The sequence below is a fragment of the Cucumis melo genome, chromosome 1 (assembly GCF_025177605.1).
Source record: "Cucumis melo cultivar AY chromosome 1, USDA_Cmelo_AY_1.0, whole genome shotgun sequence".
NCBI classification, from domain to species: Eukaryota; Viridiplantae; Streptophyta; class Magnoliopsida; order Cucurbitales; family Cucurbitaceae; genus Cucumis; species Cucumis melo.
Window position 1 is genome coordinate 27580274 of NC_066857.1, and position 71492 is coordinate 27651765.

The window sequence follows — 71492 nt, forward strand, 5'->3', positions numbered from 1 at the left end:
TATCGTTACAATAACAATATCGATTATGGTAATAATATATATAGAGTCCTACATAATTTTCAATTACAATTAGATTTAATACTCTTTCATTTTCCTCGATTAGATTAATTTGATTATAGATTTTGGGTGGGTCCTACAACTCATTACAATTACATTACACTAGTAAACAACAACAACAACAATAATAATAAAGTAGAACGACCTACTTTTTATATTGTCATCAATGGATTACCTTTCACTTGTGTTAAACGTAACCTAATTTCAAAAAATATATACCGTTTTCCTTCCAAATCAAGATCCAACTAAATTTAATATTACATCATCTATCATCTAACAAGAGTATAATGCTCTTTAGGCTGGGTATAAGATCGTTAGACTTGCTAAGAGATCATTTAGATTGGATTAGAAAAATCGTTTAGACCGATACAAAACCATTCTTTCATGCGTGTGTGACCGATTAATTGTAGTGTATTTTTGTTATTTTACGTCATAGGCTCGTAGGCTTGTAGGCTTTTTCCTTTTTTTTTTTAAATTGTTCTACATGATATAAATGTTTTTGAGAAAATTTCAATAATTTTCATAAAATTCCTTATGATAGGAATAAATTGTTAAAATTTAAAAGCTACAAAAACAAATTACAAAACATCTATGTAATTTAGCTTCTTTTTTTTTTTTTTTTTTCTTTCTAGGTTGTGAACCTTTTTAGAATACAAGCTAAGTTGGAGTAGAGGACACTTCTCTAGTAAACTTAAAATAATATTTGAATATAATAACATCTCAATGGAGAGTTTTGTTTTTATTATTATTATTTTTAAATAAACTCTATGGACCTCTTCAACTATGGGATAGAGATAGAGTACCAAAGTCAATGATTGTCCAAATTTACTCTAAATAATAAAAATAATTGAAAGTTTAACCATGTTTGTCAGCATCATAGCCATGTTTTTTTTAGTCTATTAACATCATAACGATAGGTTTAAGTTTTTCCATGGTTTTATATATTTTTTTATTTAAACTATATTTAATTAATACTCTTTCGTTGAATTGTGATAATTTAAATTTAAATTAAAAAAGAAAAGAAGTTATAGATGCTTTGTTATAAAAAATTATGTTATTCTTTATCACCGTCCATCTATTTATGATGACCATAATAGACCTAAATATATAATCAATTATTATTTTAGTTGCGTTCAATCTTTTCAACTTTTTATTTATTTTTCCTATTGAATGACCAACTCCCGTAAAGTTTTCTAAAACCTTTTTTTTTCTTTTTTTTTTTTTTTGGATATATCATTCAATAGCCTATCAATAATTTCTAGCACTAATAAGAATTATATGATAAGTGTATTACTGATAAATTGTTGCACGATTTTATATCATGCAAAATTGCAAGTATATGGCGTCAAGTTTTAATTTCAATGATTTATCAATTTGAGTATTTTTCCAGGAGAAATTTGATAACACAACTTATTTTATCTGTAGAATTGAACTTTAAATATGAGTTACTTGATTAACAATTAATGCTTCTAGGTCAAAAGAAGGTAAAAGAATTTAAAAGACTCTACTAAGTTCAGATAAATTCTCATGATAATATATAGTTAAAACTAAATATGTTCATACTAATGAAAGACGTGTGTTTGTTCATTTTATCGATTTTGGGAAAAAATATCTATCACATAAAATTTTAAAATCAAAACGTCACATAAAATTCTACTTCTCTCTTGAATAAATATACTAAAATACGGATAGAACCATGCATCTTGTAACATTATCACACCTCAAAACACGTAAATCTCTGTTTGTTCTGAAGCAAACAAAGTTATATATGCCGATAATGAGAGTAAATAAACTAAAATATATGTACTTAGTCTAATTTGAGACACAATTTTGAGAACGATAGTTAACACCTAAATTTCTTTTACTAAAATTACTATTCGACAATATCATACACCTAGGGTTTTACAATATGGTGTAAAGATCACACAAAACACATCATCCAAATTTTTTATATTTACAATATTTTTGGAGGTAAGTTTGTTCATTAAACTTCATGCTTGGTCACTCCTTTAATTCACCGTAAGAAAGAAAGCCAATAATTGAAAGATTCATAATTTTTGTTCCACCCATAAAGAGCTACTAATTATATATATATATATATATATATATATATATATATATATATATATATATATATATATATATATATCCATGTCCTAATTTTGAAATTTTTATACCCTACCCCATTTCACTTTTCTCTTCACTTTTTTTTTTCTTTTAACATCTCTTCACTAAACCAATGATTTGTTTAAAGGAGATCTTTTTTATAAATTGGAATCTTCCTTACTCAAAAGGTAATTAGGTACATATGATGCTCATATTACAAAAGTGGTTTACTCAAAGTAATGAGGCAGAATTTAATTAATAATGGGATTTCATCATAACTCATATTCTAAAGTTTCAATTCTTAAGTCTCATGATCTACTAAAGTTAATCATGACTACCACAAGCCTAAGAAAAGAAATCACAATATAAAATTAGTCCTAATTTGAACCAAAGTATCATGCCTTCAATGGTAATGATTATTATCATTTCGGCCATTATGACTATCATTATTAACTTCAATCTATATATACTATATCACATCGTCAAGATATTCAAATTCAATTTCACAAGAAAATCACATTACTATTTGAAGCTAAATCAAGGCTTAACTCTCTTTTTAGGATATGTTGAAGAGAGAAGCATTGGCCATATCCATGTGCTCAAACTCAGGAGGATTAGTCGGATGGTGTCGCCCACGACGGCGGTCGAGACGTCGACGAAGTAGCACGATACGACTTGGGAATCGACGAAGAGGGTTCTATCTTGGATCTCGAGTCGTAGTCGGCCCTTTTCGGATGTTGAAGAGGTTGATTATGGAGTTGGCTCCAAATGAGAAGTTGATAGAGGCTTATTACTCACTTTTGCCGTTTTTACGTCCAACTTTGTTCCCTCTTAGTTGATAAATATGCTTAACTCTTTAATGAATGAAAGCATATTTTTTTTTTTTTCATTTGGGTAATGATCTTATTGTCTCTCTCTTTCAATATTTTTATGTATACTTTGTACAATTTCTTGTTCTGAAGTGAACCACAATGATTTTCAATATGAATTTACTTTAGTTTAATCATAAGTTCATCTAATTAGTGGCAACCTTTTATCATTTTTAGCCCATACTTTTAAGGGAAAAATTAAGATAATTATAATAGTAGTAAATTTAAAAATAATAATTAGGTATATACCAACATTTTTAAAAAGAGTATTTTACATAAATGTAACAAAACCTGAAATATTTACGATCCGTATAACAAAATAAGAAATGCCCATGAGGCACTATCATTTTTTCATAAATTCCATATATGTCTTTGTGATTCATATATTCTTTGCGATTTATATATTCTTTGCGATTTATTAATCCGAGGTCATCTCGATGTAATTAATGTCTGACATCGAATAATTAAAGGTAGAAGTCTTTCATCCCAAGACATCTCGGGGGCATTGTATACCTGAAATTGAATGAATTAAAGGTAGAATTCTTTCATCGTAAGGTAGATCGATACAACTAAGGCCCAAGATCATCGTGATCTATACGACCATTTAAATTTGAAAATCATCGCTTAAAATGAAATATAGGATCTTGTAGATCTACACTTCTATCTTTCATCTCAATCCATCATTGTCTGCACGAGATCGTGTATCAAAATCTACACAATCATGTATCGCCCGCGTGTGTTAATAGAGATAATTTTGATATTTTACATTGTGAGCCTGTGAGTTTTTTTTTCATTTTCAAAATTGTTCTATATATTTACCGGTTTGTTATATTTTTTAAAATATCTATTTTAAAAAATTATAAGATAGACTCTTATCGTGTATAAATGATAGACAAATATTTGCAACATGGTCTATTGACAAACTTTACATTTTGTATATTTACAATTTTTTAATCTAATTGCTATATTTATAACTATAAAAAAAAAATACATAATTAGATATTAGAAAAATATTCAAAGTGAACACTAAAAAAGAAGTTAGGGGAAAATAGCATGGATAAGGGGAAATTTGGGGTGGTGATAGGATTTGTTAGGATGTAATTATTTTCCAATTTGATCAGGATAAATAACATTATTGAATTTCAATAATAATCACCGGAGATTTAGTGATCCTTGTTAAAATGACTACCCTAATTAAGATCAGTTGGAATTTTCCTTCATTTTTATTAAATTTAAATCACTTTGGTTTCATACTTTAAATCACTTTGATTTCATACTTTAAATTCCATATTTATTTTAGTTATTCTACCGATGAATCTTAGTCACTACGGCCAGATAAAGTTTTCAAAGTAAATTGTCTTTTTTAAGTTTCTCCTTAGAAAAGATACTTTTACGGTAATTTACTCGAAATAAAATTTAGGAAATTTATTACTTTAAAAGTATTTATAAATATAATAAAATATCATGATAAAGATAGACAAATAAAAACTATCATCATAATTTTTCTAATTTTAAGATGAAAATTAAAAAATAATGATGATGTCAACCTGATCTTTCAGGAGTTACTACCAGTCGGTTCAATCTACTTGAACTCTCACCAAGTTCACAATCCTAAGCAATTTTGTTATGCGCAAAATAACCTATTTTAGTTCAATCGGTTCTTCAATGCTTGATACTCAACTTACAAAGTTCAGACTAAAATGAAATGTCAAATACAATCACATGAAGTCATTTTTAACTTTTTGATCAAGTTTCTCAAAATGTACTAGACATGATTCCTTTCTAACAAGGTAAGCGTCCAAATATGACGAGTAAAAGTTTTTTCCATCTAATAATGATAACTGAATAGACGAAATTGAACCTTTTAAGCAACGGAAAGAAACTGAAACAAACCACCAACCACATAGAGAAGAAAAAGGTATATGCAAAACCAGCAAAAAGTGAACCAAAACATAATGCATTTTTTGCTAGGAAATTCGTTACAACGTATCATAAAAGAAAACAAATAGTTCAGTTTAGTGTACAGTGGAAGGATCAACCAAAATCAAACTTGCCCTTCTAAGCTACAGAAGACTGCCCTTTATACAACAAAAATGAAGTCCATTTTAAGATTTAACACAATCGAAATGTTCATTTAAAAAAAAAAAAAACAAAACCTTCCACGTACCTCAGCAGTCAGCAGCATCTATCACACCAAGATAAACAAAATAAATGGCGTACATATAAACATGAGGTGCAGCGCACACCTGTCTGTTTTGAAACAAGGCAGGCCTATCTATTTCCTTCCAAAGTATGAAACGAGGGTTAATTGGTTGTCATTACCAGTCTTCAGGTTTCCCTTCTTCCTTATCTTTGGACGGCTGCCTGCCTTGCTGTAGTCGTCCACGCCACTTTTCGAGCCAGATGAGATGTCTTCACGATCTCGTTTTATTTGATATGTTAGTGAAGTAACAGATGAACACTTTGCAAGACAATCCTCTGATTCTTCAGATGAAGCTCCAAGATTTGCTTCTCTTTTGTGTTCTTCTAGACTTGGAGATGCCTCAGGCTTCACAGATGTGTTAGAGGAAGTTTTATCTTGTGAGTCCGAATGTTCCTTTTTTTTTGTTTCTTTTGCAGAGAAAAATTTGGAGATGAGATTGCTTCCATCATTCTTTAGCTGTATCTACAAAGAAGACATAATAATGTTACTTTTTGGATCTATATAAGGTTAATTGTTAATGTAAATCAATCAACGACTATGACTATCACTTGAAATAAAAGCATATTGCTTAATGCTTACTACATTCGCGATCACTTTCAAAGAACACTAAAATCGTAGTAAGTTCTGCAGAATACATGTCAAATATTTTATAAAATAAAGTCACTATTCAAATATCCTAAAAGATGAAAAACAGATGATATTAGAGAGTTTCGTGTTCATTTGACTGATACGAAAGCCAATTAAAAAAAAATGTCAGCTCCTTTCTAATAAATGACATAAGGGCCAATTTGGGAATAAGTTAGCAGATAAAGATGTTATGGCACGTGAAATACAGGAGCTTATTAGTCTTTTGTCCTTTATTGTAATTATAATCTTTTCTTTTTAGTATAATAAGGGGTGGGAGAATCAGTCTACAAACCCTCTTATGCTAACATTTCTATACACCAATTAAGTTATCCCTATTTTCGTCTCATAATGGCAAACGACATTTACAACCTTCCTCAAGGTCAAATTTCAATACCCATCCCACATCATCATTGTGAATGTGGTAAACCTACACTGAAAAATTCAACGTGAAAATAAATCCTACCATTTGAGCAAAACTTTCCAGACTTGTATCTACAGACCTCCACATGGCACAAGCATATTGTGCCAAGTTTGCTTTAATTTATTTTTTTTAATTCGGAACTTAAAATTGTGGGAAGTTAATATTTAAGAAGAATAGTGAGATATTTAAGTAATCTTTTATGGCTACCAACAAACTCAATGTCACTTTGGCGCGCGAACATTTTATCTAATATCAAGAACAAGAAGAAATCACATCAATGCACAAGTAATTTCTTGCAAAAGCCCAGAGGCATTAAAATGAGCTTTATCTACTTATTACATCCACTACTTCAATAACCACAGCAGTACATTTCTATACAGATAAATATTTTCTATACAGATAAATATATATGTTCATGATAAACCAGAAAACAAAATAAAGCTTAGAAGGAACAAACAAACAAACTAGCTGAAGTGTTCCACTGGAGACGATAAACGTGAATAAAACAAATATGTGACCTCAGATACATTGTTCATGAAGAAACTAAATCATCACATAATCTACAAGAGTAACGTAACTCAAATTTTCTCCCGGAACATGCTATAAATTTTAAACTTCAACGAGGATGAAAAAGCTATCAACCAAGTCAAAAAGAACGAGGGAGATGAGATACCTCCTTGATGCAGTCCGGCCCATCAAATGAAGGCTTTCCCATGGATGGTGTTACAGGGTACCATACCTAACATTTACATTTTAAACATTAATGAATTATTAACATAAGTCACTATTCTCTTCTCAAAAATTTCTTACCAAATCAGGAGCCTCGTACGGTTTAAAGACGGTATCATACTTGGACGATGAAGAATCATCCAACCACATATCCATACGTTCTTTGTCACCCAAAATTACAGGCATCCTATCTAAACAGATCACCCATCAGCCACGGAACAATCAAATTCTACCTCATCTAAAATTTATTATTCCATCAATTTAGTGCCATTCGGGAATAATTTTTCAAGGCTTGGTGACTAGATATGGTGGATATCATATTCACTTCTTTTAATATTAATGGACATCCATTTCCTGCCAAAACAAATTATATGCTCCAAAGATGCGTGGGTTAGCCTAATCTATATATGTTACATTTTCAAAAAGGAGAGGACGTAGAATATTTATTCATTATTGCCCCTTTACCCAAGGATTTGGGAGAATTTTTGGTATATCATTTGAAAGTAACTTCAAGAAGGCGGCTCCTAGTCTTTCCTTTGCAAATTCTTCTTCCTTTCATATGATGTGAGTGAAGAGTTTGCAAGAGAAAGAAAATGGTGCTAGGCCACCAATTCTATTTACGTATCATAGGAAGAATAAGAAAAAACATGAAACCAATGAGGGGGAGACAAGTGGCAAAGAAGATCATAACCATGAAACCAATCCCGAGCAGGCACGTGTTGAAGGGGAAGAAAGCAAGGAGGATGGGGACCAGAGAGGGGACCCACAGTCCGTTAGTAGTGGGGATTAAAAGGGGGACAGGAGGCACAGAGAAGGGTACGAATGTTTTGAAGCAGAAGGCAGGGCAGCCACCTCCTGAGAGGGGAGAGTGCAGCACAGGTTACCGTTTGTTTATTTTGTGTTTTTTTTTTGTGTTTTAAGTAGCTGGTTGGTAGCAAGGAAGGAGGGCAGAAATTCCTTGTTATTGTGTTTTGTTTTTTCCTTTTCTCTGTGTGTATTGTTCGCAAGCTTGAGTGTTCCTACAAGCTCAGTGAGACTATATTATTAAGCTTAGTGTTATTTTGTTATTTAGTTCTTGGGCTGTAATCTGAATTTTGAAAGGAAATAGAAAAGGAACTGGGAGTGTCTTAACATTTTTGGTATCAGAGCATCATACCTGGGCAAAACGTATCCATGACGAAAGCAGTGGAAGAAAGGTTGGAGACGGTGGAGTTGGAAATGAAAAGGCTACCGGTGATAGAGGAGAATATAGCCTTGTTAGCCAAAAGCATCGCGGAAATGAACTCTCAGATCGACAAACAGGCGCAACAGCAGCAGGTGATATTGAAGTACATTGAAGGAATCGTTAAAGAAGATTCTCCCGAACGAAAGATAGAAGAAGGATCTACTAGCAAGGTCACCATGGCAGAGGCGTCACCTCTAGCGATGGTTGAAGAGCCGAAGCTGGAAACGAAAACAGAGGAAGAGCGATCAGTAGATCGGAGTAAGTTTAAGAAGGTGGAGATGCCAGTATTCGATGGAACCGAACCCGACTCATGGCTTTTCCGAGCAGACCGATATTTTAAGATACACAACCTGACGGATTCAGAGAAACTCACGGTGGCGGTGATCAGTTTCGATGGGCCTGCGTTGGATTGGTACCGATCACAAGAAGAGCGGGAAGCTTTTGCCGGCTGGGATGATTTAAAACAGAAAATGCTGGTGAGGTTCCGAGCGACCAGGGAAGGAACGTTGGTGGGCAGGTTCTTAACGATCAAGCAGGAGACCACAGTCGAGGAATGCCGGAACCGTTTCGACAAGCTACTGGCTCCGGTGGCTTCCCTACCTACGGTGGTGTTAGAAGAAACGTTTATGAACGGGTTAAGCCCATGGTTGAAGTCTGAAGTAGAAACCCTGGAGCCCAATGGGCTGGCCCAGATGATGAAGCTGGCTTTGAAGATAGAAAATAGGGAAATGGTCCGAAGGGAATGTGGGCTGATCAGTGCCTACGATAGTAAAACGGGCCATAAACCCCTGCAAACTAAGAACACCATAGCGACAGCCATGAAAGAAGGAACGACCAGTGGAAGTTGGCCAATGAGAACGATCACCCTAAGAGAGGTAGCTACGGGGGATAACCGACGGGAAGGGCCCACGAAAAGGTTGTCTGACGCAGAGTTCCAAGCTCGAAGAGAAAAGGGCTTGTGTTTCCGTTGTGGGGAGAAGTACTTTGCAGGGCATCGATGCAAATTGAAAGAACATAAGGAGCTCCGGATGCTCGTAGTCAAAGAAGGAGGGGAAGAGTTAGAGATTGTGGAGGAGGAATTCTTTGATGCGGAGGCTGAGATGAAACAAGTAGACGTGCAAGGCGTGGAGAACTTAAACATCGAATTGTCGCTTAACTCCGTGGTGGGATTGAATAACCCGGGGACTATGAAGGTCAAGGGAAAGGTAGGAGGAGAAGAGGTAGTGATTCTGATCGACTGTGGGGCGACACACAACTTCATTGCGGAAGATTTGGTGACCAGATTGGGAGTAACATTGCAGGAGACACCGAACTATGGAGTGATCCTGGGGTCGGGAACAGCAGTCAAAGGGAAGGGGGTGTGCCAGGATGTCGAGGTGCACTTGGAAGGTTGGAAGGTGACAGATAGCTTCCTACCTCTGCAGCTGGGAGGAGTAGACATGATCCTAGGGATGCAGTGGCTCCACTCTCTGGGAGTGACCGAAGTCGACTGGAAAAGGCTGGTGTTGACATTCCATCATCAGGGGAAGAAGGTGGTGATACGGGGGGATCCGAGCCTTACCAAAGCTCGAGTAAGTTTGAAGAATCTGATGAAATCGTGGGGAGCTGATGATCAGGGGTTCCTCGTGGAGTGCAGAACCATAGAGTGTGGGCCGTTGGAAGAGTATGAACAGGATAGAGAGCCAGGGGAGATGAACGCGGAACCAATAGCAGCCCTGCTCCAGCGGTTTGCTCGCGTGTTTGAATGGCCCTCAACACTCCCACCCCAGCGTGGCATTGATCACCATATTTACTTGAAGAGTGGAGCTGATCCAGTCAACGTAAGGCCATACCGGTACGCGCATCATCAAAAGGAAGAAATGGAAAGACTGGTGGATGAGATGTTGACCTCAGGGATTATTCGTCCGAGCAAAAGCCCGTACTCCAGCCCGGTTCTGTTAGTGAGAAAGAGAGACGGAAGCTGGCGGTTCTGTGTAGACTATCGGGCATTGAACAACGTCACGATCCCCGACAAGTTCCCTATACCGGTGATAGAAGAATTGTTTGATGAATTGAAGGGGGCTAGTGTGTTTTCTAAAATCGATCTCAAAGCCGGTTATCATCAAATAAGAATGTGCCCAGAAGACATCGAGAAGACCGCGTTCAGAACGCATGAAGGGCATTATGAATTCCTGGTGATGCCGTTTGGATTAACCAATGCTCCCTCGACTTTTCAAGCCCTGATGAATCAAGTGTTTAAGCCGTATTTGAGAAGGTTTGTGCTGGTATTCTTCGATGATATTTTAGTGTATAGCCAAGGGATGGAAGAGCACCTCCAGCACTTAGAAGTGGTCCTAGGATTACTCCAAGAAAAGGAGTTATATGTGAATATGGAGAAATGCAGCTTTGCAAAACCGCGGATTAGTTACTTGGGGCATTTCATTTCGGAACAAGGTATCGAAGCAGATCCAGAAAAGATACGGGCAGTGAGTGAATGGCCAACTCCGGCTAATGTGCGGGAAGTTAGGGGCTTCCTAGGACTGACGGGCTACTACCGGCGTTTTGTTAAGAATTATGGAACAATAGCCGCGCCACTTACCCAGCTGCTTAAGAAAGGTGCGTACAAATGGGGTGAAGAAGAGGAGGCAGCCTTTGGTAAACTTAAGAGAGCCATGATGACTCTTCCGGTACTCACTATGCCCGACTTCAGCCTGCCTTTCGAAATTGAATCCGATGCTTCAGGGTTCGGAGTGGGGGCTGTGCTGACTCAATGCCGGAAGCCGGTGGCGTATTTCAGTAAAACTTTGAGTATTCGAGACAGATCAAGGCCAGTGTACGAAAGAGAATTAATTGCCGTAGTCCTTGCAGTCCAGAGATGGCGGCCATACCTACTGGGAAGGAAGTTCACGGTAAAGACAGACCAAAGATCGCTGAAGTATTTGTTGGAACAACGGGTGGTGCAGCCCCAATACCAGAAGTGGGTAGCAAAACTCTTGGGGTATTCGTTTGAGGTAGTTTACCAACCCGGGCTGGAAAACAAAGCAGCCGACGCCTTATCCAGGATAACTCCAACAGCACAACTGAACCAAATTACAGCTCCTGCTTTGATAGATGTAGAGATCCTCAAAGAAGAAACCAGGCAAGATCCAGCGCTGCGAGAAATCATCCGGTTGATCGAAGAACAAGGGATGGAGATACCCCATTACACCCTGCAGCAGGGGGTGCTGAAGTTTAAGGGAAGATTGGTAGTCTCAAACAAATCCACCTTGCTTCCCACGATATTGCACACCTACCATGACTCTGTGTTCGGAGGACACTCGGGGTTCTTAAGAACTTATAAGCGGCTGGCTGGGGAAATTTATTGGAAGGGAATGAAAAGGGATGTTATGCGATACTGTGAAGAGTGTGCCATCTGCCAACGAAACAAGTCATCAGCCTTAACCCCAGCAGGGCTACTGATGCCTTTAGAAATTCCAGATGCAATATGGAGTGATATCTCCATGGACTTCATTGAAGGACTACCAAAATCCAAGGGATGGGATGTGATCCTGGTGGTGGTGGATAGGTTGAGTAAATATAGTCATTTCCTGCTGCTGAAGCATCCGTTTACGGCCAAGATGGTGGCTGAAACCTTTATAAAGGAAGTGGTCAGACTCCATGGGTACCCGAGGTCTATAGTGTCCGACAGGGACAAGGTTTTCCTAAGCCATTTCTGGAAGGAACTCTTCCGTCTGGCAGGTACTAAGCTGAACAGGAGCTCCTCATATCACCCCCAATCGGATGGGCAGACCGAGGTGGTAAATAAAAGTGTCGAGACATACTTGAGGTGCTTTTGTGGGGAAAAACCACAGGAGTGGAGCCAGTGGTTACATTGGGCCGAATACTGGTACAATACAACCTATCATAGTTCGATTGGAATTACTCCTTTTCAAGCCGTCTATGGACGTTTACCTCCTCCCTTGATTTATTATGGAGATATGGAGACACCTAATTCAACGCTAGACCAGCAGCTGAAAGACAGGGATATAACGCTGGGGGCCTTGAAGGAACACTTGAAACTAGCACAAGAACGGATGAAGAAACAAGCTGACAGTAAACGAAGGGAAGTAGAATTTCAGGAAGGGGACATGGTGTTTCTCAAATTGCGTCCTTACAGACAGGCATCCATCAGAAAGAAAAGAAATGAAAAGCTGTCTCCAAAGTATTTCGGACCGTATCGAGTCTTAGAAAGGATCGGGAAGGTGGCATATAGACTTGAACTACCCGCTGAGGCTGCTATCCACCCCGTGTTCCATGTATCCCAGTTGAAGAAAGCGGTCGGAAGAGGAGAAACCGTACAATCATTGACTCCATACATCAATGAAAACCACGAATGGATCACACAACCGGAAGAGGTTTACGGCTATCGCAAGAATCCATCTACTAGGGAATGGGAAGCCTTGATCAGTTGGAAAGGACTGCCCCCACACGAGGCGACATGGGAGAGTTGCACTGACATGAAATATCAATTTCCGGAATTCCACCTTGAGGACAAGGTGGATTTGGAAGAGGAGAGTGATGCTAGGCCACCAATTCTATTTACGTATCATAGGAAGAATAAGAAAAAACATGAAACCAATGAGGGGGAGACAAGTGGCAAAGAAGATCATAACCATGAAACCAATCCCGAGCAGGCACGTGTTGAAGGGGAAGAAAGCAAGGAGGATGGGGACCAGAGAGGGGACCCACAGTCCGTTAGTAGTGGGGATTAAAAGGGGGACAGGAGGCACAGAGAAGGGTACGAATGTTTTGAAGCAGAAGGCAGGGCAGCCACCTCCTGAGAGGGGAGAGTGCAGCACAGGTTACCGTTTGTTTATTTTGTGTTTTTTTTTTGTGTTTTAAGTAGCTGGTTGGTAGCAAGGAAGGAGGGCAGAAATTCCTTGTTATTGTGTTTTGTTTTTTCCTTTTCTCTGTGTGTATTGTTCGCAAGCTTGAGTGTTCCTACAAGCTCAGTGAGACTATATTATTAAGCTTAGTGTTATTTTGTTATTTAGTTCTTGGGCTGTAATCTGAATTTTGAAAGGAAATAGAAAAGGAACTGGGAGTGTCTTAACAAATGGCTACTATTGTATGGGATGTTTGGAAGTCTAGAAATAGATGTGCTTCTAATGATTGTTTCCCATAGGACACACTCTTTGGTTTTTTATTAAGGCTAGTAGGAATTCCTTGTAATCATCAAACCACCCCACGGGTTTATTTCATAGTATAGGGTTCTATCTCAAAATCAATTGACAATGAGAGAAGTAGCCCATTTATGTAATAAATAGCGTGAGTCCGCTTGGTTTTTCAAAAATAGAATTCTAAACATTTCAACATGCCTTCTCAAGATGATGCCTCTATGGGTTCAGGAATTTTGGAACGACTACCCGTTTAGACTTAATGGGTTTTGATACCATGTTTGATAATATAAGGTTCCATCTCAAAACCAATTGGCAATGAGAGGAGTAGCCTATCTATCTTAAAGTCAAAAAACTCAAACAAGAAAATGATATATTCTTTTTTCCAATGTTAGATTCTCAACTCTCAACAATTTCAATTCAGAAATTATTGCAACCACATCAAAGATTGACTAACTACCATCATGTCCCTATCAATATTCAACTTCAGTTGTAAACGTGATCTAAGACAACACTAAGAAAAGATAGGACTGACCGTGCAGCCACTTCAAAGCTGGAGATGGTGAAGTTGTTAGAATGGTGAAAGTGTAAAGTAATTCACCTGCAAAAACAGTAATAAATCAATCCATCGATTAACAAAAACATTATAGGTTTTCCTAAGAAGTACATTCAATATCTGGTCAATAATATCACATATCAAATCCTCTTGATTACCAGATATTGAAGAAAACTTAAATAAATCAATGAGTATCCAGTCAAGAAGTTTAAAAAAAAATGGATGGGCCAACTGAATCTAGACAAGAAATTTAAAACTTTTTCTTTTAGGAAACAAATAAAAACATTGATACAGTGAAAACAAAGTATTAGGGCAAAGTTATCTTTTGCTCAAAAAGAAACATGCCTTCAAGGTTTTCCCAACAATCATATAAAGCAGCAAGAGCAAGTGGCTTCCCATCCTTAAAATGAATATAATACGGCTGCTTTTTTGATCCGTCCTTTTTCCACTCGTAGAACCTACCATAGAACTGAGGTTATAAGGGTGTTTGTGCAACAGTAAAGACAGATGAACACAAACATACATTCACATAAATAGGTTCTCCAAAAACATACCCTTCCACTGCCACGAGGCACCTTCTTTTAGGAACTAGACGGTGAAAAGAGGGCTTTTCATGTATGGACTCTGAGCGAGCATTGAACTACACATTGCAGATACTAGATAATAAGGCAAACATAGATTGGCTAGTGTTCATAGTTTATTTATCATAAAACATTCATCTTAAATATACAAATTTCTAGAACAAACCTAATAACCATGGTTATGGATGTGAGACACAAAAGTAATACAATATGTACACGATCACACATCAATTTTTAAAAATCTAAGATTCATAAACGACACTTCTATTAAATTTTCATACAAGGCAATTGGAAGTCAACAGGCATCTGCATTTATGAGGCTAAAAATGAGTTCAATGAATTTTGATTTCATACTTTCTTTGTCTTATATTACTATGCATCTTTCTAGCATACTTACCAAGAGTTCAATATGTGCCTAACAGATGTTGAATCGGCACAGATGTTCAATCAATATGGGTTCTATATAACTAGTGTCTAACACATGTCTATCATGCTAACTAACAAGTATCAAATACACGCTCAATAAGGTTTAGGTGAATGTCCAACTGCCTCACGCGTGTCGGACACTAACACACTAGCCAAACTAAGTTGAATGTTCTTGGACACAAACTAAAAACAAAATACTACTATAACCATACACCCTCCTAAATTAGAGTATCTTACCAAAATCATGAAGTATCAACTATCAAATAATTAAATTTCTTTATGTTCCAAACTTCCTTGTAGTGTAGGCAAAAGGCAAAAGCATTAAATCATAACTTTAAATTCACAAAAGAACAAAAGCTAAATTTTTTTTTATAAGAAATATCTTTCATTGATGTATGTAAGTACAAAGGGCGGCAAGAGCCCAAACCAAAGAAGTTACAACATATTACTCTGATTGATTATAAGAGAAGTGAGATCAAATGCACTAAAAAAAAGTACATTTTTACACCAAGTCATGGCTACCTAGATAGTAAGTTCCCATATTGTGTCGTAGGACCTTTCTTTTTCTTTGAAAATTCGATTATTTCTTTCTTTCCAAATAGTCCATAGGAAGGGACGGATGAGATGAGACCATATGATTTTTTTTGTGTTTGTTGAAAAGGAAACCCATGGGCTATGTGAGAATGCTTTGAATGCCAATGGGAGAGGGGTTGACCAGCTGATTGAGATGGTGATTTCCTTCCAAAATCGTTTAGAAAAATGGCAATGAAGGAAAAGATGGTTGGGGTCTCATTATCCGATAAGCAAAGGTAGCAGCATTAGGGCAAAAGGGCTATGTGTGACTGCTGGTTGTCACAATCACAACCTTCTGAATATGGGACAGGAGATTGTGTGGCGCTTGCTTTAACACAGTACGGTAAGCAAGTCAGAAGTATGAAATTCGAAAGTTGTGGAATATCCCGCTATATGATGTAGCCTCTTTTCATGTTTTGAGAGAAAATGGTTTTATAAAATGTGAGAGAGAAAGAAAAGTGTCGAAAACATCGTTAAAGAAAGCATTAAAGGCTGACAATTGCAAGAAAGATTGGTTTACAAAGAGTACAACAAGGTTTAGTCGAGGAATGACTAGTAGGTTTCCTCTGTAGTATATTATAAGCAATTTTAAATGTGACTAGCTTACATATGGCAAATAGCAAGCAATCACTTGAAAACAAAACATAGAAAATGAAAAGATCATGCTAAACTAAGTACAAAACATAAACATAAAGTAGTTAAGGATTGTTTGGGCATTGGGACCATAGGCAAACTTCGCCCTGGACAAGCATGCTCAAGACATTCTCTCTCACTTAAAAAGTTGACGTTCACGTCGAATGGCGAAGCTTGAACTCTTCAATCTTCAGCTTCTAGGCTTTTATGTCTTCCACACATTCCCAACTTGTTTCTTCTACGATGAGGTTTTTCCATTTGACCAAGAATTCGTGAATTCTCCTCGTGGGTCTTCTTCCCTTTCTAACTTGATCAGCAAGGATCTCTTCAACTTCTTTGTCTTCTTTTTTATTCAGGTTGATACATGGTCGAACAATGTTGTTCCGTTGGTCATCATTGGGATCGAGATGGTAGGTTTTTTAAGTTGCTTGCAAGAATTACCAGATGGATTTTCATCCATGTAGGCAACGCCACCCTATACGATGTATTCCCAATCTTTTTTAGGATTTCTGTGAGTCCTTTGTACTTCCTGACGATGTTGATCATTACATCCTCGAAATCGAATTTGTTTTGGCCTCAACTTGATAAGAATTTGTTTTGGCCTTAACTTGATAAGAACTTGGTCTCCCACTCGAAACTCAAGAGGGCAACGCTTTCTATCCACTCACTTCTTCATGCGCTTCAAGGCTTTCTCCAAGTAAGCTCAAGCAAAGTTTGGTGTCCGCTTCCACTCCTTCATAAAGTTGTGAGATCGAGGATTTTTCCCTGCAAAAGAATGATCAGCAATATAATATGAGTTGTCTTCCACTTACAATCTCAAAGGACTCTTCCTTGTAAACGAACTAGTCTGAGCAATAAAACAGAATTGAGCCACATCCAGTAGTTGTACCCAATTCTTTTGTCTAGCATCAACAAAATGGTGCAAATACTCCTCGAGAATGCAATTGAATCGTTCTGTTTGACCATCCGTTTGAGGATCATAGCTTGAGAATATATTCAAACTCATCCCCAAGAAAGTAAATAATTTTTATCAAACTCATCCCCAAGAAGGTAGATAATTTTTTCTAGAAGGTACCGATGAATCTACCATCTCTATCGTTCACAATACTCATCGAGACTCCCCACAACTTCACAAAATGATTAAAGAACAATTGTGTTGTCAACTCGGTAGACCACAACTTGGAAGTGGGGATGAAGGTGACATACTTCAAAAACTGATCAATGATAACCAAGATGGCCTCAAGATCGCCCACTTTTGAGAGATGTCTAATGATGTTCATGGATATGCTTTCCCATGGTCTTCTTGGAACTGGCAAGAGTTTGAGGAGTCCAGCAACGTAGAAGTGAAAGCAACATGCTAGACTAAGTGGGATTCTTTTATAGTATTTTATAAGCAATTTCAAGCGTGATTAGCTTGCATATGGCAAATAGCAAGTGGTCACTTGAAAGCAAAACAACGTAGAAGTGAAAGCAACATGCTAGACTAAGTACAAAACATAAACATAAGGTGGTTGAGGATGGTTTGAGCATTCGACCATATGCAAACTTTGCCCTAGACAAGCATGCTCAAGACAATGGTGGCATCCTTTGTGTCCAAATCCATTGTATATTTGAAGGAGAAGTTCCCATTTTTGTCAAGGTTCCAAGACCATTTGTCTCTAGAAGAAGTAGGATTGATAATGGATACAAGATTCATTAAAGCCAAACAATCTTCAAGTTCTTCCTCTTCCAAGTTTCTCCTAATAAGAGATCTCCATCCATAATTATCTTCCCAAAAGTTGCTCACAATAGACAATTTGTTCGTGGCCAAGTTGTACAGGCAAGGAAAGAGGATAAGGGGCATTACCAATCCAACAATCATTCCAAAAGGAGGTGTTATTTTCATTTCCCACTTTGATTGTGATTCTATTCTTTATGAGGTAAAGATGTTGAAGGATGGATCTCCATGGTCCTTTGATTATATAGGTGAAAGATGTGTTGGGCCAATGGGAGGGAGAAGTCTCACCGTATTTGGCTATAATGATTTGTTTCCAAAGTGCATTTTCTTCATGGTGGTACCACCAAATCCATTTTGCAAGGAGAGACTTGTTTTTGTGTCCAATGCTTTGTATTCCCAAACCCTCATAGGAATGAGGTTTGATAACCTTATTCCATTTAATGTTCTAAGTGCCACCTTTCCACAAAAATGACCTGTATAATTTTTCAATTTTAGAAATCACCTTCAATGGCATTTTGTAAAGTGATAGGTAACATGTGGGAAGGCTAGACAAGGTGGCTTGGAGGAGGGTAAACCTTTGAGACCCTTGATTCCAAACTATACAATAATGTCAAACCCTTTTCTACAAAGCACTTCAAGGAGAATACACTAGTCTATTTTATGACCCATCCTTTGAACTTCTTGGTTTAATACTCATCCACCAACATATTGATGGAACACTAACTTCTTGTACTGAATTTCTCTCCTCATTAATTGATGAATGGGTTACAATATAGAATTGAGTTCTTCTCTCTCTACTGTCTTTCTCTCTCTCAAGAAATCACAGTGACGCTTCTCACAAAAATTCTGTATCCCTCCCGCTTCAACGCTATTAGTATTTATACTACCACTTGCTGACCTCTAACTAATTCACACGTGTATAGTATGTGATCACTACTGCAACTAATACAACTAACTTCAACTAATATAACTAACTCTTCCTTCTGCTGTAAACAAATCTAATTGGGGGTCTAACATTACTCCCCCCTTTTAGATTCACCTTGTCCTCAAGGTGAAGAGTAGGGTACAAACGATGCATTTCCTCGTATGACTCCCAAGTTGCCTCATGCAATGGTAATCCTTTCCATTTGATCAAAACTTCCCACTATTCAGTCTTGTTTTGTCGATACTCCAGGACTTCTTCAGGAACTGATTTCCACTCAAACTTCTCATTAATATGCTGAATAGTAGGCTGTTAAATTTTCATGTGGTCCGACTAATTTCTTGAGCAACACATGGAACACAGGATGAATAGTAGTGGTATGTGGTAACTCAAGTTTATAGGCAACAGATCCAACTTTCTCCAAAATTTTGTAAGGACCAAAAAATTTTGGGAGAAAGTTTCTCATTTCGCTTCTTCCGCAAAGTGAATTGCCTATAAGGGCGGATCTTTAAAAAGACATAATCTCCAACACAGTATTCTACATGTCTTCTTTTCCGGTCAGCATAATCTTTCATTTGTTCTTGTGCTAGACGCAAATGGTCTCGTAAAGCACTCAAAATCTCATCTCTTTCCAGTAGCATCTCTTCAACTGTCGAATTCTTTGATTGCATACTACCATAGGATAGTAAGGCAGGTGGTTTGCCATAAACAACCTAAAAAGGGACATTCCAATGGCCCTTTGGAATGTAGTGTTATACCAGCACTCGGTCCAAGTAAGCCATTTTACCCACTCCTTTGGCCTTTCATTGCAAAAGCACCTGTGATAGGTTTCAACTCCTCTTTTTACTACCTTTGTCTGCCCATCGGTTTGAGGATGGTAAGCTGTACTCTTGTTCAACTTGGTTCCCAATAATCCAAACAGTTCCCGCCAAAAATGACTCAGAAAAATTTTATCCCTGTCTGATACAATGGACAAGGGAAACACGTGCAGCCTCACAACTTCCTTCACAAATACTTCGACCACCAATTTTGCGGTAAAGGGTGTTTAAGAGGCAGGAAATGGCTGTACTTGCTCAATCTATCGACCGCTACCAAAATCACTTCAAACCCACTAGCCTTTGGTAGGCCTTCCACAAAGTCCATAGATATATCATTCCTTGCTTGCGGAATCTCCAAAGGTACTAACAATCCAGTAGGAGACAAGGCTAGTGATTTGTTTCTTTGGCATATCAAACATTCCTCACAATGCTTCTTAATATCTACCTCCATACCTTCCCAATATAAGTCACTAGATACCCTCTTGTAGGTTCTTAAAAATCCTGAGTGCCCTCCAACATCAGAATTATGGTAGGTATCTAAAATTGTGAGGATTAATGAAGAGGTTTTATGATCACCAACCTATCCTTATACTTCAAAACATCATTCTGGAGCAAAAATTTACTGCCTTGCCAGTCTTCCAACTCTCTCAATTCTGCCATCAACTTCTGGAATTTGGGATCCTGATGCACTTCTTTCTTGATCAGTTCCAAATCCACTGCCACTGGCACAGATAATCCCTTTAATTCTACCTCAGTTGGTATTCGAGAAAGGGCGTCTGCAGCTCGATTTTCAGCACATGGCTTGTACACTACTTCAAAAGAGTACCCCAAAAGTTTTGCTATCCATTTTTGGTATTGAGTTGGATAACCCTCTGTTCCAGCAAAAACTTCAGCGACTTCTGATCAGTTTTCACCTAGCATTTTCCTCCCAATAAGTAGGGTCTCCACCGTTGGACGGCTAATACCACAACCATTAATTCCCTCTCATACACTGGCCAGGCTCGGTCTCCCAAAGGTAACGCATGGCTGTAGTATGCAATTGGTCTCCTTGCCTGAATTAGCACTGCCCCAACACCGTAGCCCGAAGCATCGGTCTCTATTTCAAAAGGCTAATTAAAGTCTGGTAGTGCCAACACCGGAAGAGATGACATTGCCTTCTTAAGTCGATCGAATGCATCCACAGCTTCAGCAGTCCATTTATATCCCCCCTTTTTCAACAGCTGAGTCAATGGTGCTGCAATAGCTCCATAATTCTGTACAAAACGTCTATAGTACCCCGTGAGTCCCAAAAACCCTCTAACTTCTTTGATGTTCATAGGTTTCGGCCACTTAGTAATTGACTTGATCTTCTCCGGATCCACTTCAACCCCTTCCCCGGATATAATATGGCCTAGATATTCCATTTGTGCTGAGCAAAACTGCATTTCTTCTTGTTTGCGTACAGCTCATGTTCTCTTAGTACATACAGCACCTTTCTCATATGTTCTACGTGATCAACCGCATCTCGACTGTAGATGAGTATGTCATCAAACAATACTAATAAAAATTTTCTCAAGAAGGGTTTAAATATTGTATTCATCAACACTTGGAAGGTGACTGGTGCGTTAGTTAACCCAAAGGGCATAACTAAGAACTCATAATGACCCTCATGAGTTCTAAAAGCCGTTTTTTCAATATCCTCATCAACCATTCTAATTTGGTGATATTCTGACTTCAAGTCAATTTTGGAGAACACAACCGCACCACCTAATTCATCAAATAATTCCAACTCCTGGGATTGGAAATTTATCTGGAATCGTTGCATTATTCACAGCCCTGTAATCCACACAGAAACGCCAACTTCCATCTTTTTTCTTCACCAATAAAACAGGACTAGAGAAAGGGCTGGTGCTGGGCCTTATAACTCCTGACTTCAACATCTCTTTGACCAGTTTTTCCATTTCTTCCTTCTGTTGAAACCCATAACGATAAGGTCTCACGTTTGATCAGTCCTTTGTTTCAAGTGTATCTGATGCTCTATTTCCCTTCTAGGAGGAAGTTTTTTTGGCCATTCAAACAAATCCTCAAATTGTTTTAATATTGTGCTCAAGGTACTGTCGGTCTCAATCTCCATGTTTGCCATATAGCAATCGTTGTCACTCGGAATCACAACTTCTACTGCTCGACATTCAACGAGGAAACCTTCGTCTCTCTCTCCCCAAGCTTTGATCATATTCTTGAGACTAACCCTTGCTTTAGTCAAACTCGGGTCTCCTTGGATTTTGATAGATTTTCCTTCAACGGAAAAGGTTAGCAACAAGTTCTTCCAGTCCACAGTAGTTACCCCTAAGGAGTGGAGCCACTGCATTCCTAGTATGATATCAACACCACCAAGCTCCAAGGGTAAAAAATTTTCCTCAACTGTCCAGTTCTTCATACGTATTTCCAGCTTTTCACAAATCCCCTTACCTTGGACAGCAGCTCCTGAGCCCAAAATAACACCGTAGTGTGCTGTCTCTTTAATTGAAATAAGCAACTTCTTGACTAACTTGTCAGACACAAAGTTATGAGTTGCACTACAGTCGATTAGTATTATCACGTCTTCATTCTGCAGCTTGTCCCTCACATTCATAGTGCCCGGGTCATTCAAACCTACCACTAAGTTGATTGAGAGTTCAACAAAAGTGGTGGTATCTTCCTTAACTTCTAGCTTATTCAGCTTTCCCTTCTCTACCTCTTTTCCTTCGACAATTTCGAACTCTTCTTTATCATTTGCTACTACAAACATTCTTAATTCATGATGCTCCTTCATTTTACATTTATGGTCGGTCAAATACTTCTTGTTGCATCTGAAACATAAACCTTTCTCCTTCCAGATTTGAAATTCCGCATCCATCAGTCGATTATAGGCTCCTTCTCTTCGATTTTCATTTGGGCCAGGGCTTCTCAAGGTGATCGTTCTAATAGAAAATGTGGTATTTCCCTTAATTTCTCCGGTAGCATTATTAGGGGCGACTTTATTACCTCCAGAAGCTTGAACAGAACTTTTCCTGCCAGAATACCCGTTTAAATTAGCTTCTCTTCTCAGAATCTCTCTGTTTTCTACCAACTGTGCTACCTCCATCATTTCGGCTAAACTCTTTGGTCTACAGAAGGCAACTTCCGCTTTCATCCAAGGTAGCAGTCCATTCATGAAGGTATCCTCTACCACTCGTTATGGCAGATCGGATAATGGTGCAACAAGCTTATCAAACAGGTTCCTATACTCTTCCACAGTGGATTCCTGTTTGATTCGTAAAAATTGTGCACTGATAGTTCCGTCTTTACTCGATCTAAATCGCACTAACATTCATTCTTTAAGATTCGTCCAACTTGTAAACTTATCTCTTTCTTCTTGCGATCTAAACCAGTTCAACGCACGGCCCTTGAAACTAACAGTAGACACTAACATTTTTTCGGGCTCGGTCAACTTATGGATTTGGAAGTACCTCTCAACGCGGAATAACCACGAATCTAGATCTTCGCCAGTGAATACAGGCATTTCCACCTTTTTGAACTTGTTTCGGTCGCTGTAGCTTTCATCGGCTTCGTTCTTCTTTTCGTTTCGGTCGTTTCCGAAATTTCGATTCGATTCCTCTGTTTGGCTCGACGAGGCTTCGTTCTCCTTTCTTTTAACGTTTTCAGCATCACGCACGGGCATTTTTGTCATTCTTTCCCTCATCGCGAATCGTTACCACTTGCTGACCTCTAACTAATTCACACGTGTATAGTATGTGATCACCGCTGCAACGAATATAACTAAGTCTTCCTTCTGCTGTAAACAAATCCAATTGGGGTCTAACACATATATGAATGTCGAATGATTCTAAGCTATGGCATGGGGAAGCACTCTTCTGAATCTTTAGGCATGGACCTTCACCTAGACTACCATCATGCTAATGAGTTGATAAACAAAAACCTTCGGAGCTCTACTTTTTATATGAGAAACAGACAATCATAATTTCATTGATATTGTGAAATTACAAAAGGGCACAAATCAATGAGATTGCATGAAGTTATTCATTTGTGCAATAAGAAAAGTAAGGTTGTAATCACAAAAAAGCTTTACTTTTCTTTACAATCAGTAAAGGTCTGATCATTTGCGTAGGAGTCGAAGAAGCAAGGCTTTTATTTTCATAAAGCTCTTAAAATGCCTTTTAAGATATTCCATTTTATGATTCCAAGCCTTTTCAAGATTTTCCAAGCCTGGACTGAAATTTGAAGCTTTTCAAAAGAACTTTGAAGAAATAGGATGTTGTGGTCAACCTAGTTGAGATGTCCAGGAGCACTTGTTGATCCCAACATCTCTACATTTATATGTGTTAGAATTAGTAGGGCTTTGCCCTTAGAATATTTTTGGAAAGAATAATATGTAAGATTTTATTTCCTAAAAATTTCCTAGATCTTTTCCTTTCTTACTCCTATTGTACTCTATTTATTCTCTCCCTTTGTACCTATTGTATTTGTTCATAAGAAAGTAATAAAACTAAAAACATCGTGGTTTTTCTCCCAGTTCTCAGGTTTCCACGTAAGCCAATTTCGTGTTTATTGCTTTTAATATGGTATCAGAGCAGAGCAACAACGAAATCCTAGAAAAAATTTTAGGAATCACCCGGACCAAAACAGCCGCCGCCACTACCGCCTCCGCCACCACCGTGGACACCACCATGGAAAAATTACTCCAACGAATTCAAAAGCCGCCGATCTATCCAATGGGCCAACCCTTGTCGCCGTCCGCGCAACTTTCCGACCAAAAACCAGTTCACGCGCCGTCTCGGTCGGGCGCGTGGGCCCACGCGCCGCCATCTGTTAATCACACCGCCCATCCCATCCGCTTCTACGCGTCGTCGCCTGTCCAACCGTCTCACTTTTCCGGTCATCCACCGCTGCACGCGCCGCCCATCGCCGCCGGACAGCAACCTTGAAAACTATCAAATATGTACAGCAGTGCAAATCTGTCCGTCAACCCTTGACAGCAACCTTTCTTCTATAGGAACAGGGCTGACCAACACCATCACAAATCGGGGATTGAAGCGGGCGAGTCATCGGCACCCTCCGGTTATGGACAGCCATATGTTCGTGGTCTCGGGATTAATCAAACCTACAGGAGAGTTGCTTTGAAGTTAGTACATCTGTGGCACAGACCGATCTACCGATGTATTCGAAGAACCCGATAATTTCGCTTCCTAACGTGCCTTCAAATTATATAACTAACTCTGTTGCCTTTAGTGCTCGATCCTTGACCCATGATAATGGGAAAACAATACTCGTTTGTGAGCACTGCAAGAAACAACGACATACCAAGGATTAGTGTTGGAAACTCCACGGTCGGCCCCCAAGAGGTAACAAACGCTCCTCCAAGGAGCAACAGAACTTAAGGCGTACCGATGTTAGGGAGACTACCAGTATCTCTCAGCCCATTGGCCCTACTGCTAGTCACACCAGTTCTCCTACTCTAAGCGCCATCGCTCAATCAGGTATGTATCAGTCCCTTGGCCTTATTAGTGTTGATGGGACGAATCCCTGGATTTTGGACTCGGGGGCCACAGATCATTTGACAGGTTTCTCGGAGCACTTTGTCTCTTATACCCCATGTGCCGGTAATGAGAAAATCCGGATAGCCGATGGCTCTTTAGCCCCGATTGCGGGAAAGGACAAATAGTCCTCTTTGACGGTTTCTCCCTCCAGAATGTTTTGCATGTGCTTAAGCTTTCTTACAACTTGTCATCTATCAGTAAGATCACCTGTGAGCTGCATTGTAAAGCTACTTTCTTACCTGAGTCTGTTTGCTTTCAGGACTTGAATTCGGGGAGGACAATTGGCACTGCCTGGCATAGCGGGGGACTTTACATCCTTAATGATGATACCTCCCATAGTAGTATCTCTACGACTAGTTTACTATCTTCCTATTTTAGCACCCCTGAACATGACTTTATGTTGTGGCATTTTCGGTTAGGTCACCCGAACTTTACGTATATGAAATACTTGTTTCCTCATCTCTTTCCTAAAATAGATGTCTCCTCGTTATCTTGTGATGTGTGTATCCGGGCTAAACAACATCGGGTCTCTTTTCCCTCACAACCATATAAACCTACACAACCATTTACACTCATCCATAGTGACGTTTGGAGTCCTTCCAAGGTCACCACCTCCTCGGGAAAGCGGTGGTTTGTAACTTTCATCGATGACCATACCCGTCTTACCTGGGTCTACCTTATCACAGATAAATCTGAGGTTCCATCCATTTTCCAAAACTTCTATCATACTATCAAAACACAATTTCATACAAAAATTGCAATTCTTCGGAGTGATAATGGTCGGAAATTCCAAAACCATAACCTTAGTGAATTTCTAGCCTCCAAGGGGATTGTTCACCAAACCTCGTGTGCCTACACTCCTCAACAAAATGGATGGCCGAACGAAAAAACCGTCACCTTGTGGAAGTAGCCCCTTCACTTATGCTTTCCACTTCCCTTCCATCATACCTGTGGGGAGATGCTATTCTTACAGCCGCTCACTTAATCAATAGAATGTCTTCTCGTATCCTCCACCTTCGGACTCCCTTAGATTGTCTTAAGGAGTCCTACCCCTCTACTCGCCTTGTTTCTGAGGTTCCTCTTCGTGTGTTTGGGTGTACTGCTTATGTCCATAATTTTGGCCCTAATCAGACCAAATTTACCCATCGGGCTCAAGCTTGTGTGTTTGTTGGGTATCCCCTTCACCAGCGTGGTTATAAATGTTTTCACCCGCCGTCTAGGAAATACTTTGTCACTATGGACTTACTTTCTGTGAAAACGTACCCTACTTTCCCGTTAGCCATCTTCAGGGGGAGATTGTGAGCGAAGAGTCTAACAGCACCTTTGAATTTATTGAACCCACTCCTAGTACCGTATCTGACGTTGATCCTCATCCCATAATCTTACCCACAAACCAAGTTCCCTGGAAAACATATTACAGGAGGAATCTCAGAAAGGAAGTTGGGTCCTCTACTAGTCAACCGCCAGCTCCAATCCAAGATTTCGAACCTCTTCGAGACCAAGGTATGGAAAACCCTACAAAACCTTGTACTAATAATACGATGAGTGAGAATGACAGGTCTGATGTTGCTGTTCCTGAAAATATGGAAGAAAAGAATCGTGATGATGAGACTGAGGTTAGAATAGAAACCAGTAACGATGAAGCTGAACAGGGTCATACAAGGAAACTTGATGAGTATGGTCCCTCTCTTGACATTCCAATTGCATTGAGAAAAGGTACCAGATCCTGCACTAAACATCCCATTTACAACTATGTTTCCTATGATAATATCTCTCCACAGTTTAGAGTGTTTACAGCAAGTCTTGACTCTACCATAATACTGAAAAATATCTACACTGCTCTAGAGTGTCCTGAATGGAAGAATGTTGTTATGGAAGAGATGAAGGCTCTTGAAAAGAATAGAACTTGGGAGATCTGTGCTCTACCCAAGGGACATAAAACTGTAGGATGCAAATGGGTGTTCTCTCTCAAATACAAAGCAGATGGTAGGCTTGATAGACACAAGGCAAGGTTAGTTGCAAAGGGGTTCACTCAGACCTATGGTATTGACTATTCAGAAACCTTTTCTCCAGTTGCTAAATTGAATACTGTTAGAGTCCTGCTATCTGTTGCTGTGAACAAAGATTGCCCTCTATACCAGCTGGATGTTAAGAATGCTTTTTTGAATGGAGATCTTGTGGAGGAAGTCTACATGAGCCCCCGCCAGGATTTGAAGCCCAATTTGGTTAGCAGGTGTGTAAACTCCAAAAATCCCTATATGGTCTGAAACAGTCTCCTAGAACATGGTTTGACAGATTCACTACCTTTGTCAAGTCCCAAGGGTACAGTCAAGGGCACTCTGACCATGCTTTATTTACAAAGGCTTCCAAGACAGGGAAGATTGCTATTCTAATAGTTTACGTGGATGACATTGTTTTGACTGGAGATGATCAAACAGAAATCAGTCAACTAAAGCAGAGAATGGGTGATGAATTTGAAATCAAGGATTTGGGAAATCTGAAATATTTTCTTGGAATGGAGGTGGACAGATCTAAAGAAGGTATCTCCGTGTCTCAGAGAAAATACACCATTGATTTGCTAACCGAGACAGGTATGTTGGGATGTCGTCCTACTGATACTCCTATTGAATTCAACTGTAGACTAGTAAACTCTGATGATCAAGTTCCAGTTGATAAAGAACAATATCAGCGTCTTGTAGGTAAATTAATTTACTTATCCCATACTCGGCCTGATATTTCCTTTGCTGTGAGTGTTGTCAGCCAGTTTATGCAGGCTCCCTATGAGAAACATATGTAAGTTGTTAACAGAATCTTGAGATACTTGAAAAATACACCTGGTAAAGAGTTGATGTTTAGAAAAACAAATAGAAAGACCATTGAGGCATATACTGACTCAGATTGGGTAGGATCTGTTATTGACAGAAAGTCTACCTCCGGTTATTGTACCTTTGTTTGGGGCAATCTTGTAACTTGGAGGAGTAAGAAGCAAAGTGTTGTGGCCAGGAGAGTGCTGAGGCTGAATACAGAGCTATGAATCTAGGAATATGTGAGGAAATTTGGCTCCAAAAAGTCTTGTCAGATCTTCATCAGGAATGTGAGACACCATTGAAGCTTTTTTGTGATAATAAAGCCGCTATTAGTATTGCTAACAACCAAGTTCAACATGATAGAACTAAACATGTCGAGATTGATCGGCACTTCATCAAAGAAATACTTGACAGTGGAAGCATATGCATTCCGTACATTCCTTCAAGCCAACAGGTTGCTGATGTTCTTACCAAGGAGCTTCTCAGACCACACTTCAACCTTTGCGTAAGCAAGTTCGGACTCATCGACATTTACGTCCCACTTCAGGGGGAGTGTTAGAATTAGTAGGGCTTTGCCCTTAGAATATTTTTGGAAAGAATAATATATGAGATTTTATTTCCTAAATATTTCCTAGATCTTTTCCTTTCTTACTCCTATTGTACTCTATTTATTCTCTCCCTTTGTACCTATTGTATTTGTTCATAAGAAAATAATAAAACTAAAAATATCGTGGTTTTTCTCCCGGCTCTCGGGTTTCCACGTAAACTGGTTTCGTGTTTATTACTTCCAATAATATGTTCACTTTGAACTTTGCATCTTCAGTAATAGTCTCATTTTAATATATCAATGAAAAGTTAGTTTCTCTAGGGACAAGAGTAGGATAGTAAAACAAACATGACAAAGCTACAATGACATCAAAGAAAAAGACATTTGTTTTTCTCAAAAAGTAGAAACAATTTTCATTAATGAATAAAAAAAAGGGGAAAGAGGTCCAAGCCAAAGGATTACAAGGATTTCCAATTGGCCAAAAAAATTTCCACAACATAGGAGAGCCCTTACGATACTTTTGATACAAAAAGGCTCCCCTGTGTTGTGCAAGAAACCAAGACTATTTACCTACTTTTTTCTAAAGCAAAAGCCAAGATTTATTTTAACAAGATAAAAATACAAAATTGCTACTAAATCAACTACATCAAATCTACAAAGCAACGCATGAATAGGACTTGCAAGAGCAAATAGTACTAGAATTGTAACAAAACACATCAAGACAAGGCAAGCTGGCAATGTATGTAACTCTATCGGCCCTTCCTAATTCATGCTCTTGTGATTTTTTATACATATTAAATCATTGCTTGCCTAAAGATTTATATACACACACAGTATAGAACACAACAATTGTAAAACCTAAAGAATAGATCTCTTTCGAGTAAGGTCATTGATATTTTGAACAATAGTACCCATTCTCTAGTCGAAAATCACACGGCCTATAATGCTTACTAATCAGTAATTTCAAAATAAGACTCTACACAACTCAATCAGGTAAAGGCCAAAAGACAAAAGTAGAAAAATCACCATCTTGAAGTAATTAGGTTTCTCGAATTTCTCAGTAAAACTAGGAATAAGCCCCCATTTCATGCACTGAAGGACGACTCCTCCATCACTAGATTCATCATCTCGACGAACAACCGGCAAATCCGAGCCCGGGGAAGCATTGAACAGCGGACGAAAACTAAATAAATAAACAAAGCATCGAAGCCAGTAAGTTCAGCACATTCCCACTAGCACGAGACATGAAATAGACAGACACTGAAATACAGTGGAGCAGAACGAAATGAGAAAAAAGTGAATGATGTTACCGGTCCATGTTGAGGGAGCGTACGGGACCGCCGGTGCGGTGGCAGGCCCTGGTGATGTCATCAGCTCGAAGAGTACAACGGGCTCTTCCGCACATCCGTCTCTACTATGCTTTGCTACAGTGTTTGTAGTATTCTACAGGAAAGGAAGAGTGGAGTTGAGAAGCTTTGACTGTTGGGGTGGCTATGGCGGAAGCCTTGCCTTGGAGAAGGTGCTCAGCTCAGCCTGAACGGAAAGTTCTGGACGTGGAGAGACGCAAAAGGTGGGAAGAAGCAACCGATGAACTTCTCCTTAAAAACAATCATCCATTTTCTTACGTTGCCACGTTCAAAAATAAAAGGTAACAATAAAAATAATCTTTTTTTAGTACAAAGTGACAATGGGTGGGTTCCAACACTTTTCTTGTTGGCAAAAAAAAAAAAAAATCCTCACAACCCTAATTAATAATAGAACTTTTGCAAAAATAGCAAACACATTTGTGAAAACAAAGCTTATATTACTACATTTTCTAAATTACAAATTTGAAAGTAAAGTTCGTCACTCGTTGGAAGCATTGGCCATCTTTTGGACCATTTTGGATCGCACCACAGTTCTCCCTCCAACGAGCTCGCTTCCCGACCTATACCTCCGGAAAACGTGTCAGGGAGCATGCCAAGAGTGTGGGTTGAAGTCCTCGGAGCACGAGCCCCGAAGATCGAAAGACTTATGACCAATACGGAGCAAAGGGAAGAAACCGTCGGGGGACCGCTTTTTACCCCAGGACGAGAAAACTGAGTCCGGGGCATTCTCGCTCGGGTTTTCTTGGGACGAGCACCGGAAGTCCTCGAGCTCAGCCCGTTTCCTTCGCTGCAAGTGCATTTCCAGTGGTTTCTGACACCGGACGAGTGTTCGCCACTCGTTGGAAGCATTGGCCATCTTTTGGACGGTTTTGGGTCGCACCACAGTTCTCCCTCCAACGAGCTCGCTTCCCGACCTATACCTCCGGAAAACGTGTCAGGGAGCATTCCAGGAGTGTGGGTTGAAGTCCTCGGAGCACGAGCCCCGAAGATTGAAAGACTTATGACCAATACGGAGAAAAGGGAAGAAACCGTCGGAAGACCGCTTTTTACCGCAAAACGAGAAAACGGAGTCCGGGGCATTCTCGCTCGCGTTTTCTTGGGACGAGCACCGGAAGTCCTCGAGCTCAGCCCGTTTCCTTCGCTGCAAGTGCATTTCCAGTGGTTTCTGACACCGAACGAGCGTTCGCCACTCGTTGGAAGCATTGGCCATCTTTTAGACCGTTTTGGGTCGCACCACAGTTCTCCCTCCAACGAACTCGCTTCTCGACCTATACCTCCGGAAAACGTGTCAGGGAGCATGCCAGGAGTGTGGGTTGAAGTACTCGGAACACGAGCTCCGAAGATCGAAAGACTTATGAAAAATACGGAGCAAAGGGAAGAAACCGTCGGGGGACCGCTTTTTACCCCATGACGAGAAAACTGGGTCCGGGGCATTCTCACTCGCGTTTTCATGTTACGAGCACCGGAAGTCCTCAAGCTCAGCCCGTTTCCTTCGCTGCAAGTGCATTTCCAGTGGTTTCTGACACCGGACGAGCATTCGCCACTCGTTGGAAGCATTGGCCATCTTTTGGACCATTTTGGGTTGCACCACAGTTCTCCATCCAACGAGCTCGCTTCCCGACCTATACCTCCGGAAAACGTGTCAGGGAGCATGCCAAGAGTGTGGGTTGAAGTTCTCGGAGCACGAGCCCCGAAGATCGAAAGACTGATGACCAATACGGAGCAAAGGGAAGAAACCGTCGGTGGACCACTTTTTTACCCTAGGACGAGAAAACTGACTCCGGGGCATTCACCCTCGCGTTTTCTTGGGACGAGCACCGGAAGTCCTCGAGCTCAGCTCGTTTCCTTCGCTGCAAGTGCATTTCCCGTGGTTTCTGACACCGGACGAGCGTTCGCCACTCGTTGGGAGCATTGGCCATCTTTTTTACCGTTTTGGGTCGCACCACAGTTCTCCCTCCAACGAGCTAGCATCCCGACCTATACATTCGGAAAACGTGTCAGGAAGCATGCCAGGAGTGTGGGTTGAAGTCCTCGGAGCACAAGCCCCGAAGATCGAAAGACTTATGACCAATACGGAGCAAAGGGAAGAAACCGTCGGCGGACAACTTTTTACCCCAGGACGAGAAAACTGAGTCCGGGGCATTCACCCTCGCGTTTTCTTGGGACGAGCACCAGAAGTCCTCGAGCTCAGCGCCTTTCCTTCGCTGCAAGTGCATTTCCAGTGGTTTCTGACACCGGACAAGCGTTCGCCACTTGTTGGAAGCATTGGCCATCTTTTGGACCCTTTTAGGTCGCACCACAATTCTCCCGCCAAGCAGCTCGCTTCCCGACCTATACCTCTGGAAAACGTGTCAGGGAGCATGCCATGAGTGTGGGTTGAAGTCCTCGGAGCACGAGCCCCAAAGATCGAAAGACTTATGACCAATACGAAGCAAAGGGAAGAAACCGTCGGAGGACCGCTTTTTGCCCAGGACGAGAAAACTGAGTCTGGGGCATTCTCGCTCGCATTTTCTTGGGACGAGCACCGGAAGTCTTCGAGCTCAGCCCGTTTCCTTTGCTGCAAGTGCATTTCCAGTGGTTTCTGACAGCCGACGAGTGTTCGCCACTCGTTATAAGCATTGGCCATCTTTTGGACCGTTTTGGGTCGCACCACAGTTCTCCCTCCAACGAGCTAGCATCCCGACCTATACATTCGGAAAACGTGTCAGGAAGCATGCCCGGAGTGTGGCTTGAAGTCCTCGAAGCACGAGCCCCGAAGATCGAAAGACTTCTGACCAATACGGAGCAAAGGGAAGAAACCATCGGCGGACCACTTTTTACCCCAGGACGAGAAAACTGAGTCCGGGGCATTCTCGCTCGCGTTTTCTTGGGACGAGCACCGGAAGTCCTCGAGCTCAGCGCCTTTCTTTCGCTGCAAGTGCATTTGCAGTGGTTTCTGACACCGGACAAGCGTTCGCCACTCGTTGGAAGCATTGGCCATCTTTTGGACCCTTTTATGTCGCACCACAGTTCTCCCGCCAAGCAGCTCGCTTCCCGACCTATACCTCTAAAAAACGTGTCAGGGAGCATTCCAGCAGTGTGGGTTGAAGTCCTCGGAGCACGAGCCCCGAAGATCGAAAGACTTATGACCAATACGAAGCAAAGGGAAGAAATCGTCGGGGGACCGCTTTTTGCCCAGGACGAGAAAACTGAGTCCGGGGCATTCTCGCTCGCATTTTCTTGGGACGAGCACCGGAAGTCTTCGAGCTCAGCCCGTTTCCTTTGCTGCAAGTGCATTTCCAGTGGTTTATGACACCGGACGAGCGTTCGCCACTCGTTGGAAGCATTGGCCATCTTTTGGACCGTTTTGGGTCGCACCACAGTTCCCCCTCCAACGAGCTCGATTCCCGACCTATAGCTCCAGAAAACGTGTCAGGGAGCATGCCAGTAGTGTGGGTTGAAGACCTTGGAGCACGAGCCCCGAAGATCGAAAGACTTATGACCAATACGGAGCAAAGGGAAGAAAGCGCCGGGGGACCGCTTTTTACACCAGGACGAGAAAACTGAGTCCAGGGCATTCTCGCTCGCGTTTTCTTGGGAAGAGCATCGGAAGTCCTCCAGCTCAGCCCGTTTCCTTCGCTGCAAGTGCATTTCTAGTGGTTTCTGACACCGAACGAGCGTTCGCCTCTCGTTGGAAGCATTGGCCATCTTTTGGACCGTTTCGGGTCGCACCACAGTTCTCCCACCAACGAGCTAGCTTCCCGACCTATACATTCGGAAAACGTGTCAGGAAGCATGCCAGGAGTGTGGGTTGAAGACCTTGGAGCACGAGCCCCGAAGATCGAAAGACTTATGACCAATACGGAGCAAAGGGAAGAAACCGTCGGCGGATCGCTTTTTACCCCAGAACGAGAAAACTGAGTCCGGGGCATTCTCGCTTGCGTTTTCTTGGGACGAGCATCGAAAGTCCTCGAGCTCAGCCCGTTTCCTTCGCTGCAAATGCATTTCCAGTGGTTTCTGACACCGGACGAGCGTTCGCCACTCGTTGGAAGCAATGGCCATCTTTTGGACGGTTTTGGGTCGCACCACAGTTCTCCCTCCAACGAGCTCGCTTCCCGACCTATACATTCGGAAAACATGTTAGGAAGCATGCCAGGAGTGTGGGTTGAAGTCCTCGGAGTACGAGCCCCGAAGATCGAAAGACTTATGACCAATACGGAGCAAAGGGAAGAAACCGTCGGGGGACCGCTTTTTACCCCAAGACGAGAAAACTGAGTCCGGGGCATTCTCGCTCGCGTTTTCTTGGGACGAGCACGAAAAGTCCTCGAGCTCAGTCTGTTTCCTTCACTGCAAGTGCATTTCCAGTGGTTTCTGACACCAGATAAGCGTTTGCCACTCGTTATAAGCATTGGCCATCTTTTGGACCGTTTTGGGTCGCACCACAGTTCTCCCTCCAACGAGCTTGCTTCCCGACCTATACCTCCGGAAAACATGTCAGGGAGCATGCCAGGAGAGTGGGTTGAAGTACTCGGAGCACGAGCCCCGAAGATCGAAAGACTTCTGACCAATACGGAGCAAACGGAAGAAACCGTCGGGGGACCGCTTTTTACCCCAAGACGAGAAAACTGAGTCCGGGGCATTCTCGCTCGCGTTTTCTTGGGACAAGCACCGGAAGTCCTCGAGCTGAGCCTGTTTCCTTCGCTGCAAGGGATTTTCTGTGGTTTCTGACACCGGACGAGCGTTCGCCACTCGTTGGAAGCATTGGCCATCTTTTGGACCGTTTCGGGTCGCACCACAGTTCTCCCTCAAACGAGCTCGCTTCCCGACCTATACCTCCGGAAAACGTGTCAGGGAGCATGTCAGGAGTGTGGGTTGAAGTCCTCGGAGCACGAGCCCCGAAGATCGAAAGACTTATGACCAATACGGAGCAAAGGGAAGAAACCGTCGGGGGACCGCTTTTTACCCCAAGACGAGAAAACTGAGTCCGGGGCATTCTCGCTCGCGTTTTCTTGGGACGAGCACGGGAAGTCCTCGAGCTCAGTCTGTTTCCTTCACTGCAAGTGCATTTCCAGTGGTTTCTGACACCGGACAAGCGTTCGCCACTCGTTATAAGCATTGGCCATCTTTTCGACCGTTTTGGGTCGCACCACAGTTCTTCCTCCAACGAGCTTGCTTCCCGACCTATACCTCCGGAAAACGTGTCAGGGAGCATGCCAGGAGTGTGGATTGAAGTCCTCAGAGCACGAGCCCCAAAGATCGAAAAACTTATGACAAATACGGAGCAAAGGGAAGAAACCGTCGGAGGACCGCTTTTTACCCCAGGACGAGAAAACTGAGTCCGGGGCATTCTCGCTCGCGTTTTCTTGGGACGAGCACCGGAAGTCCGCGAGCTCAGCTCGTTTCCTTCGCTGCAAGTGCATTTCCAGTGGTTTCTGACACCGGACGAGCGTTCGCCACTCGTTGGAAGCATTGGCCATCTTTTGGACCGTTTTGGGTCGCACCACAGTTCTCCCTCCAACGAGCTCGCTTCCCGACCTATACCTTCGGAAAACGTGTCAGGGAGCATGCCAGGAGTGTGGGTTGAAGTACCCGGAGCACGAGCTCCGAAGATCGAAAGACTTATGACCAATACGGAGCAAAAGGAAGAAACCGCGGGAGACCGCTTTTTACCCCAGGACGAGAAAACTGGGTGCGGGGCATTCTCGCTCGCGTTTTCTTGGGACGAGCACCGGAAGTCCTCGTGCTAAGCCCGTTTCCTTCGCTGCAAGTGCATTTTCAGTGGTTTTTTTTTTAAAAGGGAATTTTATTATACAACAACAAGGGGGATCTCACAGCCTGAGGTCAAGGCAACAATGCATGAAATGCTAATAAAAAAAAAACAAAGATACTCTCTAAACATAAGAAGGGAAAGAAACAAAAAAAACAACTGAGAAACAAAAGGACAAAAGACCTCGAACTCAACAAAGTCCCATCGACTATGGAAGTTCAACATATGATGTAAATGTATAAAACCCCACAGCCCGGGGACAAGCATGAAAACCAAACAAAAGAACAAATTAAAAAGGAAGATGAGCATCCTTCCGCCAAGAGCCAGCACGAGCACGAATCCACGTACAAATTAGATGGAAAAGGATGATAGGGTCACGAGCACGACCACCATGTAACCGATGATTCCGCTCGTTCCAGATAAAATATATAGTTGCGCACCAAAGAACGCGCCACAGCTTCCTCCTTACACCCTTCCCAATACCCCGATGACAAATCCAAGACAACTCAACCCCCCAATGCCCAATCCTATGTGAGGACTCCATGATCTGAAGGACCCTAGACCAAACATCCCCCTCAAACGGACACGAAAAGAATAAGTGATCTCTAGACTCCACACCCCCTGACATAGAATGCACGACAACGGAATCGAACTATCCCACCTATGCAATCTATCTCTCGTGTCTAACCTATCTTTAATAGCCAACCACGCACAAAAGGAATGTTTTGGGATATTTCCCCCACCCCACAATAAACCATCCCAAAGAACCCGACCACCCCTAGGACGAATAGCTTCCCATGCACTAGCAATAGAGAAACCACCCTGACGACCAGGAACCCAGACCCAACTATCACTAACACTAAGACACGGACTAACCTCCTGAACCCTCTCCCATAAGTCAATTAACTCTAAAGAAACTCTAGGCCAAAGCCATTCTCCATTTGGGTCAATAAAGTCAGAAAGTTTAGCCTCCCTCCGACTTGCTGCATCATAAAGTACTCTCTCCCCCACCTGCTCCAGAATGGCACCCCCTTGCAACCACGGATCAAGTCAAACTCTGCATCTATTGCCATTTCCCACCTTCATCCTTACATGATGCTTCATCTTCTCTCGTTTACGTAAGATCGCCCGAAGACACCAAGAACGACCCACTCTACTATCCACATCCCACAATGACTTCCCCTTTAGTATATAAGCCTCCATCCAAGCCACCCAAAGAGACCCCGAATTTGTCAACATAAGCCACAAAATCTTCAACGTATTCACAATATTCCACGAAGGGCCATCTCGAATACCAAGACCGCCCTCCTCAAAAGGAAGACACACATCCACCCACGCCACCTTTATACCTCCTCTACCTTCCTCCTTACCCCTCCAAAGATAAGATCTTAGAATCTAGTCCACCTCATTATGCACATACGCAGGAAGAACAAACACACTAGCCCAGTAAACTTGAAGGCTACGAAGCACAGAACGAACAAGTTGCAGTCTACCAGCAAACGAAAGAACTCGAGCAGTCCAAGAACGAATCCGGCTAGTGATACGCTGAATCAGAGGAGCACAATCAATAGAACGTAACCGACCAGTGAGAAGAGGAAGGCCAAGATAACGAACAGGGAGATTTCCACGGACAACCCATACAAGCAGCCAGATGAGAAGCATACTCATTATTAACTCCTACAACAAAAATAGAGCTTTTCCTAGGATTTGCAAATAAACCTGAAAACTCACCAAACTTCTGAAGACACTCTCGAATAAAACTGATAGAGAGCTCATCAGCAGCACAAATTATCATTAGGTCATCAGCGAAGGTCAGATGGGTTAACTTAACCTTTTCACAACGATGGTGAAAACGAAAACTCTGAGGAATCTTGTTCAACATACGAGAAAGAACCTCCATCACCATAACAAAGAGAAAAGGAGATAAAGGATCACCTTGTCTTAAACCCTTCCTGCCATTAAAAAACCCCTCCAGCGAGCCATTGATCATAATAGAGAACATAGAGGAAGTAACACAGGCCCTAATCCAGCTCACAAACTTCAACGGAGTAACAATAGCAATTAGCAAACCAAACAGAAAATCCCAATTAACAGAGTCATATGCTTTTTGAAGATCAACTTTCAAAGTACAACGAGGTTTACCAGAGTTAAGATGATAACCTCCTACCAGTTCCTGACAAAGCAGGATGTTCTCGATAATACTCCTCCCAGGTATAAAAGCAGACTGGTTACTACTGATAAAAGAAGGAAGCCACAAACGTAGTCTGTCAGCCAAAATTTTAGAAATGCATTTATATAACACATTACAACAAGAAATAGGACGAAAGTCCTCCAGACGTTCAGCCCCAATATGTTTAGGAATAAGGGTGATAGTAGTAGCATTAACACCTATTGGAAGATAACAAGTCTCAAAGAAATGCAGAACCGCATTACAAAAATCTTCCCCAACCACAGACCAGGCACCTTTGTAGAAGCCTACAGAGAACCCATCCGGACCAGGAGCCTTTCCACTATCCATAGAGAATAAGACCCTCCTAACTTCCTCTCTACTAATAGGAAGCTGTAACGCCTGACAACACTCCTCAGACCACTGGAACTGAACAATATCATCAATAATAGGGGACAATTCTCTGTAGCCAATCTCCTGAGACCCCAAACTGTTACTAAAATAATTAACTGCCATCTGAGCCACCCCATCATGTGAAGACACCCTGGAACCATCAGAATCAACTAGAGAAAGTAGTGAGTTACGACTCAAACGAGAGCGGACGGATCTATGGAAAAAAGCTGTATTCTGATCACCCAGATTTAACCATCGCACTTTGGATTTCTGCCGAAGGGATGCTTCTTCCAATCTAACTGCTGTCCAGAAAGTCTCAGTAGCAAGACTTGCTTGGCGGCTCAAAACATCTGACAATGGGTTACGTTCTACCTCTCTTTGAGCTATATCCATGGCCTCCTTAGCAATATGCACCTCTTCACTAAGACTCTTGATGTGTTTACCAAACTGTCTACGGAGGATAGGCTTGAGATGATGCAGTTTTCTCATGAGGCTCACTAGCGGAGAGACCCCCTCATGGCGACTCCACATCCTAGCAACCACCTCAATAAATGAAGGTTCCTCCACCCAATGATTAAAGAACCGAAAAGACACCACTCTGCTATTTACCTGAAAGCTAGGATAAAATAAAGTAGGAGAATGATCAGAAATACCCCATGGAAGCACATTTATCCGCATGGTAGGCCAAGCAGATAACCACTCATCATTCACTAAAACACGATCCAGACGACGCAACATCCCAGACCCCTGCACTTTACTAGTCCAAGTAAACCAGTTCCCCTGCACCGAAGGCTCTACTAAATCAGCATCGCGAATAGCCAGATCAAACTCCTCCATCTCACCCTGAATAGGAGATCCCCCAAATGCTTCAGAATGAACTCTAATGGCATTAAAGTCTCCCACGACAACCCCTAGGCTCGACCAAGAAGAAGTAATTTCAAATAACAGACGCCATAAAAACCGTCTCTCACTATGACTATTAGAGGCATAAACACAGATCACCTCCACACAAACACCGAATAAAAGATCTGTTAACGTACCTTTAACAAACTGCTCATCCATCACATGGGTAATGAAAGAAAACCGTTTCTTCTTCCACATCACCCAAATCCGACCAACACCACTATTACTGTAACTACAAGAGTAATTGCATTTCTAGTGGTTTTTGACACCGGACGAGCGTTCGCCACTCGTTGGAAGCATTGGCCATCTTTTGGACCGTTTTGGGTCGCACCACAGTTCTCACTCCAACGAGCTCGCTTCCCGACCTATACCTCCGGAAAACGTGTCAGGGAGCATGCCAGGAGAGTGGCTTGAAGTACTCGAAGCACGAGCCCCGAAGATCGAAAGACTTATGACCAATACGTAGCAAAGGGAAGAAACCGTCGGGGGACCGCTTTTTACCCCAGGACGAGAAAACTGGGTCCGGGGCATTCTCGCTCGCGTTTTCTTGGGACGAGCACCGGAAGTCCTCGAGCTCAGTCCGTTTCCTTCGCTGCAAGTGCATTTCCAGTGGTTTCTCACACCGGACGAGCGTTCGCCACTCGTTGGAAGCATTGGCCATCTTTTGGACCGTTTTGGGTCGCACCAAAGTTCTCCCTCCAACGAGCTCGCTTCCCGACCTATACCTCCGAAAACGTATCAGGGAGCATGCCAGGAGTGTAGGTTGAAGTCCTCGGAGCACGAGCCCCGAAGATCGAAAGACTTATGACCAATACGGAGCAAAGGGAAGAAATAGTCGGGGGACCGCTTTTTACCCCAGGACGAGAAAACTGAGTCTGGGGCAGTCTCGCTCGCGTTTTCTTGGGACGAGCACCGAAAGTCCTCGAGCTCAGTCCGTTTCCTTCGCTGCAAGTGCATTTCCAGTGGTTTCTGACACTAGACGAGCGTTCGCCACTCGTTGGAAGCATTAGCCATCTTTTGAACCGTTTTGGGTCGCACCACAGTTCTCCCTTCAACGAGCTCGCTTGCCGACCTATACCTCCGAAAAACGTGTCAGGGAGCATGCCAGGAGTGTGGGTTGAACTCCTCGGAGCACGAGCCCCGAAGATCGAAAGACCTATGACCAATACGGAGCAAAGGGAAGAAACCGTCGGGGGACCGCTTTTTACCCCAGGACGAGAAAACTGAGTCCGGGGCATTCTCGCTCGCGTTTTCTTTGGACGAGCACGGAAAGTCCTCGAGCTTAGTTCGTTTCCTTCGCTGCAAGTGCATTTCCAGTGGTTTCTGACACCGGACGAGCGTTCGCCACTCCTTTGAAGCATTGGTCATCTTTTGGACCGTTTTGGATCGCACCACAGTTCTCCCTCCAACGAGCTCGCTTCCCGACCTATACCTTCGGAAAACGTGTCAGGGAGCATGCCAGGAGTGTGGGTTGAAGTCCTCGGAGCACGAGCCCCGAAGATCGAAAGACTTATGACCAATACGGAGCAAAGGGAAGAAACCGTCGGGCGATCGCTTTTTACCCCAGCACGAGAAAACTGAGTCCGGGGCATTCTCGCTCGCGTTTTCTTGGGACGAGCACCGGAAGTCCTCGAGCTCAGCCCGTTTCCTTCGCTGCAAGTGCATTTCCAGTGGTTTCTGACACAGGACGAGCGTTCGTCACTCGTTGGAAGCATTGGCCATCTTTTGGACCGTTTTAGGTACCACCACATTTCTCCCTCCAACGAGCTCGCTTCCCGACCTATACCTCCGGAAAATGTGTCAGGGAGCATGCCAGGAGTGTGGGTTGAAGTCCTCGAAGCACGAGCCCCGAAGATCGAAAGACTTATGACCAATACGGTGCAAAGGGAAGAATCCGTCGCGGGACCTCTTTTTACCCCAGGACGAGAAAACTGAGTCTGGGGTATTCTCGCTCGCGTTTTCTTGGGACGAGCACCGAAAGTCCTCGAGCTCAGCCCGTTTCCTTCGCTGCAAGTGCATTTCCAGTGGTTTCTGACACCCACACTCCTTGCATGCTCCCTGACACGTTTTCCGGAGGTATAGGTCGGGAAGCGAGCTCGTTGGAGCGAGAACTGTGGTGCGACCCAAAACGGTCTAAAAGATGGCCAATGCTTCCAACGAGTGGCGAACGCTCGTCCGGTGTCAGAAACCACTGGATATGCACTTGCAGCGACGGAAACGGGCTGAGCTCGAGGACTTCCGGTGCTCGTCCCAAGAAAACGCGAACGAGAATGCCCCGGACTCAATTTTCTCGTCCTGGGGCAAAAAGCGGTCCCCCGACGGTTTCTTACCTTTGCTCCGTATTGGTCATAAGTCTTTCGATCTTCGGGGCTCGTGCTCCGAGGACTTCAACCCACGCTCCTGGCATGCTCCCTGACACGTTTTCCGGAGGTATAGGTCGGGAAGCGAGCTCGTTGGAGGGAGAACTGTGGTGCAACCCAAAACGGTCCAAAAGATGGCCAATGCTTCCAACGAGTGGCGAACGCTCGTCCAGTGTCAGAAACCACTGGAAATGCACTTGCAGCGAAGGAAACGAGCTGAGCTCCAGGACTTTCAGTGCTCGTCTCAAGAAAACGCGAGCGGGAATGCCCCGGACTCAGTTTTCTCGTCCTGGGGTAAAAAGCGATCCCCCGACGGTTTCTTCCCTTTGCTCTGTATTGGTCATAAGTCTTTCGATCTTTGGGGCTCGTGCTCCGAGGACTTCAACCCACACTCCTGGCATGCTCCCTGACACATTTTCCGGAGGTATAGGTCGGTAAGCGAGCTCGTTGGAGGGAGAACTGTGGTGCGACCCAAAACGGTCCAAAAGATGGCCAATGCTTCCAACGAGTGGCGAACGCTCGTCCTGTGTCAGAAACCACTAGAAATGCATTTGCAGCGAAGGAAACGGGCTGAGCTCGAGGACTTCCGGTGCTCGTCCCAAGAAAACGCGAGCGGGAATGCCCTGGACTCAGTTTTCTCGTCCTGGGGTAAAAAGCGGTCCCCCTACGGTTTCTTCCCTTTGCTCCGTATTGGTCATAAGTCTTTCGATCTTCGGGGCTCGTGCTCCGAGGACTTCAACCACACTCCTGGCATGCTCCCTGACACGTTTTTCGGAGGTATAGGTCGGGAAGCGAGCTCGTTGGAGGGAGAACTGTGGTGCGACCCAAAACGGTCCAAAAGATGGCCAATGCTTCCAACGAGTGGCGAACGGTCGTCCGGTGTCAGAAACCACTGGAAATGCACTTGCAGCGAACGAAATGGGCTGAGCTCGAGGACTTCCGGTGCTCGTCCCAAGAAAACGCGAGCGAGAACGCCCCGGACTTAATTTTCTCGTCCTAGGGCAAAAAGCGGTCCCACGACGGTTTCTTCCCTTTGCTTTGTATTGGTCATAAGTCTTTCGATCTTCGGGTCTCGTGCTCCAAGGACTTCAACCCACACTCCTGGCATGCTCCCTGACACGTTTTCCGGAGGTATAGGCCGGGAAGCGAGCTCGTTGGAGGGAGAACTGTGGTGCGACCCAAAACGGTCCAAAAGATAGCCGAAGCTTCCAACGAGTGGCGAACGCTCGTCCGGTGTCAGAAACCACTGGAAATGCACTTGCAGCGAAGGAAACGGGCTGAGCTCGAGGACTTCCGGTGCTCGTCCCAAGAAAACGCGAGCGGGAATGCCCCGGACTAAGTTTTCTCGTCCTGGGGTAAAAAGCGGTCCCCCGACGGTTTCTTACCTTTGCTCCGTATTGGTCATAAGTCTTTCGATCTTCGGGTCTCGTGCTCCGAGGACTTCAACCCACACTCCTGGCATGCTCCCTGACACGTTTTCCGGAGGTATAGGTCGGGAAGCGAGCTCGTTGGAGGGAGAACTGTGGTGCGACCCAAAACGGTCCAAATGATGGCCGAAGCTTCCAACGAGTGGCGAACGCTCGTCCGGTGTCAGAAACCACTGGAAATGCACTTGCAGCGAAGGAAACGGGCTGAGCTTGAGGACTTCCAGTGCTCCTCCCAAGAAAACGCGAGCGAGAATGCCCCAGACTCAGTTTTCTCGTCCTGGGGCAAAAAGCGGTCCCCCGACGGTTTCTTCCCTTTGCTCCGTATTGGTCATAAGTCTTTCGATCTTCGGGGCTCGTGCTCCGAGGACTTCAACCCACACTCCTGGCATGCTCCCTGACACGTTTTCTGGAGGTATAGGTCGGGAAGCGAGCTCGTTGGAGGGAGAACTGTGGTGCGACCCAAAACGGTCCAAAAGATGGCCGAAGCTTCCAACGAGTGGCGAACGCTCGTCTGGTGTCAGAAACCACTAGAAATGCACTTGCAGCGAAGGAAACGGGCTGAGCTCTAGGACTTCCGGTGCTCGTCCCAAGAAAACGCGAGCAGGAATGCCCCGGACTAAGTTTTCTCGTCCTGGGGTAAAATAAAAAGCGGTCCCCCGACGGTTTCTTCCCTTTGCTCCGTATTGGTCATAAGTATTTCGATCTTCGGGTCTCGTGCTCCAAGGACTTCAACCCACACTCCTGGCATGCTCTCTGACACGTTTTCCGGAGGTATAGGTCGGGAAGCGAGCTCGTTGGAGGGAGAACTGTGGTGCGACCCAAAACGGTCCAAATGATGGCCGAAGCTTCCAACGAGTGGCGAACGCTCGTCCGGTGTCAGAAACCACTGGAAATGCACTTGCAGCGAAGGAAACGGGCTGAGCTCGAGGACTTCTGGTGCTCGTCCCAAGAAAGCGCGAGGGGGAATGCCCCGGACTCAGGTTTCTCGTCCTGGGGTAAAAAGCGGTCCCCCGACGGTTTCTTCCCTTTGCTCCGTATTGGTCATAAGTCTTTCGATCTTCGGGTCTCGTGCTCCGAGGACTTCAACCCACACTCCTGGCATGCTCCCTGACACGTTTTCCGGAGGTATAGGTCGGGAAGCGAGCTCGTTGGAGGGAGAACTGTGGTGCGACCCAAAACGGTCCAAATGATGGCCGAAGCTTCCAACGAGTGGCGAACGCTCGTCCGGTGTCAGAAACCACTGGAAATGCACTTGCAGCGAAGGAAACGGGCTGAGCTCGAGGACTTCTGGTGCTCGTCCCAAGAAAGCGCGAGGGGGAATGCCCCGGACTCAGGTTTCTCGTCCTGGGGTAAAAAGCGGTCCCCCGACGGTTTCTTCCCTTTGCTCCGTATTGGTCATAAGTCTTTCGATCTTCGGGTCTCGTGCTCCGAGGACTTCAACCCACACTCCTGGCATGCTCCCTGACACGTTTTCCGGAGGTATAGGTCGGGAAGCGAGCTCGTTGGAGGGAGAACTGTGGTGCGACCCAAAACGGTCCAAAAGATGGCCAATGCTTCCAACGAGTGGCGAACGCTCGTCCCGTGTCAGAAACCACTGGAAATGCACTTGCAGCGAAGGAAACGGGCTGAGCTCGAGGACTTCCAGTGCTCCTCCCAAGAAAACGCGAGCGAGAATGCCCCAGACTCAGTTTTCTCGTCCTGGGGCAAAAAGCGGTCCCCCGACGGTTTCTTCCCTTTGCTCCGTATTGGTCATAAGTCTTTCGATCTTCGGGGCTCGTGCTCCGAGGACTTCAACCCACACTCCTGGCATGCTCCCTGACACGTTTTCTGGAGGTATAGGTCGGGAAGCGAGCTCGTTGGAGGGAGAACTATGGTGCGACCCAAAACGGTCCAAAAGATGGCCGAAGCTTCCAACGAGTGGCGAACGCTCGTCTGGTGTCAGAAACCACTGGAAATGCACTTCCAGCGAAGGAAACGGGCTGAGCTCGAGGACTTCTGGTGCTCGTCCCAAGAAAACGCGAGCAAGAATGCCCCGGACTCAGTTTTCTTGTCCTGGGGTAAAAAGCGGTCCCGCGACGGTTTTTTCCCTTTGCTCCGTATTGGTCAAAAGTCTTTCGATCTTCGGGTCTCGTGCTCCGAGGACTTCAACCCACACTCCTGGCATGCTCCCTGACACGTTTTCCGGAGGTATAGGTCGGGAAGCGAGCTCGTTGGAGGGAGAACTGTGGTGCTTCCCAAAACGGTCCAAAAGATGGCCGAAGCTTCCAACGAGTGGCGAATGCTCGTCCGGTGTCAGAAACCACTGGAAATGCACTTGCAGCGAAGGAAACGGGCTGAGCTCGAGGACTTCCGGTGCTCGTCCCAAGAAAACGCAAGGGGGAATTCCCGGACTCAGTTTTCTCGTCCTGGGGTAAAAACCGGTCCCCCGACGGTTTCTTCCCTTTGCTCCGTATTGGTCATAAGTCTTTCGATCTCTGGGTCTCGTGCTCCGAGGACTTCAACCCACACTCCTGGCATGCTCCCTGACACGTTTTCCAGAGGTATAGGTCGGGAAGCGAGCTCGTTGGAGAGAGAACTGTGGTGCGACCCAAAACGGTCCAAAAGATGGCCGAAGCTTCCAACGAGTGGCAAACGCTCGTCCGGTGTCAGAAACCACTGGAAATGCACTTGCAGCGAAGGAAACGGGCTGAGCTCTAGGACTTCCGGTGCTCGTCCTAAGAAAACGCGAGCGGGAATGCCCCGGAATAAGTTTTCTCGTCCTGGGGTAAAATAAAAAGAGGTCCCCCGACGGTTTCTTCGCTTTGCTCCGTATCTGTCATAAGTCTTTCGATCTTCGGGTCTCGTGCTCCGAGGACTTCAACCCACACTCCTGGCATGCTCCCTGACACGCTTTCCGGAGGTATAGGTCGGGAAGCGAGCTCGTTGGAGGGAGAACTGTGGTGCGACCCAAAACGGTCCAAAAGATGGCCGAAGCTTCCAACGAGTGGCGAACGCTCGTCCGGTGTCAGAAACCACTGGAAATGCACTTGCAGCGAAGGAAACGGGCTGAGCTCGAGGACTTCCGGTGCTCGTCCCAAGGAAACGCGAGCGGGAATGCCCCGGACTCAGTTTTTTCGTCCTGGGGTAAAAAGCGGTCCCCCGACGGTTTCTTCCCTTTGCTCCGTATTGGTCATAAGTCTTTCGATCTTCGGGTCTCGTGCTCCGAGGACTTCAACCCACACTCCTGGCATGCTCCCTGACACGTTTTCCGGAGGTATAGGTCGGGAAGCGAGCTCGTTGGAGGGAGAACTGTGGTGCGACCCAAAACGGTCCAAAAGATGGCCGAAGCTTCCAACGAGTGGCGAACGCTCGTCCGGTGTCAGAAACCACTGGAAATGCACTTGCAGCGAAGGAAACGGGCTGAGCTCGAGGACTTCCGGTGCTCGTCCCAAGAAAACGCGAGCGGGAATGCCCCGGACTCAGTTTTCTCGTCCTGGGATAAAAAGCGGTCCCCCGACGGTTTCTTCCCTTTGCTCCGTATTGGTCATAAGTCTTTCGATCTTCGGGTCTCGTGCTCTGAGGACTTCAACCCACACTCCTGGCATGCTCCCTGACATGTTTTCCGGAGGTATAGGTCGGGAAGCGAGCTCGTTGGAGGGAGAACTGTGGTGCGACCCAAAACAGTCCAAAAGATGGCCGAAGCTTCCAACGAGTGGCGAACGCTCGTCCGGTGTCAGAAACCACTGGAAATGCACTTGCAGCGAAGGAAACGGGCTGAGCTCGAGGACTTCCGGTGCTCGTCCCAAGAAAACACGAGCGGGAATGCCCCGGACTCAGTTTTCTCGTCCTGGGGTAAAAAGCGGTCCCCCGACGGTTTCTTCCCTTTGCTCCGTGTTGGTCATAAGTCTTTCGATCTTCGGGTCTCGTGCTCCGAGGACTTCAACCCACACTCCTGGCATGCTCCCTGACACGTTTTCCGGAGGTATAGGTCGGGAAGCGAGCTCGTTGGAGGGAGAACTGTGGTGCGACCCAAAACGGTCCAAAAGATGGCCGAAGCTTCCAACGAGTGGCGAACGCTCGTCCGGTGTCAGAAACCACTGGAAATGCACTTGCAGCGAAGGAAACGGGCTGAGCTCGAGGACTTCCGGTGCTCGTCCCAAGAAAACGCGAGCGGGAATGCCCCGGACTCAGTTTTCTCGTCCTGGGGTAAAAAGCGGTCCCCCGACGGTTTCTTCCCTTTGCTCCGTATTGGTCATAAGTCTTTCGTTCTTCGGGTCTCGTGCTCCGAGGACTTCAACCCACACTCCTGGCATGCTCCCTGACACGTTTTCTGGAGGTATAGGTCGGGAAGCGAGCTCGTTGGAGGGAGGACTGTGGTGCGACCCAAAACGGTCCAAAAGATGGCCGAAGCTTCCAACGAGTGGCGAACGCTCGTCCGGTGTCAGAAACCACTGGAAATGCACTTGCAGCGAAGGAAACGGGCTGAGCTCGAGGACTTCCGGTGCTCGTCCCAAGAAAACGCGAGCGGGAATGCCCCGGACTCAGTTTTCTCGTCCTGGGGTAAAAAGCGGTCCCCCGACGGTTTCTTCCCTTTGCTCCGTATTGGTCATAAGTCTTTCGATCTTCGGGTCTCGTGCTCCGAGGACTTCAACCCACACTCCTGGCATGCTCCCTGACACGTTTTCCGGAGGTATAGGTCGGGAAGCGAGCTCGTTGGAGGGAGAACTGTGGTGCGACCCAAAACGGTCCAAAAGATGGCCGAAGCTTCCAACGAGTGGCGAACGCTCGTCCGGTGTCAGAAACCACTGGAAATGCACTTGCAGCGAAGGAAACGGGCTGAGCTCGAGGACTTCCGGTGCTCGTCCCAAGAAAACGCGAGCGGGAATGCCCCGGACTCAGTTTTCTCGTCCTGGGGTAAAAAGCGGTCCCCCGACGGTTTCTTCCCTTTGCTCCGTATTGGTCATAAGTCTTTCGATCTTCGGGTCTCGTGCTCCGAGGACTTCAACCCACACTCCTGGCATGCTCCCTGACACGTTTTCCGGAGGTATAGGTCGGGAAGCGAGCTCGTTGGAGGGAGAACTGTGGTGCGACCCAAAACGGTCCAAAAGATGGCCGAAGCTTCCAACGAGTGGCGAACGCTCGTCCGGTGTCAGAAACCACTGGAAATGCACTTGCAGCGAAGGAAACGGGTTGAGCTCGAGGACTTTCGGTGCTCGTCCCAAGAAAACGCGAGCGGGAATGCCCCGGACTCCGTTTTCTCGTCCTGGGGTAAAAAGCGGTCCCCCACCGGTTTCTTCCCTTTGCTCCGTATTGGTCATAAGTCTTTCGATCTTCGGGTCTCGTGCTCCGAGGACTTCAACCCACACTCCTGGCATGCTCCCTGATACGTTTTCCGGAGGTATAGGTCCGGAAGCGAGCTCGTTTGAGGGAGAACTGTGGTGCGACCCAAAACGGTCCAAAAGATGGCCGAAGCTTCCAACGAGTGGCGAACGCTCGTCCGGTGTCAGAAACCACTGGAAATGCACTTGCAGCGAAGGAAACGGGCTGAGCTCGAGGACTTCCGGTGCTCGTCCCAAGAAAACGCGAGCGGGAATGCCCCGGACTCAGTTTTCTCTTCCTCGGGTAAAAAGCGGTCCCCCGACGGTTTCTTCCCTTTGCTCCGTATTGGTCATAAGTCTTTCGATCTTCGGGTCTCGTGCTCCTTCGGACTTCAACCCACACTCCTGACATGCTCCCTAACACGTTTTCCGGAGGTATAGGTCGGGAAGCGAGCTCGTTGGAGGGAGCACTGTGGTGCGACCCAAAACGGTCCAAAAGATGGTCGAAGCTTCCAACGAGTGGCGAACGCTCGTCCGGTGTTAGAAACCACTGGAAATGCACTTGCAGCGAAGGAAACGGGCTGAGCTCGAGGACTTCCGGTGCTTGTCCCAAGAAAACACGAGCGGGAATGCCCCGGACTCAGTTTTCTCGTCCTGGGGTAAAAAGCGGTCCCCCGACGGTTTCTTCCCTTTGCTCCGTATTGGTCATAAGTCTTTCGATCTTCGGGTCTCGTGCTCCGAGGACTTCAACCCACACTCCTGGCATGCTCCCTGACACGTTTTCCGGAGGTATAGGTCGGGAAGCGAGCTCGTTGGAGGGAGAACTGTGGTGCGACCCAAAACGGTCCAAAAGATGGCCGAAGCTTCCAACGAGTGGCGAACGCTCGTCCGGTGTCAGAAACCACTGGAAATGCACTTGCAGCGAAGGAAACGGGCTGAGCTCGAGGACTTCCGGTGCTCGTCCCAAGAAAACGCGAGCGGGAATGCCCCGGACTCAGTTTTCTCGTCCTGGGGTAAAAAGCGGTCCCCCGACGGTTTCTTCCCTTTGCTCCGTATTGGTCATAAGTCTTTCGATCTTCGGGTCTCGTGCTCCCGAGGACTTCAACCCACACTCCTGGCATGCTCCCTGACATGTTTTCCGGAGGTATAGGTCGGGAAGCGAGCTCGTTGGAGGGAGAACTGTGGTGCGACCCAAAACGGTCCAAAAGATGGCCGAAGCTTCCAACGAGTGGCGAACGCTCGTCCGGTGTCAGAAACCACTGGAAATGCACTTGCAGCGAAGGAAACGGGCTGAGCTCGAGGACTTCCGGTGCTCGTCCCAAGAAGACGCGAGCGGGAATGCCCGGGACTCAGTTTTCTCGTCCTGGGGTAAAAAGCGGTCCCCCGACGGTTTTTTCTCTTTGCTCCGTATTGGTCATAAGTCTTTCGATCTTCGGGTCTCGTGCTCCGAGGACTTCAGCCCACACTCCTGGCATGCTCCCTGACACGTTTTCCGGAGGTATAGGTCGGGAAGCGAGCTCGTTGGAGGGAGAACTGTGGTGCGACCCAAAACGGTCCAAAAGATGGCCGAAGCTTCCAACGAGTGGCGAACGCTCGTCCGGTGTCAGAAACCACTGGAAATGCACTTGCAGCGAAGGAAACGGGCTGAGCTCGAGGACTTCCGGTGCTCGTCCAAAGAAAACGCGAGCGGGAATGCCCCGGACTCAGTTTTCTCGTCCTGGGGTAAAAAGCGGTCCCCCGACGGTTTCTTCCCTTTGCTCCGTATTGGTCATAAGTCTTTCGATCTTCGGGTCTCGTGCTCCGAGGACTTCAACCCACACTCCTGGCATGCTCCCTGACACGTTTTCCGGAGGTATAGGTCGGGAAGCGAGCTCGTTGGAGGGAGAACTGTGGTGCGACCCAAAACGGTCCAAAAGATGGCCGAAGCTTCCAACGAGTGGCGAACGCTCGTCCGGTGTCAGAAACCACTGGAAATGCACTTGCAGCGAAGGAAACGGGCTGAGCTCGAGGACTTCCGGTGCTCGTCCCAAGAAAACGCGAGCGGGAATGCCCCGGACTCAGTTTTCTCGTCCTGGGGTAAAAAGCGGTCCCCCGACGGTTTCTTCCCTTTGCTCCGTATTGGTCATAAGTCTTTCGATCTTCGGGTCTCGTGCTCCGAGGACTTCAACCCACACTCCTGGCATGCTCCCTGACACGTTTTCCGGAGGTATAGGTCGGGAAGCAAGCTCGTTGGAGGGAGAACTGTGGTGCGACCCAAAACGGTCCAAAAGATAGCCGAAGCTTCCAACGAGTGGCGAACGCTCGTCCGGTGTCAGAAACCACTGGAAATGCACTTGCAGCGAAGGAAACGGGCTGAGCTCGAGGACTTCCGGTGCTCGTCCCAAGAAGACGCGAGCGGGAATGCCCCGGACTCAGTTTTCTCGTCCTGGGGTAAAAAGCGGTCCCCCGACGGTTTCTTCCCTTTGCTCCGTATTGGTCATAAGTCTTTCGATCTTCGGGTCTCGTGCTCCGAGGACTTCAACCCACACTCCTGGCATGCTCCCTGACACGTTTTCCGGAGGTATAGGTCGGGAAGCGAGCTCGTTGGAGGGAGAACTGTGGTGCGACCCAAAACGGTCCAAAAGATGGCCGAAGCTTCCAACGAGTGGCGAACGCTCGTCCGGTGTCAGAAACCACTGGAAATGCACTTGCAGCGAAGGAAACGGGCTGAGCTCGAGGACTTCCGGTGCTCGTCCCAAGAAGACGCGAGCGGGAATGCCCCGGACTCAGTTTTCTCGTCCTGGGGTAAAAAGCGGTCCCCCGACGGTTTCTTCCCTTTGCTCCGTATTGGTCATAAGTCTTTCGATCTTCGGGTCTCGTGCTCCGAGGACTTCAACCCACACTCCTGTCATGCTCCCTGACACGTTTTCCGGAGGTATAGGTCGGGAAGCGAGCTCGTTGGAGGGAGAACTGTGGTGCGACCCAAAACGGTCCAAAAGATGGCCGAAGCTTCCAACGAGTGGCGAACGCTCGTCCGGTGTCAGAAACCACTGGAAATGCACTTGCAGCGAAGGAAACGGGCTGAGCTCGAGGACTTCCGGTGCTCGTCCCAAGAAAACGCGAGCGGGAATGCCCCGGACTCAGTTTTCTCGTCCTGGGGTAAAAAGCGGTCCCCCGACGGTTTCTTCACTTTGCTCCGTATTGGTCATAAGTCTTTCGATCTTCGGGTCTCGTGCTCCGAGGACTTCAACTCACACTCCTGGCATGCTCCCTGACACGTTTTCCGGAGGTATAGGTCGGGAAGCGAGCTCGTTGGAGGGAGAACTGTGGTGCGACCCAAAACGGTCCAAAAGATGGCCGAAGCTTCCAACGAGTGGCGAACGCTCGTCCGGTGTCACAAACCACTGGAAATGCACTTGCAGCGAAGGAAACGGGCTGAGCTCGAGGACTTCCGGTGCTCGTCCCAAGAAAACGCGAGCGGGAATGCCCCGGACTCAGTTTTCTCGTCCTAGGGTAAAAAGCGTTCCCCCGACGGTTTCTTCTTTTTGCTCCGTATTGGTCATAAGTCTTTCGATCTTCGGGTCTCGTGCTCCGAGGACTTCAACCCACACTCCTGGCATGCTCCCTGACACGTTTTCCGGAGGTATAGGTCGGGAACGAGCTCGTAGGAGGGAGAACTGTGGTGCGACCCAAAACGGTCCAAAAGATGGCCGAAGCTTCCAACGAGTGGCGAACGCTCGTCATGTGTCAGAAACCACTGGAAATGCACTTGCAGCGAAGGAAACGGGCTGAGCTCGAGGACTTCCGGTGCTCGTCCCAAGAAAACGCGAGCGGGAATGCCCCGGACTCAGTTTTCTCGTCCTGGGGTAAAAAGCGGTCCCCCGACGGTTTCTTCCCTTTGCTCCGTATTGGTCATAAGTCTTTCGATCTTCGGGTCTCGTGCTCCGAGGACTTCAACTCACACTCCTGGCATGCTCCCTGACACGGTTTCCGGAGGTATAGGTCGGGAAGCGAGCTCGTTGGATGGAGAACTGTGGTGCGACCCAAAACGGTCCAAAAGATGGCCGAAGCTTCCAACGAGTGGCGAACGCTCGTCCGGTGTCAGAAACCACTGGAAATGCACTTGCAGCGAAGGAAACGGGCTGAGCTCGAGGACTTCCGGTGCTCGTCCCAAGAAAACGCGAGCGGGAATGCCCCGGACTCAGTTTTCTCGTCCTGGGGTAAAAAGCGGTCCCCCGACGGTTTCTTCCCTTTGCTCCGTATTGGTCATAAGTCTTTCGATCTTCGGGTCTCGTGCTCCGAGGACTTCAACCCACACTCCTGGCATGCTCCCTGACACGTTTTCCGGAAGTATAGGTCGGGAAGCGAGCTCGTTGGAGGGAGAACTGTGGTGCGATTCAAAACGGTCTAAAAGATGGCCGAAGCTTCCAACGAGTGGGGAACGCTCGTCCGGTGTCAGAAACCACTGGAAATGCACTTGCAGCGAAGGAAACGGGCTGAGCTCAAGGACTTCCGGTGCTCGTCCCAAGAAAACGCGAGCGGGAATGCCCCGGACTCAGTTTTCTCTTCCTGGGGTAAAAAGCGGTCCCCCGACGGTTTCTTCCCTTTGCTCCGTATTGGTCATAAGTCTTTCGATCTTCGGGTCTCGTGCTCCGAGGACTTCAACCCACACTCCTGGCATGCTCCCTGACACGTTTTCCGGAGGTATAGGTCGGGAAACGAGCTCGTTGGAGGGAGAACTGTGGTGCGACCCAAAACGGTCCAAAAGATGGCCGAAGCTTCCAACGAGTGGCGAACGCTCGTCCGGTGTCAGAAACCACTGGGAATGCACTTGCAGCGAAGGAAACGGGCTGAGCTCGAGGACTTCCGGTGCTCGTCCCAAGAAAACGCGAGCGGGAATGCCCCGGACTCAGTTTTCTCGTCCTGGGGTAAAAAGCGGTCCCCCGACGGTTTCTTCCCTTTGCTCCGTATTGGTCATAAGTCTTTCGATCTTCGGGTCTCGTGCTCCGAGGACTTCAACCCACACTCCTGGCATGCTCCCTGACACGTTTTCCGGAGGTATAGGTCGGGAAGCGAGCTCGTTGGAGGGAGAACTGTGGTGCGACCCAAAACGGTCCAAAAGATGACCGAAGCTTCCAACGAGTGGCGAACGCTCGTCCGGTGTCAGAAACCACTGGAAATGCACTTGCATCGAAGGAAACGGGCTGAGCTCGAGGACTTCCGGTGCTCGTCCCAAGAAAACGCGAGCGGGAATGCCCCGGACTCAGTTTTCTCGTCCTAGGGTAAAAAGCGGTCCCCCGACGGTTTCTTCCCTTTGCTCCGTATTGGTCATAAGTCTTTCGATCTTCGGGTCTCGTGCTCCGAGGACTTCAACCCACACTCCTGGCATGCTCCCTGACACGTTTTCCGGAGGTATAGGTCGGGAACGAGCTCGTAGGAGGGAGAACTGTGGTGCGACCCAAAACGGTCCAAAAGATGGCCGAAGCTTCCAACGAGTGCCGAACGCTCGTCATGTGTCAGAAACCACTGGAAATGCACTTGCAGCGAAGGAAACGGGCTGAGCTCGAGGACTTCCGGTGCTCCTCCCAAGAAAACGCGAGCGGGAATGCCCCGGACTCAGTTTTCTCGTCCTGGGGTAAAAAGGGGTCCCCCGACGGTTTCTTCCCTTTGCTCCGTATTGGTCATAAGTCTTTCGATCTTCGGGTCTCGTGCTCTGAGGACTTCAACCCACACTCCTGGCATGCTCCCTGACACGTTTTCCGGAGGTATAGGTCGGGAAGCGAGCTCGTTGGAGGGAGAACTGTGGTGCGACCCAAAACGGTCTAAAAGATGGCCGAAGCTTCCAACGAGTGGCGAACGCTCGTCCGGTGTCAGAAACCACTGGAAATGCACTTGCAGCGAAGGAAACGGGATGAGCTCAAGGACTTCCGGTGCTCGTCCCAAGAAAACGCGAGCGGGAATGCCCCGGACTCAGTTTTCTCGTCCTGGGGTAAAAAGCGGTCCCCCGACGGTTTCTTCCCTTTGCTCCGTATGGGTCATAAGTCTTTCGATCTTCGGGTCTCGTGCTCCGAGGACTTCAACCCACACTCCTGGCATGCTCCCTGACACGTTTTCCGGAGGTATAGGTCGGGAAACAAACTCGTTGGAGGGAGAACTGTGGTGCGACCCAAAACGGTCCAAAAGATGGCCGAAGCTTCCAACGAGTGGCGAACGCTCGTCCGGTGTCAGAAACCACTGGGAATGCACTTGCAGCGAAGGAAACGGGCTGAGCTCGAGGACTTCCGGTGCTCGTCCCAAGAATACGCGAGCGGGAATGCCCCGGACTCAGTTTTCTCGTCCTGGGGTAAAAAGCGGTCCCCCGACGGTTTCTTCCCTTTGCTCCGTATTGGTCATAAGTCTTTCGATCTTCGGGTCTCGTGCTCCGAGGACTTCAACCCACACTCCTGGCATGCTCCCTGACACGTTTTCCGGAGGTATAGGTCGGGAAGGGAGCTCGTTGGAGGGAGAACTGTGGTGCGACCCAAAACGGTCCAAAAGATGGCCGAAGCTTCCAACGAGTGGCGAACGCTCGTCCGGTGTCAGAAACCACTGGAAATGCACTTGCAGCGAAGGAAACGGGCTGAGCTCGAGGACTTCCGGTGCTCGTCCCAAGAAAACGCGAGCGGGAATGCCCCGGACTCAGTTTTCTCGTCCTGGGGTAAAAAGCGGTCCCCCGACGGTTTCTTCCCTTTGCTCCGTATTGGTCATAAGTCTTTCGATCTTCGGGTCTCGTGCTCCGAGGACTTCAACCCACACTCCTGGCATGCTCCCTGACACGTTTTCCGGAGGTATAGGTCGGGAAACGAGCTCGTTGGAGGGAGAACTGTGGTGCGACCCAAAACGGTCCAAAAGATGGCCGAAGCTTCCAACGAGTGGCGAACGCTCGTCCGGTGTCAGAAACCACTGGGAATGCACTTGCAGCGAAGGTAACGGGCTGAGCTCGAGGACTTCCGGTGCTCGTCCCAAGAAAACGCGAGCGGGAATGCCCTGGACTCAGTTTTCTCGTCCTGGGGTAAAAAGCGGTCCCCCGACGGTTTCTTCCCTTTGCTCCGTATTGGTCATAAGTCTTTCGATCTTCGGGTCTCGTGCTCCGAGGACTTCAACCCACACTCCTGGCATGCTCCCTGACACGTTTTCCGGAGGTATAGGTCGGGAAGCGAGCTCGTTGGAGGGAGAACTGTGGTGCGACCCAAAACGGTCCAAAAGATGGCCGAAGCTTCCAACGAGTGGCGAACGCTCGTCCGGTGTCAGAAACCACTGGAAATGCACTTGCAGCGAAGGAAACGGGCTGAGCTCGAGGACTTCCGGTGCTCGTCCCAAGAAAACGCGAGCGGGAATGCCCCGGACTCAGTTTTCTCGTCCTGGGGTAAAAAGCGGTCCCCCGACGGTTTCTTCCCTTTGCTCCGTATTGGTCATAAGTCTTTCGATCTTCGGGTCTCGTGCTCCGAGGACTTGAACCCACACTCCTGGCATGCTCCCTGACACGTTTTCCGGAGGTATAGGTCGGGAAGCGAGCTCGTTGGAGGGAGAACTGTGGTGCGACCCAAAACGGTCCAAAAGATGGCCGAAGCTTCCAACGAGTGGCGAACGCTCGTCCGGTGTCAGAAACCACTGGAAATGCACTTGCAGCGAAGGAAACGGGCTGAGCTCGAAGACTTCCGGTGCTCGTCCCAAGAAAACGCGAGCGGGAATGCCCCGGACTCAGTTTTCTCGTCCTGGGGTAAAAAGCGGTCCCCCGACGGTTTCTTCCCTTTGCTCCGTATTGGTCATAAGTCTTTCGATCTTCGGGTCTCGTGCTCCGAGGACTTCAACCCACACTCCTGGCATGCTCCCTGACACGTTTTCTGGAGGTATAGGTCGGGAAGCGAGCTCGTTGGAGGGAGAACTGTGGTGCGACCCAAAACGGTCCAAAAGATGGCCGAAGCTTCCAACGAGTGGCGAACGCTCGTCCGGTGTCAGAAACCACTGGGAATGCACTTGCAGCGAAGGAAACGGGCTGAGCTCGAGGACTTCCGGTGCTCGTCCCAAGAAAACGCGAGCGGGAATGCCCCGGACTCAGTTTTCTCGTCCTGGGGTAAAAAGCGGTCCCCCGACGGTTTCTTCCCTTTGCTCCGTATTGGTCATAAATCTTTCGATCTTCGGGTCTCGTGCTCCGAGGACTTCAACCCACACTCCTGGCATGCTCCCTGACACGTTTTCCGGAGGTATAGGTCGGGAAGCGAGCTCGTTGGAGGGAGAACTGTGGTGCGACCCAAAACGGTCCAAAAGATGGCTGAAGCTTCCAACGAGTGGCGAACGCTCGTCCGGTGTCAGAAACCACTGGGAATGCACTTGCAGCGAAGGAAACGGGCTGAGCTCGAGGACTTCCGGTGCTCGTCCCAAGAAAACCCGAGCGGGAATGCCCCGGACTCAGTTTTCTCGTCCTGGGGTAAAAAGCGGTCCCCCGACGGTTTCTTCCCTTTGCTCCGTATTGGTCATAAGTCTTTCGATCTTCGGGTCTCGTGCTCCGAGGACTTCAACCCACACTCCTGGCATGCTCCCTGACACGTTTTCCGGAGGTATAGGTCGGGAAGCGAGCTCGTTGGAGGGAGAACTGTGGTGCGACCCAAAACGGTCCAAAAGATGGCCGAAGCTTCCAACGAGTGGCGAACGCTCGTCCGGTGTCAGAAACCACTGGAAATGCACTTGCAGCGAAGGAAACGGGCTGAGCTCGAGGACTTCCGGTGCTTGTCCCAAGAAGACGCGAGCGGGAATGTCCCGGACTCAGTTTTCTCGTCCTGGGGTAAAAAGCGGTCCCCCGACGGTTTCTTCCCTTTGCTCCGTATTGGTCATAAGTCTTTCGATCTTCGGGTCTCGTGCTCCGAGGACTTCAACCCACACTCCTGGCATGCTCCCTGACACGTTTTCCGGAGGTATAGGTCGGGAAGCGAGCTCGTTGGAGGGAGAACTGTGGTGCGACCCAAAACGGTCCAAAAGATGGCCGAAGCTTCCAACGAGTGGCGAACGCTCGTCCGGTGCCAGAAACCACTGGAAATGCACTTGCAGCGAAGGAAACGGGCTGAGCTCGAGGACTTCTGGTGCTCGTCCCAAGAAAACGCGAGCGGGAATGCCCCGGACTCAGTTTTCTCGTCCTGGGGTAAAAAGCGGTCCCCCGACGGTTTCTTCCCTTTGCTCCGTATTGGTCATAAGTCTTTCGATCTTCGGGTCTCGTGCTCCGAGGACTTCAACCCACACTCCTGGCATGCTCCCTGACACGTTTTCCGGAGGTATAGGTCGGGAAGTGAGCTCGTTGGAGGGAGAACTGTGGTGCGACCCAAAACGGTCCAAAAGATGGCCGAAGCTTCCAACGAGTGGCGAACGCTCGTCCGGTGTCAGAAACCACTGGAAATGCACTTGCAGCGAAGGAAACGGGCTGAGCTCGAGGACTTCCGGTGCTTGTCCCAAGAAGACGCGAGCGGGAATACCCCGGACTCAGTTTTCTCGTCTTGGGGTAAAAAGCGGTCCCCCGACGGTTTCTTCCCTTTGCTCCGTATTGGTCATAAGTCTTTCGATCTTCGGGTCTCGTGCTCCGAGGACTTCAACCCACACTCCTGGCATGCTCCCTGACACGTTTTCCGGAGGTATAGGTCGGGAAGCGAGCTCGTTTGAGGGAGAACTGTGGTGCGACCCAAAACGGTCCAAAAGATGGCCGAAGCTTCCAACGAGTGGCGAACGCTCGTCCGGTGCCAGAAACCACTGGAAATGCACTTGCAGCGAAGGAAACGGGCTGAGCTCGAGGACTTCCGGTGCTCGTCCCAAGAAGACACGAGCGGGAATGCCCCGGACTCAGTTTTCTCGTCCTGGGGTAAAAAGCGGTCCCCCGACGGTTTCTTCCCTTTGCTCCGTATTGGTCATAAGTCTTTCGATCTTCGGGTCTCGTGCTCCGAGGACTTCAAGCCACACTCCTGGCATGCTCCCTGACACGTTTTCCGGAGGTATAGGTCGGGAAGCGAGCTCGTTGGAGGGAGAACTGTGGTGCGACCCAAAACGGTCCAAAAGATGGCCGTAGCTTCCAACGAGTGGCGAACGCTCGTCCGGTGTCAGAAACCACTGAAAATGCACTTGCAGCGAAGGAAACGGGCTGAGCTCGAGGACTTCCGGTGCTCGTCCCAAGAAGACGCGAGCGGGAATGCCCCGGACTCAGTTTTCTCGTCCTGGGGTACAAAGCGGTCCCCCGACGGTTTCTTCCCTTTGCTCCGTATTGGTCATAAGTCTTTCGATCTTCGGGTCTCGTGCTCCGAGGACTTCAACCCACACTCCTGGCATGCTCCCTGACACGTTTTCCGGAGGTATAGGTCGGGAAGCGAGCTCGTTGGAGGGAGAACTGTGGTGCGACCCAAAACGGTCCAAAAGATGTCCGAAGCTTCCAACGAGTGGCGAACGCTCGTCCGGTGTCAGAAACCACTGGAAATGCACTTGCAGCAAAGGAAACGGGCTGAGCTCGAGGACTTCCGGTGCTCGTCCGAAGAAGACGCGAGCGGGAATGCCCCGGACTCAGTTTTCTCGTCCTGGGGTAAAAAGCGGTCCCCCGACGGTTTCTTCCCTTTGCTCCGTATTGGTCATAAGTCTTTCAATCTTCGGGTCTCGTGCTCCGAGGACTTCAGCCCACACTCCTGGCATGCTCCCTGACACGTTTTCCGGAGGTATAGGTCGGGAAGCGAGCTCGTTGGAGGGAGAACTGTGGTGCGACCCAAAACGGTCCAAAAGATGGCCGAAGCTTCCAACGAGTGGCGAACGCTCATCCGGTGTCAGAAACCACTGGAAATGCACTTGCAGCGAAGGAAACGGGCTGAGCTCGAGGACTTCCGGTGCTCGTCCCAAGAAGACGCGAGCGGGAATGCCCCGGACTCAGTTTTCTCGTCCTGGGGTAAAAAGCGGTCCCCCGACGGTTTTTTCCCTTTGCTCCGTATTGGTCATAAGTCTTTCGATCTTCGGGTCTCGTGCTCCGAGGACTTCAGCCCACACTCCTGGCATGCTCCCTGACACGTTTTCCGGAGGTATAGGTCGGGAAGCGAGCTCGTTGGAGGGAGAACTGTGGTGCGACCCAAAACGGTCCAAAAGATGGCCGAAGCTTCCAACGAGTGGCGAACGCTCGTCCGGTGTCAGAAACCACTGGAAATGCACTTGCAGCGAAGGAAACGGGCTGAGCTCGAGGAATTCCGGTGCTCGTCCCAAGAAAATGCGAGCGGGAATGCCCCGGACTAAGTTTTCTCGTCCTGGGGTAAAAAGCGGTCCCCCGACGGTTTCTTCCCTTTGCTCCGTATTGGTCATAAGTCTTTCGATCTTCGGGTCTCGTGCTCCGAGGACTTCAACCCACACTCCTGGCATGCTCCCTGACACGTTTTCCGGAGGTATAGGTCGGGAAGCGAGCTCGTTGGAGGGAGAACTGTGGTGCGACCCAAAACGGTCCAAAAGATGGCCGAAGCTTCCAACGAGTGGCGAACGCTCGTCCGGTGTCAGAAACCACTGGAAATGCACTTGCAGCGAAGGAAACGGGCTGAGCTCGAGGACTTCCGGTGCTCGTCCCAAGAAAACGCGAGCGGGAATGCCCCGGACTCAGTTTTCTCGTCCTGGGGTAAAAAGCGGTCCCCCGACGGTTTCTTCCCTTTGCTCCGTATTGGTCATAAGTCTTTCGATCTTCGGGTCTCGTGCTCCGAGGACTTCAACCCACACTCCTGGCATGCTCCCTGACACGTTTTCCGGAGGTATAGGTCGGGAAGCGAGCTCGTTGGAGGGAGAACTGTGGTGCGACCCAAAACAGTCCAAAAGATGGCCGAAGCTTCCAACGAGTGGCGAACGCTCGTCCGGTGTCAGAAACCACTGGAAATGCACTTGCAGCGAAGGAAACGGGCTGAGCTCGAGGACTTCCGGTGCTCGTCCCAAGAAGACGCGAGCGGGAATGCCCCGGACTCAGTTTTCTCGTCCTGGGGTAAAAAGCGGTCCCCCGACGGTTTTTTCTCTTTGCTCCGTATTGGTCATAAGTCTTTCGATCTTCGGGTCTCGTGCTCCGAGGACTTCAGCCCACACTCCTGGCATGCTCCCTGACACGTTTTCCGGAGGTATAGGTCGGGAAGCGAGCTCGTTGGAGGGAGAACTGTGGTGCGACCCAAAACGGTCCAAAAGATGGCCGAAGCTTCCAACGAGTGGCGAACGCTCGTCCGGTGTCAGAAACCACTGGAAATGCACTTGCAGCGAAGGAAATGGGCTGAGCTCGAGGACTTCCGGTGCTCGTCCCAAGAAAACGCGAGCGGGAATGCCCCGGACTCAGTTTTCTCGTCCTGGGGTAAAAAGCGGTCCCCCGACGGTTTCTTCCTTTTGCTCCGTATTGGTCATAAGTCTTTCGATCTTCGGATCTCGTGCTCCGAGGACTTCAACCCACACTCCTGGCATGCTCCCTGACACGTTTTCCGGAGGTATAGGTCGGGAAGCGAGCTCGTTGGAGGGAGAACTGTGGTGCGACCCAAAACGGTCCAAAAGATGGCCGAAGCTTCCAACGAGTGGCGAACGCTCGTCCGGTGTCAGAAACCACTGGAAATGCACTTGCAGCGAAGGAAACGGGCTGAGCTCGAGGACTTCTGGTGCTCGTCCCAAGAAGACGCGAGCGGGAATGCCCCGGACTCAGTTTTCTCGTCCTGGGGTAAAAAGCGGTCCCCCGACGGTTTCTTCCCTTTGCTCCGTATTGGTCATAAGTCTTTCAATCTTCGGGTCTCGTGCTCCGAGGACTTCAGCCCACACTCCTGGCATGCTCCCTGACACGTTTTCCGGAGGTATAGGTCGGGAAGCGGGCTCGTTGGAGGGAGAACTGTGGTGCGACCCAAAACGGTCCAAAAGATGGCCGAAGCTTCCAACGAGTGGCGAACGCTCATCCGGAGTCAGAAACCACTGGAAATGCACTTGCAGCGAAGGAAACGGGCTGAGCTCGAGGACTTCCGGTGCTCGTCCCAAGAAGACGCGAGCGGGAATGCCCCGGACTCAGTTTTCTCGTCCTGGGGTAAAAAGCGGTCCCCCGACGGTTTTTTCCCTTTGCTCCGTATTGGTCATAAGTCTTTCGATCTTCGGGTCTCGTGCTCCGAGGACTTCAGCCCACACTCCTGGCATGCTCCCTGACACGTTTTCCGGAGGTATAGGTCGGGAAGCGAGCTCGTTGGAGGGAGAACTGTGGTGCGACCCAAAACGGTCCAAAAGATGGCCGAAGCTTCCAACGAGTGGCGAACGCTCGTCCGGTGTCAGAAACCACTGGAAATGCACTTGCAGCGAAGGAAACGGGCTGAGCTCGAGGACTTCCGGTGCTCGTCCCAAGAAAACGCGAGCGGGAATGCCCCGGACTCAGTTTTCTCGTCCTGGGGTAAAAAGCGGTCTCCCGACGGTTTCTTCCCTTTGCTCCGTATTGGTCATAAGTCTTTCGATCTTCGGGTCTCGTGCTCCGAGGACTTCAACCCACACTCCTGGCATGCTCCCTGACACGTTTTCCGGAGGTATAGGTCGGGAAGCGAGCTCGTTGGAGGGAGAACTGTGGTGCGACCCAAAACGGTCCAAAAGATGGCCGAAGCTTCCAACGAGTGGCGAACGCTCGTCCGGTGTCAGAAACCACTGGAAATGCACTTGCAGCGAAGGAAACGGGCTGAGCTCGAGGACTTCCGGTGCTCGTCCCAAGAAAACGCGAGCGGGAATGCCCCGGACTCAGTTTTTTCGTCCTGGGGTAAAAAGCGGTCCCCCGACGGTTTCTTCCCTTTGCTCCGTATTGGTCATAAGTCTTTCGATCTTCGGGTCTCGTGCTCCGAGGACTTCAACCCACACTCCTGGCATGCTCCCTGACACGTTTTCCGGAGGTATAGGTCGGGAAGCGAGCTCGTTGGAGGGAGAACTGTGGTGCGACCCAAAACGGTCCAAAAGATGGCCGAAGCTTCCAACGAGTGGCGAACGCTCTTCCGGTGTCAGAAACCACTGGAAATGCACTTGCAGCGAAGGAAACGGGCTGAGCTCGAGGACTTCCGGTGCTCGTCCCAAGAAAACGCGAGCGGGAATGCCCCGGACTCAGTTTTCTCGTCCTGGGGTAAAAAGCGGTCCCCGACGGTTTCTTCCCTTTGCTCCGTATTGGTCATAAGTCTTTCGATCTTCGGGTCTCGTGCTCCGAGGACTTCAGCCCACACTCCTGGCATGCTCCCTGACACGTTTTCCGGAGGTATAGGTCGGGAAGCGAGCTCGTTGGAGGGAGAACTGTGGTGCGACCCAAAACGGTCCAAAAGATGGCCGAAGCTTCCAACGAGTGGCGAACGCTCGTCCGGTGTCAGAAACCACTGGAAATGCACTTGCAGCGAAGGAAACGGGCTGAGCTCGAGGACTTCCGGTGCTCGTCCCAAGAAAACGCGAGCGGGAATGCCCCGGACTCAGTTTTCTCGTCCTGGGGTAAAAAGCGGTCCCCCGACGGTTTCTTCCCTTTGCTCCGTATTGGTCATAAGTCTTTCGATCTTCGGGTCTCGTGCTCCGAGGACTTCAACCCACACTCCTGGCATGCTCCCTGACACGTTTTCCGGAGGTATAGGTCGGGAAGCGAGCTCGTTGGAGGGAGAACTGTGGTGCAACCCAAAACGGTCCAAAAGATGGCCGAAGCTTCCAACGAGTGGCGAACGCTCGTCCGGTGTCAGAAACCACTGGAAATTCACTTGCAGCGAAGGAAACGGGCTGAGCTCGAGGACTTCCGGTGCTCGTCCCAAGAAAACGCGAGCGGGAATGCCCCGGACTCAGTTTTCTCGTCCTGGGGTAAAAAGCGGTCTCCCGACGGTTTCTTCCCTCTGCTCCGTATTGGTCATAAGTCTTTCGATCTTCGGGTCTCGTGCTTCGAGGACTTCAACCCACACTCCTGGCATGCTCCCTGACACGTTTTCCGGAGGTATAGGTCGGGAAGCGAGCTCGTTGGAGGGAGAACTGTGGTGCGACCCAAAACGGTCCGAAAGATGGCCGAAGCTTCCAACGAGTGGCGAACGCTCGTCCGGTGTCAGAAACCACTGGAAATGCACTTGCAGCGAAGGAAACGGGCTGAGCTCGAGGACTTCCGGTGCTCGTCCCAAGAAAACGCGAGCGGGAATGCCCCGGACTCAGTTTTCTCGTCCTGGGGTAAAAAGCGGTCCCCCGACGGTTTCTTCCCTTTGCTCCGTATTGGTCATAAGTCTTTCGATCTTCGGGTCTCGTGCTCCGAGGACTTCAACCCACACTCCTGGCATGCTCCCTGACACGTTTTCCGGAGGTATAGGTCGGGAAGCGAGCTCGTTGGAGGGAGAACTGTGGTGCGACCCGAAACGGTCCAAAAGATGGCCGAAGCTTCCAACGAGTGGCGAACGCTCGTCCGGTGTCAGAAACCACTGGAAATGCACTTGCAGCGAAGGAAACGGGCTGAGCTCGAGGACTTCCGGTGCTCGTCCCAAGAAAACGCGAGCGGGAATGCCCCGGATTCAGTTTTCTCGTCCTGGGGTAAAAAGCGGTCCCCCGACGGTTTCTTCCCTTTGCTCCGTATTGGTCATAAGTCTTTCGATCTTCGGGTCTCGTGCTCCGAAGACTTGAACCCACACTCCTGGCATGCTCCCTGAAAGGTTTTCCGGAGGTATAGGTCGGGAAGCGAGCTCGTTGGAGGGAGAACTGTGGTGCGACCCAAAACGGTCCAAAAGATGGCCGAAGCTTCCAACGAGTGGCGAACGCTCGTCCGGTGTCAGAAACCACTGGAAATGCACTTGCAGCGAAGGAAACGGGCTGAGCTCGAGGACTTCCGGTGCTCGTCCCAAGAAAACGCGAGCGGGAATGCCCCGGACTCAGTTTTCTCGTCCTGGGGTAAAAAGCGGTCTCCCGACGGTTTCTTCCCTCTGCTCCGTATTGGTCATAAGTCTTTCGATCTTCGGGTCTCGTGCTCCGAGGACTTCAACCCACACTCCTGGCATGCTCCCTGACACGTTTTCCGGAGGTATAGGTCGGGAAGCGAGCTCGTTGGAGGGAGAACTGTGGTGCGACCCAAAACGGTCCAAAAGATGGCCGAAGCTTCCAACGAGTGGCGAACGCTCGTCCGGTGTCAGAAACCACTGGAAATGCACTTGCAGCGAAGGAAACGGGCTGAGCTCGAGGACTTCCGGTGCTCGTCCCAAGAAAACGCGAGCGGGAATGCCCCGGACTCAGTTTTCTCGTCCTGGGGTAAAAAGCGGTCCCCCGACGGTTTCTTCCCTTTGCTCCGTATTGGTCATAAGTCTTTCGATCTTCGGGTCTCGTGCTCCGAGGACTTCAACCCACACTCCTGGCATGCTCCCTGACACGTTTTCCGGAGGTATAGGTCGGGAAGCGAGCTCGTTGGAGGGAGAACTGTGGTGCGACCCGAAACGGTCCAAAAGATGGCCGAAGCTTCCAACGAGTGGCGAACGCTCGTCCGGTGTCAGAAACCACTGGAAATGCACTTGCAGCGAAGGAAACGGGCTGAGCTCGAGGACTTCCGGTGCTCGTCCCAAGAAAACGCGAGCGGGAATGCCCCGGACTCAGTTTTTTCGTCCTGGGGTAAAAAGCGGTCCCCCGACGGTTTCTTCCCTTTGCTCCGTATTGGTCATAAGTCTTTCGATCTTCGGGTCTCGTGCTCCGAGGACTTCAACCCACACTCCTGGCATGCTCCCTGACACGTTTTCCGGAGGTATAGGTCGGGAAGCGAGCTCGTTGGAGGGAGAACTGTGGTGCGACCCAAAACGGTCCAAAAGATGGCCGAAGCTTCCAACGAGTGGCGAACGCTCTTCCGGTGTCAGAAACCACTGGAAATGCACTTGCAGCGAAGGAAACGGGCTGAGCTCGAGGACTTCCGGTGCTCGTCCCAAGAAAACGCGAGCGGGAATGCCCCGGACTCAGTTTTCTCGTCCTGGGGTAAAAAGCGGTCCCCGACGGTTTCTTCCCTTTGCTCCGTATTGGTCATAAGTCTTTCGATCTTCGGGTCTCGTGCTCCGAGGACTTCAGCCCACACTCCTGGCATGCTCCCTGACACGTTTTCCGGAGGTATAGGTCGGGAAGCGAGCTCGTTGGAGGGAGAACTGTGGTGCGACCCAAAACGGTCCAAAAGATGGCCGAAGCTTCCAACGAGTGGCGAACGCTCGTCCGGTGTCAGAAACCACTGGAAATGCACTTGCAGCGAAGGAAACGGGCTGAGCTCGAGGACTTCCGGTGCTCGTCCCAAGAAAACGCGAGCGGGAATGCCCCGGACTCAGTTTTCTCGTCCTGGGGTAAAAAGCGGTCCCCCGACGGTTTCTTCCCTTTGCTCCGTATTGGTCATAAGTCTTTCGATCTTCGGGTCTCGTGCTCCGAGGACTTCAACCCACACTCCTGGCATGCTCCCTGACACGTTTTCCGGAGGTATAGGTCGGGAAGCGAGCTCGTTGGAGGGAGAACTGTGGTGCAACCCAAAACGGTCCAAAAGATGGCCGAAGCTTCCAACGAGTGGCGAACGCTCGTCCGGTGTCAGAAACCACTGGAAATTCACTTGCAGCGAAGGAAACGGGCTGAGCTCGAGGACTTCCGGTGCTCGTCCCAAGAAAACGCGAGCGGGAATGCCCCGGACTCAGTTTTCTCGTCCTGGGGTAAAAAGCGGTCCCCCGACGGTTTCTTCCCTTTGCTCCGTATTGGTCATAAGTCTTTCAATCTTCGGGTCTCGTGCTCCGAGGACTTCAGCCCACACTCCTGGCATGCTCCCTGACACGTTTTCCGGAGGTATAGGTCGGGAAGCGAGCTCGTTGGAGGGAGAACTGTGGTGGGACCCAAAACGGTCCAAAAGATGGCCGAAGCTTCGAACGAGTGGCGAACGCTCGTCCGGTGTCAGAAACCACTGGAAATGCACTTGCAGCGAAGGAAACGGGCTGAGCTCGAGGACTTCCGGTGCTCGTCCCAAGAAAACGCGAGCGGGAATGTCCCGGACTCAGTTTTCTCGTCCTGGGGTAAAAAGCGGTCCCCCGACGGTTTCTTCCCTTTGCTCCGTATTGGTCATAAGTCTTTCGATCTTCGGGTCTCGTGCTCCGAGGACTTCAACCCACACTCCTGGCATGCTCCCTGACACGTTTTCCGGAGGTATAGGTCGGGAAGCGAGCTCGTTGGAGGGAGAACTGTGGTGCGACCCGAAACGGTCCAAAAGATGGCCGAAGCTTCCAACGAGTGGCGAACGCTCGTCCGGTGTCAGAAACCACTGGAAATGCACTTGCAGCGAAGGAAACGGGCTGAGGTCGAGGACTTCCGGTGCTCGTCCCAAGAAGACGCGAGCGGGAATGCCCCGGACTCAGTTTTCTCGTCCTGGGGTAAAAAGCGGTCCCCCGACGGTTTCTTCCCTTTGCTCCGTATTGGTCATAAGTCTTTCGATCTTCGGGTCTCGTGCTCCGAGGACTTCAACCCACACTCCTGGCATGCTCCCTGACACGTTTTCCGGAGGTATAGGTCGGGAAGCGAGCTCGTTGGAGGGAGAACTGTGGTGCGACCCAAAACGGTCCAAAAGATGGCCGAAGCTTCCAACGAGTGGCGAACGCTCGTCCGGTGTCAGAAACTACTGGAAATGCACTTGCAGCGAAGGAAACGGGCTGAGCTCGAGGACTTCCGGTGCTCGTCCTAAGAAGACGCGAGCGGGAATGCCCCGGACTCAGTTTTCTCGTCCTGGGGTAAAAAGCGGTCCCCCGACGGTTTCTTCCCTTTGCTCCGTATTGGTCATAAGTCTTTCGATCTTCGGGTCTCGTGCTCCGAGGACTTCAGCCCACACTCCTGGCATGCTCCCTGACACGTTTTCCGGAGGTATAGGTCGGGAAGCGAGCTCGTTGGAGGGAGAACTGTGGTGTGACCCAAAACGGTCCAAAAGATGGCCGAAGCTTCCAACGAGTGGCGAACGCTCGTCTGGTGTCAGAAACCACTGGAAATGCACTTGCAGCGAAGGAAACGGGCTGAGCTCGAGGACTTCCGGTGCTCGTCCCAAGAAGACGCGAGCGGGAATGCCCCGGACTCAGTTTTCTCGTCCTGGGGTAAAAAGCGGTCCCCCGACGGTTTCTTCCCTTTGCTCCGTATTGGTCATAAGTCTTTCGATCTTCGGGTCTCGTGCTCCGAGGACTTCAACCCACACTCCTGGCATGCTCCCTGACACGTTTTCCGGAAGTATAGGTCGGGAAGCGAGCTCGTTGGAGGGAGAACTGTGGTGCGACCCAAAACGGTCCAAAAGATGGCCGAAGCTTCCAACGAGTGGCGAACGCTCGTCCGGTGTCAGAAACCACTGGAAATGCACTTGCAGCGAAGGAAACGGGCTGAGCTCGAGGACTTCCGGTGCTCGTCCCAAGAAGACGCGAGCGGGAATGCCCCGGACTCAGTTTTCTCGTCCTGGGGTAAAAAGCGGTCCCCCGACGGTTTCTTCCCTTTGCTCCGTATTGGTCATAAGTCTTTCGATCTTCGGGTCTCGTGCTCCGAGGACTTCAGCCCACACTCCTGGCATGCTCCCTGACACGTTTTCCGGAGGTATAGGTCGGGAAGCGAGCTCGTTGGAGGGAGAACTGTGGTGCGACCCAAAACGGTCCAAAAGATGGCCGAAGCTTCCAACGAGTGGCGAACGCTCGTCCGGTGTCAGAAACCACTGGAAATGCACTTGCAGCGAAGGAAACGGGCTGAGCTCGAGGACTTCCGGTGCTCGTCCCAAGAAGACGCGAGCGGGAATGCCCCGGACTCAGTTTTCTCGTCCTGGGGTAAAAAGTGGTCCCCCGACGGTTTCTTCCCTTTGCTCCGTATTGGTCATAAGTCTTTCGATCTTCGGGTCTCGTGCTCCGAGGACTTCAACCCACACTCCTGGCATGCTCCCTGACACGTTTTCCGGAGGTATAGGTCGGGAAGCGAGCTCGTTGGAGGGAGAACTGTGGTGCGACCCAAAACGGTCCAAAAGATGGCCGAAGCTTCCAACGAGTGGCGAACGCTCGTCCGGTGTCAGAAACCACTGGAAATGCACTTGCAGCGAAGGAAACGGGCTGAGCTCGAGGACTTCCGGTGCTCGTCCCAAGAAGACGCGAGCGGGAATGCCCCGGACTCAGTTTTCTCGTCCTGGGGTAAAAAGCGGTCCCCCGACGGTTTCTTCCCTTTGCTCCGTATTGGTCATAAGTCTTTCGATCTTCGGGTCTCGTGCTCCGAGGACTTCAGCCCACACTCCTGGCATGCTCCCTGACACGTTTTCCGGAGGTATAGGTCGGGAAGCGAGCTCGTTGGAGGGAGAACTGTGGTGCGACCCAAAACGGTCCAAAAGATGGCCGAAGCTTCCAACGAGTGGCGAACGCTCGTCCGGTGTCAGAAACCACTGGAAATGCACTTGCAGCGAAGGAAACGGGCTGAGCTCGAGGACTTCCGGTGCTCGTCCCAAGAAAACGCGAGCGGGAATGCCCCGGACTCAGTTTTCTCGTCCTGGGGTAAAAAGCGGTCCCCCGACGGTTTCTTCCCTTTGCTCCGTATTGGTCATAAGTCTTTCGATCTTCGGGTCTCGTGCTCCGAGGACTTCAACCCACACTCCTGGCATGCTCCCTGACACGTTTTCCGGAGGTATAGGTCGGGAAGCGAGCTCGTTGGAGGGAGAACTGTGGTGCGACCCAAAACGGTCCAAAAGATGGCCGAAGCTTCCAACGAGTGGCGAACGCTCGTCCGGTGTCAGAAACCACTGGAAATGCACTTGCAGCGAAGGAAACGGGCTGAGCTCGAGGACTTCCGGTGCTCGTCCCAAGAAGACGCGAGCGGGAATGCCCCGGACTCAGTTTTCTCGTCCTGGGGTAAAAAGCGGTCCCCCGACGGTTTCTTCCCTTTGCTCCGTATTGGTCATAAGTCTTTCGATCTTCGGGTCTCGTGCTCCGAGGACTTCAACCCACACTCCTGGCATGCTCCCTGACACGTTTTCCGGAGGTATAGGTCGGGAAGCGAGCTCGTTGGAGGGAGAACTGTGGTGCGACCCAAAACGGTCCAAAAGATGGCCGAAGCTTCCAACGAGTGGCGAACGCTCGTCCGGTGTCAGAAACCACTGGAAATGCACTTGCAGCGAAGGAAACGGGCTGAGCTCGAGGACTTCCGGTGCTCGTCCCAAGAAGACGCGAGCGGGAATGCCCCGGACTCAGTTTTCTCGTCCTGGGGTAAAAAGCGGTCCCCCGACGGTTTCTTCCCTTTGCTCCGTATTGGTCATAAGTCTTTCGATCTTCGGGTCTCGTGCTCGGAGGACTTCAGCCCACACTCCTGGCATGCTCCATGACACGTTTTCCGGAGGTATAGGTCGGGAAGCGAGCTCGTTGGAGGGAGAACTGTGGTGCGACCCAAAACGGTCCAAAAGATGGCCGAAGCTTCCAACGAGTGGCGAACGCTCGTCCGGTGTCAGAAACCACTGGAAATGCACTTGCAGCGAAGGAAACGGGCTGAGCTCGAGGACTTCCGGTGCTCGTCCCAAGAAGACGCGAGCGGGAATGCCCCGGACTCAGTTTTCTCGTCCTGGGGTAAAAAGCGGTCCCCGACGGTTTCTTCCCTTTGCTCCGTATTGGTCATAAGTCTTTCGATCTTCGGGTCTCGTGCTCCGAGGACTTCAACCCACACTCCTGGCATGCTCCCTGACACGTTTTCCGGAGGTATAGGTCGGGAAGCAAGCTCGTTGGAGGGAGAACTGTGGTGCGACCCAAAACGGTCCAAAAGATGGCCGAAGCTTCCAACGAGTGGCGAACGCTCGTCCGGTGCCAGAAACCACTGGAAATGCACTTGCAGCGAAGGAAACGGGCTGAGCTCGAGGACTTCCGGTGCTCGTCCCAAGAAGACGCGAGCGGGAATGCCCCGGACTCAGTTTTCTCGTCCTGGGGTAAAAAGCGGTCCCCCGACGGTTTCTTCCCTTTGCTCCGTATTGGTCATAAGTCTTTCGATCTTCGGGTCTCGTGCTCCGAGGACTTCAACCCACACTCCTGGCATGCTCCCTGACACGTTTTCCGGAGGTATAGGTCGGGAAGCGAGCTCGTTGGAGGGAGAACTGTGGTGCGACCCGAAACGGTCCAAAAGATGGCCGAAGCTTCCAACGAGTGGCGAACGCTCGTCCGGTGTCAGAAACCACTGGAAATGCACTTGCAGCGAAGGAAACGGGCTGAGCTCGAGGACTTCCGGTGCTCGTCCCAAGAAAACGCGAGCGGGAATGCCCCGGACTCAGTTTTCTCGTCCTGGGGTAAAAAGCGGTCCCCCGACGGTTTCTTCCCTTTGCTCCGTATTGGTCATAAGTCTTTCGATCTTCGGGTCTCGTGCTCCGAAGACTTAAACCCACACTCCTGGCATGCTCCCTGAAAGGTTTTCCGGAGGTATAGGTCGGGAAGCGAGCTCGTTGGAGGGAGAACTGTGGTGCGACCCAAAACGGTCCAAAAGATGGCCGAAGCTTCCAACGAGTGGCGAACGCTCGTCCGGTGTCAGAAACCACTGGAAATGCACTTGCAGCGAAGGAAACGGGCTGCTCGAGGACTTCCGGTGCTCGTCCCAAGAAGACGCGAGCGGGAATGCCCCGGACTCAGTTTTCTCGTCCTGGGATAAAAAGCGGTCCCCCGACGGTTTCTTCCCTTTGCTCCGTATTGGTCATAAGTCTTTCGATCTTCGGGTCTCGTGCTCCGAGGACTTCAGCCCACACTCCTGGCATGCTCCCTGACACGTTTTCCGGAGGTATAGGTCGGGAAGCGAGCTCGTTGGAGGGAGAACTGTGGTGCGACCCAAAACGGTCCAAAAGATGGCCGAAGCTTCCAACGAGTGGCGAACGCTCGTCCGGTGTCAGAAACCACTGGAAATGCACTTGCAGCGAAGGAAACGGGCTGAGCTCGAGGACTTCCGGTGCTCGTCCCAAGAAGACGCGAGCGGGAATGCCCCGGACTCAGTTTTCTCGTCCTGGGGTAAAAAGCGGTCCCCCGACGGTTTCTTCCCTTTGCTCCGTATTGGTCATAAGTCTTTCGATCTTCGGGTCTCGTGCTCCGAGGACTTCAGCCCACACTCCTGGCATGCTCCCTGACACGTTTTCCGGAGGTATAGGTCGGGAAGCGAGCTCGTTGGAGGGAGAACTGTGGTGCGACCCAAAACGGTCCAAAAGATGGCCGAAGCTTCCAACGAGTGGCGAACGCTCGTCCGGTGTCAGAAACCACTGGAAATGCACTTGCAGCGAAGGAAACGGGCTGAGCTCGAGGACTTCCGGTGCTCATCCTAAGAAGACGCGAGCGGGAATGCCCCGGACTCAGTTTTCTCGTCCTGGGGTAAAAAGCGGTCCCC

At 48.1% G+C, this 71492-nt stretch overlaps 1 protein-coding gene across 2 annotated transcripts; it reads right to left on the minus strand.

Moving 5' to 3' along the window:
• Positions 1-4973: 4973 nt before the first annotated feature.
• LOC103497636 (uncharacterized) lies at positions 4974-30133 on the minus strand. 2 transcript variants are annotated; one of them, XM_008459884.3, is made up of 8 exons: positions 29818-30133; positions 29534-29690; positions 14483-14568; positions 14274-14386; positions 13908-13973; positions 7094-7203; positions 6957-7022; positions 4974-5691 (listed from the first exon to the last, which is right to left on the minus strand). In XM_008459884.3, exons 1-8 carry the CDS (start codon positions 29910-29912, stop codon positions 5308-5310), a joined length of 1077 nt encoding a protein of 358 aa, XP_008458106.2. In that variant the 5' UTR covers positions 29913-30133; the 3' UTR covers positions 4974-5307. The 2 variants fall into 2 exon arrangements, with proteins under 2 accessions (XP_008458106.2, XP_008458105.2); XM_008459883.3 differs by having other exon boundaries at positions 4974-5697.
• Positions 30134-71492: the final 41359 nt, after the last annotated feature.

Excerpts from the sequence above, each read along its gene's own strand:
- LOC103497636 (XM_008459883.3), bottom strand. The coding sequence starts at position 29,912 with ATGTGCGGAAGAGCCCGTTGTACTCTTCGAGCTGATGACATCACCAGG. Across the intron at positions 14,387-14,482 it reads TGCCTCGTGGCAGTGGAAGG|GTTCTACGAGTGGAAAAAGG; the intron begins GTATGTTTTTGG and ends GTTCTATGGTAG. Across the intron at positions 7,023-7,093 it reads CGTACGAGGCTCCTGATTTG|GTATGGTACCCTGTAACACC; the intron begins GTAAGAAATTTT and ends TGTAAATGTTAG.